This window comes from Vicia villosa, linkage group LG2, assembly GCF_029867415.1.
Source record: "Vicia villosa cultivar HV-30 ecotype Madison, WI linkage group LG2, Vvil1.0, whole genome shotgun sequence".
Lineage (NCBI taxonomy): Eukaryota > Viridiplantae > Streptophyta > Magnoliopsida > Fabales > Fabaceae > Vicia > Vicia villosa.
The window spans coordinates 179093165-179165253 of NC_081181.1; the positions used below are offsets into that span (position 1 = coordinate 179093165).

Here is a 72089-nt window from a genome sequence, read left to right on the forward strand (position 1 = left end):
TGGAGTGATCAGTGTGTGATCAGAAGACTCTGGAAGACTTAGTTGCTGACTAAGTGGAAAACCATTGTAATCCGTGCGATTAGTGGATTAAATCCTCAGTTGAGGTAAATCATCTCTGCGGGGGTGGACTGGAGTAGTTTAGTTAACAACGAACCAGGATAAAAATAACTGTGCAATTTATTTTTATCTGTCAAGTTTTTAAAGCTACACTTATTCAAACCCCCCCTTTCTAAGTGTTTTTCTATCCTTCATACTATTCGTACCCCTTTTCAACCACCCAATCGGAATTTTTCCTACCAATCTTACTTAGAACCCCCTTACTTTGTTCCACCACTTATATTTACCACAACCCCACCTTTTCCCACCTCCCAAATTTCCCAAATCCCTTATTCTCTTAGTCCTCAAACTGCCCTGTTACCACCGTTTCGCACACCTAAACTCGAACTTGCAATGTTTGATGGGTCTAATCCCTTAGAATGATTATTTCAAGCGGAACAATTCTTCACTTTTTATAATTTACCTCCGGAAAACCGTTTAGCCACGATGTCATTTTATATGAAAGGAGAGGCTTTAGGGTGGTTTAAATGGATTCATCAGAATCATGAGTTGGTTGATTGGTCATCTTTTACCAAGGCTTTAGAATTACGTTTTGGTCCTTCAACCTATGCAAATCACCAAGCTGAATTGTTCAAATTGAAACAAACTCATTCTGTTGTGGAATATCAAGCTTAGTTTGAGAAATTTGGCAACCAAGTTGTTGGGTTATCACGTGATGCCCTACTCATTTGTTTTATTTCTGGCCTAATACCGGAAATCCAAAATGAATTAGTGATTCACAAACCAGAATCCATATCTAAAGCAATTGGACTTGCTAAGTTGATTGAATCTAAATTGCGGGACACTAAGCCTAAATTCCAAAAATCTTTTTCACCCCAATCAGCCCGCCCAAACCCACAAATTCAAAACATAACGAACTCAGTTTCTGCTGCTAAATCTTTAGCCACACCCCCACTAGCCAAATTACCAATTCGACGCCTCTCAAATGCACAATTACAAGAACGTCGTGCCCAAGGATTATGTTTTAATTGTGATGAAAAATTTATACCGGGTCACAAATGTGCTACGGCTGGAAAATTTCTTATATTGATTGAGAATGATGACGTTATTACTTCAGAATTGGCTGAAATTCATGAGGAGCCTGTCGTCCAGCTTGAACAAGAGGATACCTATTTCCAACTTTCTCCTCAAGCAGCAAATGGACAATTCTGCCCAAAAACTTTAAAGTTTAAAGGCTCCATCAACGGCCAGTCCGTAACAGTACTCATTGACACTGGCAGTACCCACAACATCCTTCAACCACGTATTGCCCAACACCTCAAGCTTCCTACTCAGCCAATCCCTAATTTTTCTGTCATGGTAGGTAATGGTTCTAAACTCTCATGTTCGGGAATTTGTCAAAACGTACCTATCAAGTTACAAAACAATTCATTTGCAATTCCATTTCACTTATTGCCTATTGAGGGATCAGACGTAGTTCTTGGCATGGGGTGGTTAAGAACTCTTGGCCCACTTATGGCAGATTTTTCTATTCCTAAGATTTCTTTCACTCACAAAAATACCAACATTACTATCACCGGCGAATCCAAACCACACATTACACCATCTTCTTACAACCAATTTTGCCACCTTATCCACACAGATTCAATTGCATCCATCCACCTTCTTTTATATCAGCCTGCCCCAACCCCACCAGAAACACTACAGCAAGTATCTTCAGACCCCCTCCACTCTTTACCATCTACTTTATCCAAGGAAATTTCAACAATTATTTGTTCTTTCACCAAAGTCTTCGACCAACCCCACGACCTACCCCCTACAAGACCTCATGACCACAAAATACCCATTGCCCCAAACACACCACCCATCAACGTTAAACCATACAGATACCCTCATTCCCAAAAAGATGCTATGACCTCAATCATACAAGATATGCTGCAAGAGGGTACCATTAAACCTAGTAACAACACTTATTCATCCCCAGTCCTATTGGTGCGAAAAAAAGATGGGACTTGGCGTTTCTGTGTTGACTATAGAGCCCTAAATGCTGTGACAGTTCGTGATCGTTTTCCCATCCCCACAATTGATGAACTTTTTGATGAATTGGGTTCTGCAACTATCTTTTCTAAAATCGATTTACGATCTGGCTATCACCAAATCTGGGTTTCACCAGAGGACACTCACAAAACTGCTTTTAGGACATTTGATGGACACTATGAATTCTTAGTGATGCCTTTCGGCCTAACTAACGCCCCTAGTTCCTTTCAATCAGCAATGAACGACTTACTTCGCCCTTATCTCCGACGGTTTGTCCTAGTTTTTTTGATGACATTCTAATTTATAGCTCTAACATTTCAGATCATTGCAAGCATTTAAAATTGATTTTAGAGTTACTTGTTGCTAATCAGTTTTATGCCAAATTGTCAAAATGTGTTTTTGCTACTCCTAGCGTTGCTTATTTAGGTCATATTATCTCTACTGATGGTTTAACCCCAGATCCAGAAAAGATTAAAGCTATACTAGAGTGGCCAAGGCCTCGTTCCTTCTCGACACTCGGGGTTTTTTTTAGGACTCACCGGCTTTTATCGACATTTTGTACGTCATTACGCCTCACTCGCCGCTCCTCTCACCGATTTACTTCATTCCACTAAGTTACATTGGAGTACATCAGCTGAGCAAGCTTTTACAACATTACAACATAAAATGATTGAAACACCAGTTTTACGTCTTCCTGATTTCATCCATACCTTTGTGTTGGAAACTGACGCGTCGGCAGTGGCAGTTAGAGCTGTTCTATCTCAACAGGGACATCCAATAGCATTTTTCAGTAAGAAGATGTGCAACCGTCTTCAAGCTTCTTCAGTGTATGTCAGAGAGATGTATGCTATAACCGAAGCTGTAAAAAGTGGCGTTAGTACTTAATAGGTAGACATTTTCTAATCTATACTGATCAAAAAAGCTTAAAGAACCTCCTAGTTCAAACCATACAAACTCCTGAGCAACAGAAGTGGGCAGCTAAGTTACAAGGATTTACTTTTGAAATTCATTACAAACTTGGTAAAGCTAATCAGGTTGCGGATGCTCTTAGTTGTTGTCATACGGAAGAAGAAGCCATACTCCTTTCGATCTCCTCACCAGTCCCCAAGCTTCTCACACAACTGAAGGAGTACTACAAAACAGAAACAGAAGGACAGAACCTCATGACTAAAGTGCAAACAAACATTTCAATGCAAACTGTTTTTCAAGTCAAGGACGGTATTTTATACTTCAAGGACAGAATCTACATACCTCCAAACCCAGATCTCAGATCGGCCATCCTCAAAGAGTACCACTCCACACCAGTAGCAGGTCACTCTAGCCTTTAGCCTACCTTAGCCCGAATTTCATCTTCTTTCCTTTGGTTTGGCATATACAAAGACACAAAAGCTTTTGTCAAATCTTGTATAGTTTGTCAGAAAAGTAAATATATGCCACAAAAGAAACAGGGACACCTGCAGCCTCTACAAGTACCAACTTTAGTTTGGGACGAATTAAGTATGGATTTCATAACTCACCTACCCATGTCTTATGGTCATACGGCCATTTGGGTCATCTGCGACAGGCTCACCAAGTATTCCCATTTCCTTGCTCTACCTACCAAATACTCAGCGAAAGATCTGGCTCAACGCTTCTCAGTTGAGGTATGTCGTTTACACGGCGTCCCAAAGTCAATTGTTTCAGACCGAGATCCCATATTTCTGAGTACCTTTTGGAAAGAACTCTTTAAAGCCCAGGAAACTACACTGAAATACAGCTCTGCGTACCACCCTGAAACTGATGGACAAACAGAGGTTACAAATCGTTGTTTGGAAGCTTATCTCAGATGTTTTACAAGTGATAATCCAACAAAATGGTTAAAGTACTTATACCTCGCGGAGTATTGGCACAACACGTCGTACCATTCGTCCATCAAGATGTCTCCGTTTGAAGCACTTTACGGAAGACCACCCCCTTCATTTCCCAACTATCAACAGAGCACCACAGTTGTTCCCGATCTGGACATAACACTGAAACAACAACAAGAAATACTTAGCACCTTAAAACAGAATTTGGAACAGAATAGACAAAAGATGAGAGAACAAACAAACAAGAAACGGACAGATCGTACCTTTAACGTTGGAGATTTGGTCCTCCTCCGCCTTCAACCCTACCGACAAGTCTCTGTTCACCATCGTGTCTCACATAAGCTATCTCCTCGCTACTTCGGTCCTTTTAAAGTCCTTTGCCGTATTGGAACGGTAGCCTATGATCTCGACCTCCCACCTTCCTCACGCATCCACTCCGTCATCCATGTATCACAACTTAAGGCTTATCATGGCAGTGGCCCTCAGAGTCACTTTCGCCCCATTCCCTCAGATCTGGAGGTTACAAGACACACGGAGAATCAAGATGGATTGGATGAGAACGCAAAGTTATCAGTGACAAGGGAAGCGGCGCAACAGGAAGATATCTCAAGGAAGGGGAGTATTTTGAGTTCAACAAGAGAAGGTGACGGTTTCCATCAACAAGACTCAAAAAAAGAGGAGAGTATTCTAAAGGTTTCTGTGGAAGGAGGAGAGAAAGAAATGAAGGATAAAGTACACAGAGAGAGGTTTCAAGAGCCATCTAAGTCACATGACTTACTTATCAAACAAGGGCCAGCTAAGATCTCTGTTCACGATGGGTTCCCCAAGTCTTTTGCAGAAAGAGACGTTAACATCTCCTCTACCGTTGGATAAGAATCTCATCTCTGTGCCTTTTTCTTCACCGTCAGATAACCCCACACATCTCCCCAATTTTTGGTGCACACTGCCCAATGCCAGCTGGCCATCACATGCTAAGACAGCTTTTCCCACGCCTTCTTCTGTCTCTCCAACGGATCTCTCACACAAGGATTCCACCAAATGGGCCTCTTCATTTATTCAGCCCAATCATTCAGCAACCCATAACCTTGAGGACAAGGTTATTCTTGGGCCAGACAGTAGTGTTAGCAAGCCCAAAAGAAATATAAGACAGCCCATTTAGATGAAGGATTACATTCCTAAATAAATTAATTATTATTAGTAATTTTCCTTTCTTATTTTATATGTGGGCCGAGCCCAATTAAATGTAACCCAGCTATACCTTAAGTGGTATATAAGTCACTCTTATTTTATGAAAGAGGTAGAGAATTATCCAGAATTTTATTATGTCTTTCTTTTGTTCTTCTTAGTTTTGTGTTTGTCCTTTGAAAACCCTAGATCTATAGTTGCATAAACCTCCTTATAAGAGATGGTAGAAACAATAAGATTTTAGATAGAATATGGTGCACCATTTATTGTAGATGTTCAACAAAGTACATTTTCAGGTTGTTGGTACTGTTTGCCACTGAAAGTTGTGAAATTTGATGTGAAAATTTTTTAGAGAAAAAATTTAAAATGTAAAACTTCTTTTTGAACGTTGCATAATAAAACTTCATTACCATTTTTATTTAAACAAATTCTCGCTTAAGATTGATCAAATCACTAACTCATATTTCACAAATTTCGCTGGCAAATGCACTTTGTTGAACAGGTAGAATTCGCCCATCATATTTTGTATAGAACCTTATTCTTTTCTACATTCTTGTTAACTTTTGAATTGCTTCACAATTGTTTTTATAAAACCTAATTTGTTGAACAAATCATTACTGGTCCACTCTCAAGAATTTAATTGGATCATGTTTCTCTTCCTCTCTTATTAATTGTTTTTAATGTAATATATGAAATATTTTATGCCTATCTCTCTTTAAATGGTTTTTTTAGATATTAACTTTAAAGTTAAGTTTTTTTAGACAAAATTTATTATAATTTTTTATTTAAAAATTCATCTTTACTATGTTACTTGTATAAATTTTCCTAAAATACTGTTGAAAGTTATTTTAGTTTAGATGTCTTTATATTGATTTGGCTCAAAAAAATTCATTCCTTAATGAATTTTTTTTTGACACAAATCAAAATAAAGATTTTCAAAGTAAAATAACCTTCTACAATATTCTATGAAAAATGAGACTAACAACATAGCAGTGATTAATTTTTTAATTAAAAAATTGTAATAAAATTTGTCTAAAAAGACAAGTGTCAAATCAACAACAACTTTTTAAAAAAGATGTCATGATATTCTGTATTTGTGAGAGTTTTAAAAAAATTGTGTTTAAAAAATCCTTTATTCATTTGGTTAAAAGCTTATAATCTATGAATTTATTTATTTTTCCAACCCAAACAATAAGACTTAGCATCATAACTTAGGAATGATTTTAATTTAACATTTAAATTGATGATAACAAACTAAACAAAATTAAAAAAATATGTTTAATCAGAGGAAAGGTTGAATGAAATAAACCCAACTAACGACCACCAACAATCCATACGAATACAACATCTAAATAAAATAAAATAAAACAACAAAATGTTGGACTTGGATCATCTCTTTCAATATTCTCTTCTTCCCTCTCCTTCTTCTCTATCTCACTCTTAATTTTACTCTCACTCATCATTAAAAAACATAAAATAATCAAGAGAGAATAAGATTGAGTGTGTTTGGTTTAGAAGAGAAGTTGTGAAGAGAGAAATAGATAAGAGAGAGTGTGAGAAGAGAGAAAAAGATAAGAAATAAAAAAAAAATTATATATAGTAATTCGTATAAGAGAAAGAAAAAAGAAATAGAGAAAAGAGAAGTGTATTTTTTTTTAAAAGTACAATAATACTCATAAACTAAATAATATTTCTATCAAAAGTTAATTTAATTTTTCTATTAAAACTTAATTAATTAAATTATTAAATCATTTTTTAATTCAATTAAAAAAATAAATTGCTAATAATAATATTATTTTGATACAATTGATAAACATTTTAATAATAATACAACGTGAAGAATATTATTTTATTGGCAATATTGTATTAAATACTAGTTTAACTAATAATATAAGGGTAATTGAGGAAAGACACAAAAATCACCTGCTAAAAGTTGTTTTCTTCTAATCTTAGGAGAGAAATGAAAAAGTCTATAGGCCCATAAAAATTGATATCGCTTCTCTATTTCATCTCTCAACCAAGCAAGAGAAATATACCATTTCTCTTCTACTTCTCTCTCTCACTAAACTCTCTCTTCACAAAATTATCTAAAACAAACCCACACTAAAAGGAGATAGAGAGGAAGGAGAGGAAATAATTGCGAAAATCAAAATTGTAAAAGAAAAGTCAAAATTGAAAGAGAGAGAAAAAGAGGTACACGATAGAGATTGTGGAGGTGTAAGCGGTTGTGGCACGATGATGCTTGCTACGGCGAGTTTTTTTATTATTGATCAGAGTAACAACCTCAACGAAATGGTGGTTGTTGAGATATGGTGGTTGTCGGCCAGAAATGGTTGCATGATGAATTGGTTTTTATAGAGTTGTTAGAGGGTTGTTTAGTCTCTTTATCAATTTGTCCTTCTCCAATATTTTCCTCATTTGTGCTTTAATTTCTTTCTCTCTCTTTTCTGAATATCTGTTGCAATCTTCATTTTAACTCCATCAATGACTTTTCTAATTTGTGTTTGATAAACAGAGCAGATCCTAATGTAAGAAAATGAATCTTTCTATTATAAGCTTTGATAGCTTCTGCACCTATTCTGCTAGGAGTACTTTGGTTCAGTCTTGTTTGTCTTCTTCTTCTTTCATCTGCAGCAGCATCAATGTGCAGCAGCAGCATTACAGGAATATTTACTTTTAAAAAAATCAGTATTGCTTTAACTTTTGCTTAGTTTTTTGTAACAATGCGAATGAATATTGTAACATGCTTAGGTTTGGGCGCCGTCTAAGGTGGGCAATGCCCATAGGTCTCTCACCGTGAGAGACCATTTTTTTTTTTTTTTCAAATCAATCTCAGCCATTGAATAGTCATTGAATATCAAGTCTATAATTATCATCATAGATATCAACCACACACTAAAATACACCCAATATTACATATTAATTATCATATTGAAGATTCCAATGCTGCAAGTACTTACTAATTGTAACACTAAATTAAAAGAACAGTTTTTATCTAATTAAATTTTAAACATTAATAAAAATATTAAAAGAAAATATTAAATAAAAATTAATTAAGATAGTTTTTAATACAATGTTTTTTTTTAATATTAAAATTTAAATTGTTACTTAATCAAAATAAGTATAACTATTTTTAATATTAATTTTTTTATAATATATTTTAAAATAATTATGTGATAACTATGAACTAATTTATAAATAATAAGTACTATTTATTTACTTAATTGCTTTAATTACGCCATTTGAAATAGTCTAAAAAGCAATGAATATTCAATAATTCAATTTAAAATTGTCTTACAAAAGATTTATTTATTTATTTATTATATTATTGAATCTTTATATCATCTCAATAAATATTCATTACTAGCCAATCAAAATATTTTAAATATAATAAATATTTTTTAATAAATACTACATATTCAATATTTTGTAATATTAATTAAAAGATAACAGAACCCAATAAAATATATAAAGGTTTTGTTCATATTAAGTATTCCATATCAAAGAACTTGTACATTTGTTAAAATATAAATTCACATTCAAGAATGAAGGATGATTCTTACAAATTACAAACTTGTCATAAAAAAAATAAAATTAATTTCAATGAGTTACATATTATAATGACCATCTAAACAAAAATGTGTTGATACTAATTCTTCTATTCTTCAATTCCATCAAAAAGATGCACTCCTCAAGTTGATCTTGATATGATTCCCAACATTCTCAATTTAACTGACAAACACATAGCTAACACTTTAAAAAGAAATTTCTCTGCAATACAGATAAATGTTAATACAAATTAATAGAATTAAAATATTATAAATTTACAACAAAACCTTAACCATGCCGAGAAAGTAAGAAAATTTTACCAGATCAAAACATCAATAGTTATAAAAAATATTAGCAAACTTCAGATCTAAAAGAAATTAGGGTAAAAAAGGGTTTTTTTTTCAAATGGAATTATGAACTGAACAAAAGAAAAAAAGAATTGACTACTCGTCTGTGAAGAGAAGAAGAAAATCAACAGAAGTTTATTTCCGGCGCCGGTAACAATGTTGAAATTGTGAAGATCCAGATGAAACTTCAATCATTAAGATCACAAATTCAAAGTGGAGCTTTCACCCATGAATGTCTGGCGCAAATTTAATCCGTAGAAAAACTATGTATGTTGAGAGGAAGAGATTAGTGGTGATGGTGTGGCCATAAAAAACTGAATCATGGCCAAAAAAATGGAAGGGGCGGCTAGGGTTAGTGTTTGGGGAAGATGGATTTAAGCGTTGTTGTAGAGAGAGAAATAAAGAAACTTCCTATTTAGTAGTGGAATCAGTTTAAGTGATATATGAAATAATGGTAATATAATAATAATAATAATAATAATAATAATAATAATAATAATAATGACAACAGAATAAATATATAAAAAAATATATAAAAGTAAATATAAATAAAAGATAAAAAGAAATATCTATGACATCAAATAAATTGTATAATAATATTTTATTACCATATAGAAGAGAGAATGTGAAAATATCAAATTAGAGAGAAAGTGAATGTTAGTGGTACAAAATATTCTGAAATTATCTTTTTTTATATAATTTAAAAAAAATTGGTTTAAGCTGAAAATAAAGGAGGGAAAGTTTCAAAAAATGAGAGGGAGTGGAAAATAAGTGTGGGAAACCTTCATCATATAAGAGGGAAAGGAAAATAATTTCTAAAATTTTAATTTTTTCAAAATTTATTAATAAATGTATACAAAATATATTTTCATTTTCATATGTTATATATATATATATATATATATATATATATATATATATAGGGGACGACTCAAGTGAGAACACTTGGTTATTATGAGAAATGAGAACAATGAATCACGACCATTAAATTTTGATTTTGTTGATTTTAATGGACTGGATTGATTTCTCTTTCTATGATCCTTAGTATTTATTTTAAATCAACATAGAAAGAGAAACTAATCCTGTCCATTAAAATCAACAAAATCAAAATTTAATGGTCGTGATTCATTGTTCTCATTTCTCATAATAACCAAGTGTTCTCACTTGAGTCGTCCCCTATATATATATATATATATATATATATATATATATATATATATATATATATATATATATATATATATATATATATATATATATATATATAATATAATATAAAAATGGTTAGAATAATGATAAATAATATTGGTTTTTAATTAAGATAAATGATAATAATAAATTAAATGGTTAGAATAAATATGTATTAAAAATCAATCATTAAAGTTAGTAATTGAAATATATATATATATATATATATATATATATATATATATATATATATATATATATATATATATATATATATATATATATATATATATATATATATATACGAGGAGGGATATATTTACTCCAAGAGTAAGTGTTGAACACTTACTACAAATCTTAACCATTGATTTTCATTAATCTAACTGTTTTAATTGATCATTTAATCTAATTAATTTTAGAAATATTTTTCTATATAAAACTTTAATTAAAGCCGTTGGATTATAATCAATGGTTATGATTTGGAATAAGTGTTGAACACTTACTCTTGGAGTAAATATAACCCTCCTCTCTCTTTCTTTCTTTCTCTTTCTCTTTCTCTCTCTCTCTCTCTCTCTCTCTCTCTCTCTCTCTCTCTCTCTCTCTCTCTCTCTCTCTCTCTCTCTTTTTATATATATATATATATATATATATATATATATATATATATATACATACACGAAAAATGATCAAATTTTACTCATAGTTTACCATCATCAGTTCATCTGTAACATGCTTCACACATAGTTGACCATCATCAGTTGACTCTCTGACATGGTTAACACGTAGTCGAACATCATCAGTTCATCTGTAACATGCTTCATACATATTTGCCATCATCAGTTGAATCTCTGACATGGTTCACACATAGTTGACCATCATCAGTTGACTCTCTGACATGGTTCACACATAGTTTACCATCTTCAGTTCATCTGTAACATGCTTCATACATAGTTGACCATCACCAGTTGAATCCCTGACATGGTTCACACATAGTTTACCATCATCAGTTGAATCCCTGACATGGTTAACACATAGTTTACCATCATCAGTTGAATCCCTAACATGGTTAACACATAGTTGACCATCATCAGTTGAATCCCTGACAAGGTTCACACATAGTTCGATATCATCAGTTGAATCCCTGACATGGTTCCCACAAAGTTGGACATCATCAGTTGAATCCCTGACATGGTTCACACATAGTTGGACATCATCGGTTGAATCCCTGACATGGTAGACACATAGTTGGACATCATCGGTTGAATCTCTGACATGGTTGAAACATAGTTCGACATCATCAGTAGAATTCCTGACATGGTAGACACATAGTTGGGCATCATCAGTTGAATCCCTGACATGGTTGACACATAGTTCGACATCATGAGTTGAATCCCTGACTTGGTAGACACATAGTTGGACATCATCAGTTGAATCCCTGACATGTTTCACACATAGTTCGACATCATCAATTGAATACCTGACATGGTTCACAGATAGTTTACATCATCAGTTGAATCCCGCACGTGGTTCACACATGGTTCATCATCATCAGTTGAATCCCAGACATGGTTCACATATAGTTGAACATCATCAGTTGAATCCCTTACATGGTTCACACATAGTTCGACATCATCAGTTGAATCTCTGACATGGTTCACACAAAGTTGGACGTCATCAGTTGAATCCCTGACATGGTTCATACATAGTTCGACATCATCCGTTGAATCCCTGACATGGTAGACACATAGTTAGACATCATCAGTTGAATCCCTGACATGGTTCACACATATTTCGACATCATCAGTTGAATCTCTGACATGTTTCACACATAGTTCGACATAATCAGCTGAATCCCTGACATGTTTCACACATAGTTTACCATCGTCAGTTGAATCCCTAACATGGTTTACAGATAGTTTACCATCATAAGTTGAATCACTGACATGGTTGACACATGGTTTACCATCATCAGTTGAATCCCTGACATGGTTCACACATAGTTTACCATCGTCAGTTGAATCCCTTACATGATTCACACATAGTTCGACATTATTAGTTGAATCCCTGACATGGTTCACACATAGTTCGACATCATCAGTTGAATCCCTGACATGGTTCACACATAGATTACCATCATCAGTTGAATCCCTGACATGGTTCACACATAGTTCGACATTATCAGTTGAATCCCTGAAATGGTTCACACATAGTTTACCATCGTCAGTTGAATCCCTGACATGGTTCACACATAGGTTGACATCATCAGTTGAATCCCTGACATGTTTCACACATAGTTTACCATCGTCATTTGAATCTTTGACATGGTTCACACATAGTTCGACATCATCATTTGAATCCCTGACATGTTTCACACACAGTTTACCATCATCGGTTGAATCCCTGGCATGTTTCACACATAGTTCGACATCATCAGTTGAATCCCTGACATGTTTCACATATAGTTTAACATCGTCAGTTGAATCCCTAACATGGTTAACACATAGTTTACCATCATCAGTTGAATCCGTGACATGGTTCACACATAGTTCGACATCATCAGTTGAATCCCTGACATGGTTGACACATGGTTTACCATCATCAGTTGAATCCCTGACATGGTAGACACATAGTTGGACATCATCGGTTGAATCCCAGACATGTTTCACATATAGTTCGACATCATCAGTTGAATCCCTGACATGGTTCACACATAGTTCGACATCATCAGTTGAATCCCTGACATGGTTCACACATAGTTTACCATCGTCAGTTGAATCCTTGACATGGTTCACACATAGTTTACCACCGTCTGTTGAATCCCTGACATGGTAGACACATAGTTGGACATCATCAGTTGAATCCCAGACATGTTTCACATATAGTTCGACATCATCAGTTGAATCCCTGACATGGTTCACACATAGTTCGACATCATCAGTTGAATCCCTGACATGGTTCACACATAGTTTACCATCGTCAGTTGAATCCTTGACATGGTTCACACATAGTTTACCATCATCAGTTGAATCCCTGACATGGTTAACACATAATTTACAATCATTAGTTGACTCCCTAACATGATTAACACATAATTAACCATCATCAGTTCATTTGTAACACGCTTCACACATATTTGACCATCATCAATTTAATCCCTGACATGGTTAACACATAGTTTACCGTCATCAGTTCATTTGAAACACGCTTCACACATAGTTTACCATCATCAGTTAACTCCCTGACATTGTTAACACATAGTTGACCATCATTAGTTGACTCCCTGACATGGTTAACACATAGTCGGACATCATCAGTTGACTCCCTGAAATGGTTAACACATAGTCGAACGTCATCAGTTGACTCCCTGACATGGTTAACAATTAGTTGACCATCATCGGTTTATATGTAACACACTTCACACATATTTAACCATCATCAGTTGAATCCCTGACATGGTTAACACATAGCTTACCATCATCAGTTGAATCCCTGACATGGTTAACACAAAGTTTACCATCATCAGCTGAATCCCTGACATGGTTAACACATAGTTTACCATCATCAGTTGACTCCCTAACATGGTTAACACATAGTTTACCATCTTCATTTGAATCTCTGACATGGTTAACACATAATATACCATCATCAGTTGAATCCCTGACATGATTAACACATAGTTGACCATCATCAGTTGAATCCGTGACATGAGTAACACATATTTGACCATTATCAATTGAATCCCTAGCATGCTTCACACATCGTTTACCGTCATCACTTCATTTGTAACACGCTTCACACATAGTTTACCATCATCAGTTGATTCCCTAACATGGTTAACACATAGTTGACCATCATCAGTTGACTCCCTGACATGGTTAACACATAGTCTGACGTCATCAGTTGACTCCCTCACATGTTAACACATAGTCGGATGTCATCAGTTGACTCTCTAACATGGTTAACAAATTATTGACCATCATCAGTTCATATGTAACACGCTTCACACATATTTGACCATCATCAGTTGACTCCCTAACATGGTTCACACATAATCGGACATCATCAGTTCATCTATAACATGGTACACACATAGTCGACATTATCAATTGACTCCCTGACATGGTTCACACATAGTTGGACATCGTCAGTTCATCTGTAACATGGTACACACATAGTTGACCATTATCTATTGACTCTCTGACATGGTTCACACATAGTCATATATCATCAGTTCATCTGTAACATGGTTCACACATAGTTGACCATCATTAGTTGACTCCCTGACATAGTTCACACATAGTCGGACATCATCAGTTCATATGTAACATGGTTCAAACATAGTTGACCATCATTAGTTGACTCCCTCACATAGTTCCAACATAGTCGGACATCATCAGTTCATCTGTAACATGGTTCACCCATAGTTGACCATCATCAGTTGACTCTTTGACATGGTTCAGGCATAGTCAGACATCATTAGTTCATCTGTAACATGGTTCAGGCATTGTTGACCATCATTAGTTGACTCTTTGACATGGTTCCCACATAGTCGAACATCATCAGTTCATATGTAACATGGTTCACCCATAGTTGACCATCATTTGTTGACTCCCTAACATGGTTCAAGCATAGTCGGACATCATTAGTTCATCTGTAACATGGTTCAAGCATAGTTGACCATCATCAGTTTACTCCCTGACATGGTTCAGACATAGTCGGACATCATCAGTCCATCTGTAACATGGTTCAGGCATAATTGACCATCATCAGTTGACTCCCTGACATGGTTCACACATAGTCGGACATCATTAGTTCATCTGTAATATGGTTACTATTATTATTACTATTATTATTATTTTGGTTGCAATTATTATTATTTTGGTTATTATTTTAATATTATTATTATTATTATTATGGTTATTATAAATATGTGTTGTTATTATTATTATTATTATTATAGTTTATTATTATAGGTTAAAATAATTTATTTAAACGTCAAAATAATTTTTTTAATTAAAAAAAGTTAAAATTTAAATTAAAGTGAAATTTTAAAATTTATACATAATTTATTTTTTAAATTAAAAAAAAAAACAAATTTAAAGTTAACGTGAGATTTTATAACTTAAACAAAGTTTATTTTTAAAAAAAATCAAATTTTAAATTTTACAAAATAAATTTAACGTTAGATTTATTTATTTAAACTTTATTTATTTTTTAAAATTTAAAAAAACATCAAAATTTTAAATAAAAAACAATATTAATTTTAATTTTAATTATATAATTTTTCTTTAATTAATTTTAATTTTAATTATATAATTTTTCTTTAATTAATTTTAATTTAGTAACGTTTTATATATGTTAATGAGGAATACATGTGAAAAAATATATATTTTTCTTTGGTATCCATATATGGTATCCATATATGTTGAAATAATGTACTAAGAATCAATTTGCTCCAACGTCCATTTTTTCATTCTTTTTATTTCTTCAGCCATTAATTGATGCTATAATTATTTGCTGCAGAATTTTGTACTTTTACTGTTTGAGTCAGACATTGGAAATAGCAAATAACACATGCATCAATATTATGGGGTATTATTGTGTGTATTGGGTACACCATATTATCATACAATCAAATCTAATCTAATGGCAATATAATGATTTAAAACAAAAAAAAAAAAATGAAGTCTCTCACGGTGAGAGACCTAAACAGGCCTCTCACCCTAGCGTGAGCCTTAGGTTTGTACCAATTCTAATGAAGATGACACATGATGGATGCGTCTTACTTTGCTCTAATTTTTGCTTAATCATCTTTTTTTTTCAAACATAAATAAAAACGCGTATTCCTAATAATTTCTTGTATTGCCTGTTTGAATTTTTGAAATAATATCAAGGATATTAGCAATTTTTTAAGAGTTAAAAGGTAGTGCATTGACAGTGTAAAATAATTTTACACTTTCATCCAATAAAAAATCATAAATGTGTCATGTTATTAAGTTTTTTTTAAATAAAAAAATGGTTTAATTGAATACATGGGTGGTAATTAGTTGACAGTGTAATATTTTACACTGTCAGTGTATCAACCATTTTTTCTTTTTTTAATAATATATTTTTAATTTTATTAAAGATTTATGATTGAAATGAAATGCAAGTTTTGTTCTTTTGATTTTTGATTAAGTTAAAATGATTGGAGATATAGGGATGAATCAAATTAAAATATTAAACTAATTATTTTTAAATTTTTTTATTAATGTAAAATACAATAAACTTAAACACAATATTTCTATGACTTTAATGGTGATGCACTGACAGTGTAAAAAAGTTTTACACTGTCATCCAATGAGAATATATCATTCTGCCATGTCATCTCAGTAATTTAAAAATAACAGTATGACTTGGTAGGATACATGGTCGTGATTGGTTGACAGTGTAAAAGATTTTTACACTGTCAGTGCATCACCCATTTTCTCTATTTCTATTTTTAAATTTTTTTGTTAGGTGATTGGACCAAATTAGATACTATATTAAAAGAAACAGTTCGTTGAATTAATGAATAATTATAAAATAATATCAACAAATATATTTCTAAAAAAATAAATAAAAATAATTGATCAAGTCATAAATAATAATGTATTATGAGTTGATCTTATGATAAGATAGTACATATTTAATTATGATATAAAAAAATTGCATAATTATTGCAAAAATATTAAACATGATTTGATTTTATTACTAAATAAATAATCTGTGTAAAAGAATTAAACAAAATAATGTACCCTTGTTTAGTTTGATTACACGTATGAATCCCTAATTTAATTATGGGTCTTAGATTCATTACATCAAATACATACAATATTTAAAAAATAATAATTAATTATTTATGTTTTTAATGTATTAAATACATATATTTTAGGTAAAAAAATTATCTTTTTAATCTCTAAACCAATATCTCCGAAACACTCGTTATTTCTGAGCCTCTACTTGTTGACAAATTTCCTCACTTTTGAAACACAAATTTCAGTAGGAGTTTGCAAGCACTTCAAAAGTAAGCCCGTCATTGTCAGATTCTTCATCATAGACTCCAGTTAAGGCAATATCCCCTTTAGCCATTTCAGTATCACTTTTAGAATCATCCTCTGACCATGCAACAACAAGATTTTTCCCTTGCTTCCATAGATACGTAGGACACTCAGTTTTGATGTGTCCATATCCTTCATACTCATGGCACTGAGCACTTCTTCCTTGATGAGACAGATCTCCAGTCTTAGACCTTTTATCAGCACCTTGATTTTTGCTGATGTCGAGAGACTTGTTCTTGACATCTGATCTAAATTTCTAGTCCATCCTATTAAACAATTTGTTAAATTGTCTACCCAATAAGACTAGATCTTCTGAAAGATCTTCATCTTTGTTAGTATTGGACATAAGTGCCAAGTTTCTCTTCTTCTCAGAATTCTCATGAAGTCTCATTTCAAAGGTTTGAAGCGATTCCATAAGATCATCAACCTTCACGGTGTTTATATCTTGGACTTCCTCAATTGCAGTGACCTTCATATCAAACCTCTTAGGTACAGACCTGAGAATTTTTCTGACCAACTTGGCATCAAATATCTTTTCTCCAAGAGCACTAGAGGCATTTGCAATGTCCACAATATTCATATGAAAGTCATGAATACTCCTATCTTTTTTTCATTCTCAAGTTTTCAAACTTAGTAGAAAGAAGTTAAAGTCTTGATATCTTCACCTTGGACGTTCCTTCATGTGAAGTCTTCAGGATTTCCCAAGCTTCTTTGGCAATTGTACAACCACAAATCAGTCCGAAGATGTTCTTGTCCACACCATTGAATAGGGCATTCAATGCTTTGGAGTTTCCCAGGACGTCTGCATCATCTTTTTCATCCAAGTCCGCCTCTTCCTTGACAATCATGTTGTCGTCTTTGTCCTTAACCTCAGGAGGACTCCAACCCTTGACAATAGCTCTCCATGCCTTGTCGTCGATAGACTTAATGAAAGCCGCCATGCGAGCTTTTCAATAGTCATAGTTGGTTCCATCTAGAATAGGTGGTCTATTCAAGAACCACCCTCCTTCCTTATCCATTGTACTAGAAAGTAACTTTCCTGAATCTTACCCAAAGTCAGAGCATGATGCCTGCTCTGATACCCATTGAAATTCTGCGGTCCATATTAAGAATTTCCTAAAGGATGTCGATACACCATTTTCCAAACATACACAATGACAAGATATAAAAGTGCATAAACTTTAAAAAACACAAGTAATTATTCACCCATTTTGGTATCAACAATACCTACTCTAGGGGCTACCAAGCCAGGGATAAGTCCACTATGATAGTATCAATTCAAAGTAGTATGTAAACATCCTCCGGCTCACACGTAAACAACCTTCAATTTACTGACTTCTCACTTAATCACTATAAATGTTAACTTCTACCTAAGACTCACCTAGGTATGATGCCCACCTTAAATCCCCCTCAAAACAATTAGAAATATTAGAAGACACACTTCTAAAACACAGTCACCCTATTCTTAAAAGCTTATGAATGAACACATAACTTACAACTCAATGGAAACACCAAACTCTTCTATCAATGTGATATTAGAGAGGCTCACAAAAGACAAGACTGCACAAACCCTAACACAAACTACAATGTAAGTTCACACCAAATAATAGGTTTGATGCTTGCTATTTATAATGATCTTGTGGTATGAATTTCGGCTTCAAATCGTTGCATGGCACTCCAGAAAATCTTCCACAATCTTCTCCGTGAAGATAAGGCTTCAAATATTAGTTTCCTAAATCTTCTCCAAATTTAGAAACCAATAAAATATGTTGAAAACATATAAAATATTTTATCCTCAAATTAAGCGCCACATAGGATTGCATAATATTCTTTGAATCTTCTGGAACTATAACGAACATATCCAAAAAGCCCAACCCAGCTGTCCTAGACACGATTTTGAATGAACCTGAATAGGACATCTTTTTCGATATGTCTTCTTAGTTGAAGATAGAACATCTTCTTCAACATATTCACATAAGTTAGTTTTACCAAACATAATGTCAACCAAAAACTAGAGAATTGACAGTGTGGTTGCAAGGACATTGGTATCATGTCGAGTATGAAGGTTTCCAAAAAATTAATACCATGCATGAGTGTTATGTCTGAAGGTCAGAAAAACAGAAGAAGGGGGTTGGATTAAGTTAAATTTTTCTTCTTTTACTCATAAAAATCTCTTATCAGATTCTGAACACAAGGTTAGAATATGAGTCAAAGTCTAAAATATGCAGCAAAATAAAGGTTCAGAGGTAAAGAAGAGAGAAAGAAAGACACAAACAATTATCCTGGTTCCTCCCACAAAATAGGAGTAGTTCAATCCCATTGCACTTCCAAGAGATTTCTACTATAATCACTTCTGATTACAAATACTCAAGCATACAAGCAAGAGACTTTCAAATGCTGAAACACATAAGTAAGAGACTTCAATGCTCAAGCACACAAGGAAGAAATTTTAGATGCTCAAGCAACAAGCAAGAGACTTCTAACAACTTATCTTACATATTAAGGATTGTTTAAGATGTACACTTAATATACAATCATAGGTGTAAATAAAATACAACAAATAAATACTCAAAGACTTAAGAACTTCTAAGAATATACAATTGATAAGAAGTTTTAAGTTTAAGCTTGTGCAATATTTTTGATAGAATAACGACTCTTTGTTTGTTAAGGCGCAGTATTGTGTAGTTTCTCCAAGTTTTCAGCTCCTTTTGTAGAGGAACACAAAAGAGTCGTTAGAGAAGACTTTATGCACAAGCGAGTCTTTGATAAAAGCATCATCAGAGTAGTTGGAAAGCTTCCTGATATTGTTAATGTCGTCGAGAGGCCATTTGAAACTCCTTTGCTACAAGAGGAATTATCAGTTGCATTCCTTTTATATTCTGCAGATTTCTGCTAAGTCTTCACGTGATTAGAAGGGGACAATTAGAAGAAGACATTATGTCTTTAGAGCCTGATAATGACTTGTCAGAAACTCCTTGGTCCTTGAGCATTACTGGCTTCAGAATTTGAATCTTTAGAATTTGATTCTCAGCTTCCGACCCTTTAGACTCTGAGTCTTCAGAGGTTGACTTAATCTTCAGAAGATGACTTCTTCAGAGTCTGGAATCTTCAAGTTCTAATTCTTGACCAGGTTCAAAGTTTGAGTCTTTAGGTTATGATCCTTCAGAGGTTGACTTTAATATATATATATATATTAAAATCTGAACCCCCTGCTGGGTCTACTTGCACCAATATTTTAAAAACTAGACTGAACCGGTCGGTTAAATTGGGGACCTGAGTTGAATTCGGTTCGCTCAACCTTTCAAAATTGTTAATGGGTCAAAACCAGAGTAAAACAAAAAAAGCTAGATTAAACCCTTAAAAATCATTCAAACCAAAGAACCGGAGCCAGATTTGTAAAACCGCCATGTTCAAAAAATGCATTAAATCGGTCTTTTTTTTTAATTTTTTTGAAAAAGTTCAGTATGTCAATATCAAAACTTAAATCATTCATCAATCACAACAAAGTTAGGCATTTTCACTTTTCGCGCCTCTAAAAAGTTTCGTTCAAGAATCGTCCCTCTAAAGTTATGAATTTTAACTTTTGGCCTGTCTTACAACTTAGCGACGGTTTTTACGACTTAATAACTTTAGCGATGGTTTTAGCATGATGGACAAAAAGTTAAAATTAATAACTTTAGATAGACGATTCTTTAACGAAATTAAAACAAAAAAAAGCCTAAATTTATAGAGACTTTAAACATATTTAACCCTTCATTTAATTTAATTTTGTTGAATTCATATAATTCATTTTGGAAACAAAGTTTTAGGGTGTGTTTGGTTGAGAAGTGAAAATGAAAAGAGAGAAATAGATGCGAAAGAGTATGAGAAGAGAGAAGTAGTTAAGAAATATAGTGGATTTAAGATTTTGTTTGTTATAAGAGAAAAATGAGAGAAATAGAAGAGAAAGAAGTGTAGTTATTTTTTGAAAAGTCAAAAATACCCATAAGTTAAAAAATATAAATAATAAGTTTGCTAGTTAAATAAGGACTGAAATGGAAATGTAAAAATAATAGTTCTAGTCAGTCTATTTCTTCGCTCTTTCTCTTCAAATGTGAAGAGAACCAAAAATATATGGACCGCACATGATTGAAGCCTCTCTCCCCTATTTCTTGGATGCTCCAAACAGAAGAGATAACACATTTCTTTTCAACTTCTCACTCTTCTTAATCTCTCTTATTAAAATGATTTTAATAAGAGAGATTAATAAGAGAGAGAAGTTAGGCATTTTCACTTTTCGCGCCTCTAAAAAGTTTCATTCAAGAATCGTCCCTCTAAAGTTATGAATTTTAACTTTTGGTCTGTCTTACAACTTAGCGACGGTTTTTACGACTTAACAACTTTAGCGATGGTTTTAGCATGATGGACAAAAAGTTAAAACTAATAACTTTAGATAGACGATTCTTTAACGAAATTTAAAAAAAAAAAACGCCTAAATTTATAGAGACTTTAAACATATTTAACCCTTCATTTAATTTAGAAACAAAGTTTTAGGGTGTGTTTGGTTGAGAAGTGAAAATGAAAAGAGAGAAATAGATGAGAAAGAGTATGAGAAGAGAGAAGTAGTTAAGAAATATAGTGGATTTAAGATTTTGTTTGTTATAAGAGAAAAATGAGAGAAATAGAAGAGAAAGAAGTGTAGTTATTTTTTGAAAAGTCAAAAATACCCATAAGTTAAAAAATATAAATAATAAGTTTGCTAGTTAAATAAGGACTGAAATGGAAATGTAAAAATAATAGTTCTAGTCAGTCTATTTCTTTGCTCTTTCTCTTCAAATGTGGAGAGAACCAAAAATAAGAGAACCAAAAATATATGGACCGCACATGATTTAAGCCTCACTCCCCTATTTCTTGGATGCTCCAAAGAGAAGAGATAACACATTTCTCTTCAACTTCTCTCTCTTCTTGATCTCTCTTATTAAAATGATTTAAATGAAATGGGTGTGTTTGGTATAGTAGATTTTAATAAAATCTACTATATTAAGCACACCCATTTCATTTAGTAGATGGAGGGTATTTTTTCGGTTAATAATCTTCAACTAAAAAACTAGTTAAATTTGATAATAAACATGTTAAAAAAATATCGTTATTTTATTTTTATTTTGTTTATAGTATTAATTAGTTTTAGTTACAACTTACAAGACATCTTTTGCTAGGCCGTTGCGTATTTTAATATAATTAGTACATCTTCAATATATATATATATATATATATATATATATATATATATATATATATATATATATATATATATATATATATATATATATATATATATATAATAAAATTTACTATAAGTTTTATAGAATTTGTTGTAGGATCTTAATTAAGTTATGGTAGAAAAACATTCTTTTCTTTATAAAATGCGTAATGCTAACATGTATTTTAAGGGCATGTTAAAAGCTATACGTGAAAAAAATCTCAGAAATTGTGCATTATTTTAATTAAAAGTTGATAATTAATGTGTTTATTATATTTTCCAATACAAATTTTTTATTTTTAAGTTTTTTAACATGTAACTTTGGAGCACATGTTACATTTATCCTAAAACATGTCAAACTTTGATAGGAGGTGCTCTCATGGATGATTATTTCTATGAATTACTCTATATAGATTAGTTTATGATCAAATTATTTTTATTTTTTACTGTAAAAAGAAAATTGAGATTAAATAATTATCAGGTGTTTGAAAGACTCGCTTATATATCTACCAATCAAGGGATGACAATTTGGCCCATCTCTAGTGGGTGCCCACAAAAATACCCATACCGGTAGAGTAAAAACTTGCAAAAATGGGTACGGACACGGGTACAGGTAATTACCATTTAAATATGCGGGTATGGGTGTGTGCACGGGTACCGTACTACCCACCCCGCCCCATATCCGCACTACATATTTCTATAATGTCATTTATATTATTATATAAAAAATGCATGTTTCTACATTTTTTTTAAATATATCGCTATTAAATCATTACACATTTTAATAAAAGTGTTTATTTGTTTCTCAACTCAACAATAACATAATTTTGTAATAAGACTTAAATTATATGATATTTTGTTAAAAAGACTTATGATAATTTTGTAATATTGTTAAAAAGACTTAAATTATATGATATTTTGTAATTAAATGGTTTAATTTTATTATAATTGCGGGTATGATATGGGCATTGAGGTACCCATAGGGTACGTGTACAGGTATCAATATTGATACCCACTCGGGTTTTGGCTCGGGTACGAGAATTTTTTTAAACTGCGCGTATGGGGACAGGTACTATAATACCCTGCCCAAACCCTACCCATTGCCATCCCTAACCAATCATATTCTAACACTATATAAAGTTGAAATACAATAAAATTAAATACCAAATATAAATATAAATAATTAGTTAAATTTGAATTCTCCAACTCATAGCGAAAAACTTAGAGACGTCCCTTTCATTTTCAAATCGTACAGTAGTTTATTCGAAATTAATTTTTCTATGAAATCAATCAACGTTACCTTACAAAGTCAACTAGAGTCCATTACCGTTACTGCCATCGATGGAAGTCATTTTCGGTCATCTTTAAACGACTTTATGATTTAGTCATATTTAAATACTCCCAAGTCCCAACAACCTCTAAATTAAATAATTCAATATAAAAAGATAAACACATAAATAAAAAAAACAAAATAAATATGAATGATAAGTTTTATTAATTAAATCGATAATTATAAATATAATTATGTTCGATATAACTATCATAACAAATAACTACTTTAACACAAAAGTCATATATATATATATATATATATATATATATATATATATATATATATATATATATATATATATATATATATATATATATATATATAAAAGAATTATTCTCAATTTAATGGTTAAAATTAATTAATATTATTTTCTTTCTCAATAATTAACTGCTTATTATTTTTAGCCATTAAATTGAGCATAATTAATGGTCAAGATTTAAAGTAAGTCTTAATAACTTATTCTTGGAGTAAATATATCCCTCCTCATATATATATATATATATATATATATATATATATATATATATATATATATATATATATATATATATATATATATATATATATATATATATATATATATAGAGGTTATATTTACTCCAAGAGTAAGTGAAGAAGACTTACTCCAAATCTTAACCATTAATTATCATTAATCTAACGGTGATCATTTAATCTAATTATTTTTGGAAATATTTTTTATATAAACAAATTAATTAAAGTTGTTATATTAATGATAATCAATGGTTAAGATTTGAAGTAAGTCCTCCACACTTACTCATGGAGTGAATATATCCTTCATATATATATATATATGTATATATATATATATATATATATATATATATATATATATATATATATATATATATATATATATATATATATATATATATATATATATAAAAGATGGATCAAATTACATCTGAAGAGTTACACCACGAGTTACACTCGCTCGTAACTTCATTTTAAATAAATATTTTTTAAAATCAACCGTTAAATTGAAACATAATATCATATAGATCATACCTATAAAATTTGAGATTAATTTATAATGATTTACTATGTCATTCAATTACATCAAAATTAATTTATATGAAAGTTCATTTTAGTGTTAATATTAGGGTATCTTGATGGTATAGTAAATCATTATAGATTAATCTCAAACTTTATAAGTATGATCTATATTATATAATGTTTCAATCCAACGGTTGATTTTAAAAAATATTTATTCGAAATAAAGTTATGAGCGAGTGTAACTCTTCGAGTTTAATTTGATCCAATGGTATAGAAAGTGAGTTATACTTAATAGATACTACAAATTTCACGAAAAACCTACAAAATTATGACCTAGAACAGATAATTAAAAAATTAGAAAAAATTGAAATAATAAGAGAAAATCCTACAAAATTTTAGGAAAGAATGTAAGTTAAAAATTATCAACCCAGATATTACTATTAAATCACCTAATTTCAAGTATGGCAATTGGGAACAAGAAGAATTTAAAATGCACATTAACCAATTGTTGAAATTAGGAATTATTCAAAAATCAAATTCTAGACATAGAACACCTGCTTTTATTGTTCAAAAGGAAGCGGAAAAGAAAAGAGGACAATCCAGAATGGTTTTTGATTATAGAAGATTAAATGACAATACATTTGAAGATGTTTCTTCGAATAAATTTTTTAGACTTTGCACGTCTTCCAAATATTTTTCCATAAGGAATTTTTTGTTAGTATTCATATTTGCTAATTCAATTTCAGTATTGTATTTATCCATTAAAACTTCGTCATTCTTAATTTTTTGAAATTCTTCTAGTGTTAAAACTTTTTCAGTCATCTTCACTAGTTTGCTTATGGGTTTCCTCATAATTTTTAAATCTTAAGGCTAAACAATCTTTGGTAGTATAAGTCACAACGTATACTACAAGAATGTGTAAGTTATATGAGAATATGAGAATGAATCTGAACCATTAGATTTTAAAATAGATGGTAGAGATTATAAGTCAATCTTTTTTCTCTTTCCTCTATTATTAAAATAAATGATGGAGGATAGAAAAAAATATTGACATATAATCTCCAACATTTATTTTAAAATGTAATGGTTCAGATTCATTCTCACTTTTTCATAGATAATGAATATTTGAATCCATAATAAAAAACCTTTAGTTGTAATCCTTAAACAGATTGAAAAATAAAGACGAGTAACGAATATAATATTTTAGTACTCTTTAGACGGAGAAAAAGTAACAAATGGAATAGGTAACGACGAAACGCCAAAGCTCATGCTGGTTCCCTACACTGAGGAAGTGCAAAGCAAATTCAACCCAAAAGGTGTCAAATTCGAAGGTGGAAAGATTAGTGAAAAAAATAAAATAACTCCAAAACATCAAACCGACAAAATATGTAGAGAGAAAGTTTAATTAATATGCTAATAATGGCATTCAAATCCCAAAAGAGCGTCAAAGACACACAGGCCGGATCAAGACATAATAAAAGTATTCATCATGACCTCCTCCAAGAGCCTCGTCATCTTCTACTATGGCGTAGTCACATACCACTTTCTCTGGGTCTAGCTCAGATTGGGAACTTGAGTGTTTGGACGCATAAACTCCACACACACGCGCGTGCGCGCGCGCGCACACACACACACACACACATATATATATATATATGGGATAATATCAATTCACATAAAGGTGTCAGGACACAAATCCTATTGTTGACGCAGTAAAGCGACAAGCAAAAGATTGAAAGTATTCTGGGTTTTATCGTATCTACGAAGAACGATGCGAGGGAAAGAATGACATTCAACAATTTTCTCATTTTTGAGCTTGGGTTAAAATGGTTTAAAGTAAAAGTGTGGAAAGTAAAATATAAACAGAAAATAAATACATTCTTCAGAGAGAATAACTTATCAAGCATGAATATACACTACTTGTCACAAACTTAAACCAATCGATCAGTTGTACTCAACCTACAATACTCGTCAAAATCATCATGTATCTCTCACCTCAGTGTCCATTTCTGCAACACCTCTGAGACGTATCACAACCAAGGTTATGTCTAACACAAAGTTGCGAGAACAACTGTATTCTCGCGTCGGCAATGTCTCGCGTGAAACTTACACATGAAGGCATTAAGTTTCGATACACAAGTGATTTGAAGTACTTATTTTCTTCCAAAGTCGCGTATTTGAAGTCGTGTCTTCGGAACTTTATTGCTTGAGGCTTCACTATGCACCAATACCTATAAAATGAATGAAAAAAGATCAAATGGTACATAAATGAATCAAAACTCAAATAATACACAATATGTATAAATATAACAAAAACATACGCATTCACCCACAAGTTGTGGAAAAAGAATCGATAAGTGTCGTAAGACTATATACAAAAATAACTACAATTTGACACTTATCTAACTTTCCCCAAATTAAACTTGTTTGTCCTCAAACAAAAATCAATTAACTGAAAGAATAAAAAATAATAGGACAAAGAGTCGTGGATCAATAAGTTTTGAAAACCAAAAACAAATGTATGGTTCAACACAAAAACACACAAATAGAGTAATACTTATCACAATTCTACAACAACAACATGTAAGCAAAACGGATCCTAAATACAAAAATCATACCAAAACATTCAACAACAAAACAAGCTCAATCATGAATCACACTTATAAAAAATTCATCGAGGGATTAAAACACACAAGAATGAGGGACTTTGACACGCATCTAATAATCTTGCAAACAATAGACTAAATTATGCATTCGTCCAAAAATTTATATTGAAAATACAAAAGCGAGAACCAAAAGAGCTTTATAAGATTGTAATGTGGTCAGGCTAACAATCAAGGGAAATTTCTAATGGTAATTGAAACAAAAACTTGTCTAAACCTAAAGGAGTAATCAATCCATAAAGTTTCAAATAATTAAATCTCAATCAAACTTCTTCTACATTTCCAAATTGTCAAACCAATCACAATACTTATTTAGCACAATCATTTGATACTATTTTCTTTTTCTTTTTCAAAACTTTTCTCTTTTTTTTTTCTTTCTTTTTCTTTTTCAAAACTTTTCTCTTTTTTTCTTTCTTTTTCTTTCCTTTTTTTTAAACCTCATAACAATCAACCAATAAGTAAACAACATTTTTCTCCCCAACTTGAATTCAACCAACATCAAAGTGTGAATACTCCCTACTTTCTAAGGCAAGATAAAAATTCAAACCAAAAATCATGGTTGAGGGGTCAAGAAAATAAAGATCAAGTTCAAGTTCAAATGCTCATAGACAAGCATCAAGTTCAAATAAAAAATGAATATTCACAAAATCTCAAAGGGGTTGAAAAATGATTGCAGACTCACAGGATGAATTGAATATTTGGTTCAGGTGGTTGTGCTCAAATGAAACAAATGGCTTGATCCTTTTCATACAATCAACACAAATAAAAGATTAACCATAATAAAATCCATTTAAAAACAATTTTTTTGGTCTCCTGCATATATAAATAATGGAAAGCTTCCTCACATTTGAGGTTTGAGAACTAAAATTATTCAATCAACAAACAAGTAATGCAAAAGAATGAATGACATGGTAATTATACAAATGATAAGTTTCCTAAACATTTTATGCTATAGAAAGTGATAAACGAGTACCTTGAATGATACAACTTCAAAAAAAAAAATATCAGTGCCATACACCCGCAAGTTGAAACACTCAAACTTGGAAAATCACCTAAAAAATTCTTAAGCTAACATACCAAAATTTGAACGACAACCAACCAACAAAAGAATTAGAAAATAAATATTATTATTTACTACTAAATAACCTTGGTAAAAATGGGAAAACGGAGGGCCAAGTGAAACAAGAATTCCACTGGCACAAAACAAAGAGGCAAAAAATTCCTTAGCACGCTAAGCGGGAACGGACTGCGCTTAGCGGCATCAGGAAAACACAGAAAAATCATACATGAGTCTGATGATTCAACCTAATCTTCACTAACACCTACACGTCTCAGCTACAGAAAAATACAAAACTTACAACCGTTGGAGTGCCTCCCAACAAGCGCTTATTTTACGTCGTTAGCTCGACGCCTTTATTGTTTTGGTGTTTGACAAGTAACCTCATCTCGACACGCCAATGCTTTCGCCTCAAACACAAACCTAAATAAAGTGTCCTAACCAAACACTTAACAAACATTGCAAAAAAACATAAACAAAACAAGAATAAACAAATATAGAACAAAAATATAAACATAATAAGAGAAAAAAATAGGTGAGTTATGCATCTACAGGTTGAGAAGTGAAGATTTGAATTCCAGCATCGGTCCAATTTTAACTTGTTTATCTAACATTAACCAAACAACGTATAATCATATGTAAGCATATACAAGTAAACATATACAAGTGACCATATACAATATATACGATATATACAAAGCTCAAAATCATAGAAACTATTGCGATGCAATTCAATATCAAAACACCATTCCCCGGCTATGACACCGTTTTGTTGACGCAATAAAGCGGGAAGCAAAAGATTAGAAGTATTTCGAGTTTTATCGTATCCACAGAGAACAGTGCGAAGGAAAGAATGTCATTCAACAGTTTCCTCATTTTTGAGCTTCGCTTAAAATGGATTAAAGTAAAAGTGGTGAAAGTAAAATGTAAACAGAAAATAAATACATTCTTCAGAGAGAATAACTTATCAGACATGAATATACACTACTCGTCATAAACTTAAACCTATCAATCAGTTGTACTCAACCTACAATACTCGTCAAAATCATCACGTATCTCTCACATCAGTGTCCATTTCTACAACACCTACGAGACGTATTACAACCAAGGTTTTATCTAACACAAAGTTGTAAGAACAACCGTACTCTTGCGCCGGGGATGTTTCGTGCGAAATTTGGTTTTAATTAATTAAAAAACAAGTTATATTAGTAAATAAATAATTTGGAAAAACCTGGGCGTTGGGGATCCGGTGCTGCTGCGCATGGAGGGGTCTACGGTGGAATTGCAGATTCTGGAATGTTTGATTTGTCCATGCATACATAAGCTATGAGTGTCTGCAAAACAGTTCAATGCTCACGATGGTAGTACCTCGCAAAAATAAGAAAATGTTAGTAACGACACAAAGAATGATATATGAAAAATGGAGAAAATATAAATAATTATGGATCAAGAATACTAACAAAAGTGATCTAAAAATTATTATTAAAATTCTAGAAAGAAAAGGTCTAATAATATATTTTTTGGATAAAATAAATACATTCTTCAGAGAGAATAACTTATCAGACATGAATATACACTACTCGTCATAAACTTAAACCTATCAATCAGTTGTACTCAACCTACAATACTCGTCAAAATCATCACGTATCTCTCACATCAGTGTCCATTTCTACAACACCTACGAGACGTATTACAACCAAGGTTTTATCTAACACAAAGTTGTAAGAACAACCGTACTCTTGCGCCGGGGATGTTTCGTGCGAAACTCAAACACGGAAGCATTTACTTATATCTAACCCTATCTTTAGAATATAGAAACTAACAGATTTCCTTCCCTAATCAAGAGTTATGATGTCTATTTCTACAACAATACAAATCCAAACATAAATGCAAAAAGGTTAAGGATAACATCAAGATTGATTTGTAAAATAAGTTTTATACAACGCCATGAACGATTAATATACATATATTCAGAGAAAATATACAAACAAGCTCAACACAAGAGAAATACACAAAGAGGAAGAGAGATAAACCAGACATCTTGTGAGTTTTCGACTCTGATTGATGAAGAATTCACTTTCGATCATCCAATCTAACGTGTGCTCCAAAGGCACAAATTAATAAACTATTTATAGAAATATTTTCTTGAAATACGTGCATTCAATCTTTTTAAATTTTAAATATGGTATTATTACACTTTTTCCTTCTAATAATGACACATGTTAGCATAACATGTGTGTGTGGGCGGGTGTGTGTAAGGGTGGGCGGGCGAGCGTGTGTGTGTGGGCGAGCGGGTGTGCAGGGCCGTCTCAAATAATTTGGAGGCCCCGTTCTAATAAAATACACATGTATTAAAAAATATAAAAATTATTTTAGAAATTATTTTTATATAAATTGTAAATAATACAAAAATAACTATCATTCTCTATTCATTTTTTTGAATAGAGTATAATTTTATAATTTCTTTTCAATATAGAATTAATTATATTTTAAACTTATATCATATAGTAAAAATATGGTATAATATAAAATTAAGAAATATTTCATAACTCTTATTAGAATATTTTCAAGTAATATTACAACATTTATTAATTTATATAATTGAATTTATTTATTTATGCATATTTAATTTATAGTACTTTTTGGTGTCAAAGACAAACTTAATGTTATTTAAAGTCAACATTAAAATTCAACATATTAAAAAAAAATAGTAAAATAATATATAAAAGTAACTTTCGTTTAAGATGTAACTAGTAGGAAACTCGTGCTGTCGCACGAGTCTGGTCGGGATTTCACATTACATGTATCGAGTTTTGACTTGTAAAATTCCTTAATATATATAAAAAATTTATGCAATAGCTGGTATCTCATAGATACGTTCACTTCTACCCGTTAATCCAGATGAGTTAATTCTAAAAATTTATTAAAACTATTTTAGATATTATTCCATTTTTCCAAGTTTATATATATATATATATATATATATATATATATATATATATATATATATATATCTGAATTAACGCGTATATATATTAGGTTTGGAAAAATAACTGATTTTTAACCTATCTCATATATACGTTCACATCTACGCGTTAATTCAGATATATATATATATATATATATATATATATATATATGACAGCTCTTGTCGAACTTAGAATTTTACAAATCTAAAATGTATGACAGGAATTAAGAAATAAGTAATAATTATGAGGAATTATTTAGTTTTCAATTCAATAATAATTATTTCATTCAATAATAAAATTTCGTAAAGTCTATATTAAATGATAATTTGACCATTATTATTGTAATTATCATTTAATTGTCTTTAATATCTACGATAATAAAAAAATTGAATTGAAAGCTCAAAAAATTGGGTTCCCCGTATATGCATTAGAAGACTTGAATTGAACAGAGAAGAATTGAATTTGCATTTAAAAGTTAAAAATATGAGTTTTAAGAGATATGTTTAATTGCTTTTTTATAACAGCTTCCCGTCAAATATCAGTTTTAAATCTTTCTTATTATATCATATTTACAATTTTTTATAAACCTACAATATATGAACGATCCCCGTCAAATTTTAGTTCTAAATGAATATCTAGACTACAATTGATATCTCATAGATACATTTACATCTACCCGTGAATTCAGATTAGTTCACAAAACTCAATTTAATCCAGATGAGTTAATTTTAAAACTACGTATTTGAATAAATTCATTTTTCCAATTCAAAGAACATTACTTTTTAGTCAATTTTTCCAAACATAAAATTAAATTTTAAAAATATTTTGAGTTTCTAAGAAATTAGTGTAAAAATATTTATCAATTTTTATTTTAATAAAAAAATTAAAACCATTAAGCTAATATATTAACCCTATGTTTAAATTTTTTTATGTATAATGAAACAAACGAAATTATATAAAACATATAAATTTATTACGTATAATACATAATGCATTTATAAATATAGAAATAAATGGTGAATAAAAGTGACAAATATTGATTAAAAAGGTATGTATAGGTTAAAAAAATTAAAATAAAAAATTATTTATTTGTTTCATATTTTTAATGGATATCAAAATTAATTTTGATTTATTTATTACTTATACTATATCAATAAATTCTTTTTAAACCCTCTCTTTATTAGATATGATTTGATAAAAATCAAATAAATAAAAAATATATTTTTTAGTTAAAGTTAAATTATGTTGGAATCAAAGTGGAGCTATAAAAATCTCGTCATTCAAAAATTTAATTATTGCAGCCATCAATATTAATGTTCAAAAGTCATACTCCCTCCATTTTTTATTATAAGTCGTTTTAGACTTTTCACACAGATTAAGAAAAATAATAATTGTTGTATGAAAATGAGAAATTACGAAGGTTTTTACAAAATTATCCTTCATTAATGACATGTGAAAGATAAATTTATATAATTGAAAGGAGAGAGAATAATAAATATTTAAGGATATAATAGGAAAAATAGCATTAATTATTCATTGGAATTGTAAAGCGACTTATATTTAAATACACATTTTTTTCCAAAACGACTTATAATAAAAAACGGAGGAGGGAGTAGTAGATTTTTGCAAAGTGTCCATGAAGTCTAACATATACGTAACATTTAAATTAAAATTAAAATTAGAATAAAAAAAGAGGAGTTTGTTCAAGAATCATAGTAAATTTGAATAAAATTATTTTTCCAATTCAAATAGCATTACTTTTTAGTCAATTTTTCCAAACATAAAATTTATAACCGCTTTTCGTCAAATATCAGTTTTAAGTTTATGATTATTAACTTGTTAAGATTCCATTATGTTTTGTTTTAGTAATTTTATAAGTTTAAAAAAATTAATTTTAATTAAGAAATTAAACATATATAGTATAAAAAAATTGTTTGCTCACTTTTATATAAGTATAAATTTATTAATATATATATATATATATAAAAATAGTCTTTACAGTAAAAAAGTTTAAAAATATTTTGAGTTTTTAAAATATTAATGTAAAATTTATTTTTTTTGGAGTAAAATATAAAATTTTATTACCAAAACAGTTGATACATGCCGATCATACACAGATCCAGGCTGCTAACAAACACAAATACAAGATGGACAAGATACACTACTCAACTAACAGTATTAACCATGCTCATATGGTTCTTCAAAGCTCTTTTGGCACAATCTCTAATACCAATAGTATGTTTGATCTTCATAACAATGTCTCCAGTAGCATGACTTTGGCCAAAGATCATATCATTCCGCAGCTGCCATAGCTGGTAAATGACTTCAGCAATAACTAACTTAAGAAGGCAGCGTCTCCACCCCTTCTTCGCAGTTTCCATAGAGAGCCATTGCTTCTCCTCCTCCCAATTTTTACATCTTCGATGATAGCCAATCCATTCCATGATATTCACCCAAACATGACTAGTAAACCTACAAAGAAAGAACAGATGCTCGAGATTTTCAGTTTGTTCACAAAACTATAAATTCCATCTGTTTGAATGTTGATCTTCCTCAATCTATATTTTGTTGGAAGTCGGTTCAGAATAGCTAGCCAAAGAGTGAAACATGCCCTTGGTCTTGCATAGTTTTGAAACAGAATCTTCCTCCAAGGCTGACTTGGATAGTCACCCCTCAGTTCCTTATACATAGCATTGGTGTTAAACTGGTTCTTCTGAATACTATCTTTCCAATACTCACTCTGCATAGTAAGCCCTCTGACCTTAACTATACTTTTGAGCATCCACGAGCTGGTAGTCTTAGGCTCCCACTGCATTATGCTATCACCTTTAAGATAGTAAGCTCCAATCCACCTAATCCACAGCTTATCAGATTTCATGTAGAGATTCCACAACAACTTCAGAATTGTAGCTTTGTTCCATGCTCTAAGGTATGTCAAATTTAATCCACCTGCATTAGTAGGAAGACAAATTTTATCCCAGGCCACAAGGGCTTTCCTTCCCACAGCTCTGCCAGACCAGAGAAAGTTTTTGCATATCACTTCTATTCTCTGAATAATTGTCTTGGGGAGGGGGAAAGCTTGCATCCAGTATCCAGCTATGGACATCAAAGTACTTTTAACAAGTTGCTTCCTACCTACATAACTAAGCATACTAGCTGACCAGTGTTGAATTTTCTCGAGCATTTTGTCAATAATTGGTTGACATTGATTGATTGTGAGCTTTCTTGTGGATAAAGGAACCCCCAAATATTTGAAAGGTAGTTTACCCATACCAAACTTGATGGCAGTAGCAAGATCATGCTGCATCTGATCAGTCAGGCCACGAAAATATATCTTGCATTTTGTTGGATTTACCCTCAAGCCAGTAGCCTCAGAGAATTGGTGGATGTTCTCCATCATATGCCTAATAGAATTTCCATCACCTCTTGCAAACAATAATAAGTCATCTGCAAAGCAGATGTTGGTAATTCCAAGCTTAGCACATCTGAGATGGAATTTAAAGCCAGCTTCCTATTTGAGAGAGGCAAGGTGCCTATGTAAATATTCCATGACAAGAGTAAAAAGAAGAGGTGAGATTGGGTCACCCTGTCTCAGCCCTCTTTTTGCTTGGAGAATGTTGCTCACTTGCCCATTTACCAAATATCTGTAGGAGACTCCTCTAACCATGATCATGATCCATCTAACAAACTGATTGGGGAAATTCATCTCCTGCATTATTTGTTCCAGAGAATCCCATTCCACAGTATCATAGGCTTTCTGCAAATCAATTTGAATTGTGCACCTAGGTGATAAATGTTTCCTATTGTAACCTCTCAATAATTCAAATGCCAGGATGATATTATCATGAATAGTTTTCCCAGGAAGGAAGGCAGTTTGGCTATCATCAACAACTGAATTTATCACTGTGTTTAACCTTGTTGTGAGGACTTTGGAAATGATTTTGTACAAGGTGGTACAACATGCTATAGGCCTCATATCTTTCATGGATTTGGCTTCTTTGGTTTTGGGGATCAGAGTTACAAGAGCACAGTTGACAGCCCTATACATCCTGTTAGTCACAAAAAAATCATGTACAACCTTCATAATATCATTTTTTATAACACTCCAACTAGCTTTATAGAACTTAGCATTGTATCCATCCACACCTGGTGCTTTAGATTCTCCCATACTATTGATGGCCTTCCAAACTTCAGCTTCAGTCACAGGGCCAATAAGACTATCCTGTTGATCTCTACTAAGTTGAGCACCACCTCTCAAACTGCAAATATCCACATGGCTTCTTTGTGTAGCAGTTTGGCCAATAAGCTTTTAGTAGAAAGATATTACCTCCCTCTCAATATCTTTCTGGTCAGTTAGCCCATTTCCATGTGAGTCTTCTAATTCCTGGATCTGGACTTGTTTGTTCTTGGATTTAAGATTTGCATAGAAATAAGCATTATTTCCATCTCCTAGATTAATCCAATCACATTTGAGCTTCTGATGCAGAATCCTTTCTTCCAGTTCAGAACTTTACATCACTTCATCAGTCCAGTACTTAACAGTTTGACACAGGGCTTGATTCATCTGATCAGAGGCTAGCAGAGTTTGGGCTTGATCCAGCTTCTCTCTACTCATTTTCAGATTCCTGATCCCCTCAGTCATTTGCCAAGCCAAACCTTTCGTGCTATATTGTAACTTATATAGGTTCTTCCACAACTGTTCCATTGGGTTACCTCTATCAAGATGCATCCAGTTTGCCCTTAAAACTTGAATAAAATCAGCATGGCCAGCTATACAGTTTAGGAATTTAAATCTATGTTTGATTTTCTTCACAGTCTGACTGCTATCCAACTTAATTCTCATAGGGGTATGGTCAGATATATTGGGATTGAGCACCTCAACACTACTATTAGGGAAACTTCTATGCCATTCAGCATTAACAAGAGCCCTATCAATTCTGGAACTAATCGGATTAGCAACCTGTTTATTTGACCAAGTGAACCAAGCTCCTATAGTTTCATGTTCTGAGAGATTGCTAGTAGCCATCATATCCTCCATATCAATATACTCAGCCAAGTGTATCTCATTGCCACCAATTCTATCACCTACTTTCAGAATGTTGTTAAAATCTCCTACAACCATCCAAGGGCCCTGCAGGTGAGCACTTATTCTATTGAGGTCCTGCCATAAAATCCTTCTATTATTTAATTAATTGTGTGCATACACAGTGGTGAGGTGATGAGATAGAACACCATCCTTGGTATACACAACACTATGTATTAACTGATCAGTTTTCTCACTAGGGATAATGCTCCAAATATGAGGATCCCATGCTAACCAGATCCTCCCATTCACATGATGAGCATAGTTATCACTGAAATCCCAGTGCAGCCCCAGTCTCTTCCTAATAGATTCACTATTACTAGCCTTGACCCTAGTTTCAAGTAAAGCTAGACAACTAATCTGCATTTTCTTGAGGTGGACTCCAACCTCCAGGCATCTAGCAGTTTTATTGAGTCCTCTCACGTTCCAGCAGATCATGTAACACCCTCAATCTGAGAGCTCTCTCCTACCAGAAGTCCTTCAAATCCATTTCTGGTTTCAACACTTACTTCTGCAGGTTCCTTGCCTTTCCTACCTTTGCTCTGGATAGTTGTCCATGGTACTTCTACAGCCTTCACTTGATCGACAGCTTTGCTCACTTCATTTGAGCTTTTAGGTTCCTCAGGTGATTTCTTCTGCTCCCATACACGTTGTGGTTCTTTCTTTTGCTTAATTCCATCCATATTTTGTTTACATTCATGCCCAACCTTGTTACAACTTTTGCAAAAAGGCGGTCTCCCCAACATTAATGTAAATATATTTATCAATTTTTATTTTAACAAAAAAATTTAAATCATTAAGCTAATATCTGAATATTAATTCTATGTTTAAAAATATTTATCTAAAGGCATTTTCAGAGAAAAAAAACAATCAATTATTGCCCACAAAAGGCCATCCAAACATTCATGAGTAAGTTACAACAAATCATCCCAAAAGAGAATCAATCAAATCTCCATAATATTCCAAGCCAAATCTTCAAAAAATCATCAAATCAGGATTTTCATTCAAGATATAAACAAGTAAAATCGGATTAAAATTCCCAATGGACATAGATGGAGAAGCTAGTAATTAGCTTTGTGTTTTTCTCAAAAGACCATATCTAAGTGTCTTCTGTTTCAATATCTTGTACTCTTCTTGATCATTAGAAGCACATTTTATTCCAGGACCATTCTTAGCCTCTGTGCCATCCATGTCCTTGTTTGTTGTCGTATAAATATTTAAATTCCAACCTTACATCAGATAAAAATTTATCCATATTAATAACAACATATGACACGCCTATGGAAATTGAGAGCTTGTGAAGAACAATAACACAACAGAATAATAAAACAACATAATAAGAACTTGTGAAGAAACCTGTGACATGTTTATAAATTGTATTCACTTCTCAGCTCGCCAAGATAACTTATTAAAGCTGCTTATCTATAAGCCCTTATATATAAGTTGCTTATTCAAACATAGCCTCAATATAACTGATTATATCCTACTGAATAGAGATAGGATCACACCGCTTTTCTTTTCCCTCTCTAAATTATAATTCAACTACCTTCTATAAAATCAATTTCATCAATTTATAAACCAAAACAAAACCAATGTCGCTGCCATCGTGGCACCAGTATGTCAAGCATTGTCTATTGTACAATTGCATTTTTCTTGTTGTTACATTTGTAACATCCCAAAATTTCTTATTTAATTAGTTTAATTAAATTTTTAAATTAATTAATTTGAATTAGCATTTTATTGGGATTATGTGGAAAGAAATATAAAATGTTGAGTTGTTGGGCCTCATGGTGGAATTAGTAATGTGGGGGTGTAAGTGTGAAGGAGCCCATTTCTAATTTTATGTTTTTCATAAAATAAGGAAAACAAGAGGAGAAAGAATTAGAACGTGAAAACAAGAAGTTGTGAGAAGAGGAGCTGAAGAACGTGAAAGAGAATCAAAGAGGAAGAAGACCCATTCAAGAATTTGGCTAAGGTAAGGGGGGACTTGTCTGATTATCAACTATTATCGGGTTAGGGGTTGATAGCATAGAATAGAGGTATAATTCGTATCAATTGAGTCATATGATAGAGTTAGGGATTTGAGTCGATTTGGATGATGTTGTGTTTCAAATTGATAAAGTATGTGTAAATGCTTGTTTGTGATGTTTGATTGTGTTTGAATGTGTTGTTGAGGCATGAAATGACATGGAATAATTGTGAATTGATTCTGTTTTTCGTGCATGGTCGAAATGATTCGATTTGGGTCGTGTTGGATGGAAATAAGCTGCTGTCAAAAGTGCTTTTTTTGCTGTTACACGTGATGTAACCGGTTACGGTCGGGCTTGTAACCGGTTACGGTCGTGAAAATGGGGTTTTTGGGCTGGTTACGGCTGAAACTGTGTTTTGGAAAATTGTTCTTCGTAACCCGTTACGCCTTTTCGTAACCCGTTACGGCTGAAACTGTGTTTTGGAAAATTGTTCTTCGTAACCCGTTACGGCTGAAGCTTTTTTTGAAAAATTATTTTCGTAACCCGTTACGGCTGAAGGTTTTGAAAAATGAATCATTTTGGAAAACTCATAACTTTTGAACCGTTGGTATGTTTTGTATGCCGTTTCGAGCTAAACGAACCTTGTGAAATAATCTATGTGATGATTAATAGTGTGATGGTGATTGAATGATGCATATATATATAAACATACTGTGATGATGATGATGATTATGATGAAATGAGTATTTTGATGATGTTACTCATAGACTTGACAATGGTATAAGTATGTTCATGTATGTTTGCATTCATTCATATTCATTGATGATGCTGTATCCATGATGATGTGTTGGATCAGTAAAGGGCATGATTCCCATTGTGTGGAATCTGTGCTGGCAGGGCCGTATCTTGATGATGTTGGATCAGTCATGGGTTATTCCCATTTGATGACGTTGGTACCACATGCATAGTGTCAGTTCATACATATGCATACTTTATAACATGATTGGATGTATTCCAGTGTTATAATTATTAATGGCATGTTGGTTGATTGTTGTGATGATGAAACTTGTCTGAATGTTTGTTTATGAAACAATTGGGTGAACGATGCAGCTAGGATGTGTTATTGCCTTATAACCTTATAACATTTGTTAATTATGATGAAGACTCACCCTTACATGTTGTCATTTTCAGATTGAGCATAGCGGCTGTTCGACTCGGTGAGGATTAGCTCATGAGTCAGTTGTTTGGTTAGCGTCAGGTGTCATGCTCTGATAGTTGTAACACTGGGGACGCGATGTTTAGAGTTTATGTTTTATAACTCTAGTTATGTTTTGATGTTTGAAGGATTAGTTTGAAAGATGTTAAACTTAATCTGTTTGATTTAATTCCGCTGTGTTTACATGAATTGTTTTAATTAATGAGAATTGCCTCAGTGAATGCATGACATGACTGAACGATGTTTTTAATTTATTTTGAATTGTGGCACCCTTATTTCATGTACTCTGAATAAACTTATTTAATTTGCCGCGGGGTTTAGAAGGGTGTTACAACATTCGCTTCAAGTTTTCTGTGGAGCTTGAGCTTTCAATCGAGACCTTCAACTCTTCGATCGCTACTGCAGTTGAGCCGCATCCAATTAATTCCTGCCATGACAAAATTACTAACATTAATGCTCATAGAAATTACAGTATCTGGTCCATCAGTTCACAACAGCAAATGCAAGTTTAAACATTCATTGATCATGGAATTCAAATGAAGGGCCAAACAGGGCATCACACAACCAGTTTCAAAATCCAAACATTCAAGAGCCAAGGGCCATGCACATTCAAGCTTTTACACATTGCATACATTTAACATACACACAATCTGAGTCATTTTTCTAACCTACATGACTTAACAAAACCATTCAGAACAATAAACTATCACCATTCATCATTCATGTCAATTCACCATGCAACATCAAAGGAAATTCAATTTCGATACAAAACAGTCCCAAAGCTAACATACTAACAGTTGATTGCAGATTCTCTAATGTTTTTCAAACTACTTCAATTAGTATAACATTTCTAACTAACAGGAAACAACATCCAAAATACACATCTAAACCCAAGCATTAATTAAACATCCTCTTATTTGAAGTCAATATGCAGAGGCAACGCAATCTGGTGTTATATCCAGAGTACCTCAATGGCTCACATAAAACCAAAGGGGCATACGGTTCAGAGATCTATGCATATTAAACATGTACCAAACTTGCTGCAACGTACCTATCGTGCCAATGAACCTACTCCAGTTTTGAGCCATGCTCTAGTCCAAAAACCGACTTGTCGTGACTCTGCAAAACAAAAATAACCAAATAACATGACAAAACAATAAGCACTCAACCTCATCAATTTACTTCATCATATACTTTCCCAAACAAATCAAAACCATATTGAAAAAACAACATCAACAATAATTGAAGGTTAAACAGTGTTAAACAAGAAAAAACCATAAAGTATTAAGAGTAAAACAGAAAATAATATAGGAATCACTTAATCGATGAGCTGAGTAATTACAGAAATGTAGCAGTATTTTCATGGTGGAAGAAATGGCATATTTGTTATGGTTGTATTTGATGAGTTGTGACGATGGAGGTTTGTGTGATGGTGGAAACACAATCGACAGCGGCAGTGGCCGAATCTAGACGGGTTATTTCAAATAATCAATTTTCTCAGTAACAGCTCCATAAACCTTTATATCAGCCTTTGTTAATTGATCCCTGAATCATGGAAAAACAAACAAAACATAAAAATTTCAATGATCAAATTCTCATAAAAATTTGAAACAATAAATAAATTGGGATTGAATTTGAAAGGGTTTAAGTTTACCCAGAGATAAAGGTTTTTCCGGAGAGGAAATTGTTGAGGAATTTGAGACCATATTCTGTGTGTAGATCTGAGAAAGTAACAGAGAAAATAACCCATATTAAAACCTAAGTTCCTCTTCAGTGAAATCAACAATATTACCTTCAGATCCATCAGCAAAACAACCACCACCTCTGTTGCCTACTTCTTTGACTACCGTAGATCGAGTTCATCTGCAATATTCCGCCCTTAACCACCTGCAAAAATAAACCCAAACTAATCCCAAAATGTTTTTAACTAATCCAAAATCTATTGACTAATCAAAATTAACCGGTTTCAGTTTCAAAGAAGGACTATTAGTGATAGAACCTGAATTATCAGTGATAGAACCTACTCTATGCAAGAAGAAGAAAAAGAAGGGTGGAAGTGGAAAAAAAAAAGCAGAAGATGAAACGTGAGAGATGGAAGAGAGTGGAGGAATGAGGAACTTGAGAGAGAGGATTATGGTTTAGCATAAAAAAAATCGTTACTTATTGGGAAGAGATTTTTTAGGGTTGATAACAGTGAAATTATCATACCAATAGACTATAGAGTGGCTATCCGTTCAGTTCCAAATGCAAATATTAAATGCTATTTGATAATCAATCGTGGAAAGCAAAACAAATTTAATGAGTGGAATAAAAACTAATTTAAATAAAAACATCAACAACATTAAATACGAAATCAACGAAATTTAAGTATTGTTTAATTAGACTAAATTACCCTTAATTGTTAGACTAATTATGTTTGGAATCAGTTAGGTTAATCTGGAATTTCTAGGTACTTTAATTTTTATATATTATAATAGATGTTACTTGTTAGTACTTCATTTCATAATTTTCATTTTTTGAAAATAATAAACGGTAGTAAAATAGTTAACTATGGGCCCTATTAATTAGGAGGGCCTGTGCAATAGCACTGTCTGCACAGCCTCTTCACCGGCCCTGCGGGTGTGTGGGCAGGTATATGAATGTGTGTTTGAGTGTGTACGCGTAAGTGTGAGAGATAAAATTTGATTTGATTGATGTAATTTTTAATAAAATAAGTATGTTTGAGTGATTTTGATAAAATTTGATTAGATCGGTGTAATTTTTTATAAAATAACTTTTAAACACATAATAATATTTAGTTTTGTGTAGTTTTTAATTTTTGTAAAACAAATTTTATTTTTAATCTGAATTGATTCAAATTCAAACACATCATCAAAAAAATTTGATGTGGCAACTTTTTTTAAATTTATTATTATTATTATTTTAATTGCGTGGCTGGCTTATGTGGCATTATTTATTTTTTATTTAATTTAATTCCATGTTGTCGCACGCTCGCGAAAAATGAACAGAGTCGCCACCAATATATTTATCCCATAAGGGAAAGGAATACCAGGAAACCTAACAAAGGAAGGAACAGGGTCTTGCGACCAGAGAATCTAGGTGCGGGAGTCGGTTACGCGAGGGGAAGGTACTAGCACCCCTCGCGCCCATCGTACTCGATGGTATCCACCTATGTCTGTTTCTATCTAATGGGTGTATAACTATGTCTATGTCTAAATGCGAAATGAATGCAAAATGTAGGGAAAATAAAGAATTGTACTCGCACGGGCCCTACCCCGCTGCCTACGTATCCTTTTCAGGAATCAGAGTTACCGTAGCTCGGCTCACGATTTTCTGTTTGTTTTTGTGTTTTTTAGGTGGGCGGCGTTAACGCTCGCGCTCTTGCATAAGGGGACAGCCTAGGATGCAATGGAGCGGAGATAACGGTGCCCTTAAGAGAAGAAAGAGAGATTGGTTTGTGTTTTTTAGGGTAATTCCATGATGACGAGAACCCACTACAAGGTCTCGCATCACTTCCTTACTTTGTTTTAAATCTGACCATTTATTAGTGTTTTGAAGTGTTTTTTATTGGTGTTTTTTAAGGGGATTTAATTTGTGACTTAGATCATACCAAAAAGAGTTTTGTTTGCATATTTAGAGAAAGCACATCGAGGCCTACGCCACAATCGTTTCTCTAAATAGCGGTTAAGAAATACACCGAGGCCTCACACCTCAATCATTTCTTCTCCGCTAAGTAAAGGAAATACAAAAAGGAGTTCTTTTGTGAATATTTAGAGAATGCACATCGAGGCCTACGCCACAATCGTTTCTCTAAATAACGGTTAAGAAATACATCGAGGCTTCACGCCTCAATCATTTCTTCTCCGCTAAGTAGGAAAGAACATACATCGAGGCCTACGCCTCAATCATTTCTTTCCTACCATGAAATAAAGCAACGGTATGATCTTCATCGATTTTTTATTAAGTATTTTAAAAGTTTGAAAAGGGAAAAGAAATGAAATGGGGAACTAAGTCTACCATCCTATTCTATGTTATTCTAATTCCTAATTATGTACTAAAGAAATCTAGAATAGGCCAAAAATAAGGCCGAAAAAAACAAGCAATAAAATCGCATAAGCGTCATACCAAAATAACATGGAACAAGTACAAAAACAATGCAAGCATCAATGCAAAATTAAACTAGAAAACTACTATTTTTATGAGCTTTTTATGAAGGAAATTAAATGTCAAAATTATAGTAGGAAAATTAGTTCAATCACTAAAGGAAAATAGTAAAAAACTAGTTTAAAATCTAAATTCTAAAATGATAGAAAATGTGAATTAAAGGGGGTGCATGCTGATTTTGGTGGTGTAGAGAATAAAATGGACGCAGGCCCAGTCAATAGTCCAAGCAAGATTTTTGTTACAACATTTTTTTGTGGCCAAAAACGTAGCGTCGGGCTCAGAAAAGAGGGGATGTGAATTGCAGTTCAGGCCCACAGATTTTTGCTTCAGAAAAGAGGGTGTACGGGCCAGCCAGGGGGTGTGCAAGAAATTCGTGGCCCAGGCTTGATTGATCCATACCATTATTGATTCAGATTTCTTATTATTATTATTGAAGAAACAGAATTCACTATAAAAAAATAAAATAAAAAAAGGCAAAATTGAATTGGGAATAGGGTTTTACTCTTGCGGCGTTTCAGCTCACTCTCCTTCCTCCTTCTCACGAGATTGCAAACGGCGGCGACGGTGCTCGACTTCTCCGATGGAACTCAACGGCGCGCCTCCTTGAATCTGAACAACACTTTATCTCAGCTTCAGTCTCCCTGCTTCTCACATCTCTCCGTCTCAGATTCATTCAATTTCGTTTCTCATCTCCGATCTCGTATGCTCTTGAATTGGTGTTGTTGCCCTTGTATGATGACTCGTTGAAGGAGAAGTTGCGAGGATGATGACGCAAAGGTGTTGGTGAGGTTGAATCGATGAAGTTCGAAGGAGAAGATTGAAGCGGTGATGTGATGATTTTCTTTTTCTGATGCTCTTTCGCTCTTCTTTGATTTTGTTCTCAGACTCTCCGATTACGAACTCCGATCGGTCCTCCGATCTTGTCGCCTCGAAAATCAATGGAATAATGATCTTGCGATAACGATGATATAGGTTGAGCGGCGCTCGAAGGTCGTGAAGTTGCGATTGGCGAAGTTGTGCGGATGAATCGTTGGATCGAGCGGCGGAGAACTTCAACCTCAGATAACTTCTTATACTTCCATTCTTCTTTTGCTCTTCGATCTTCTTCGCCAACCACTCCTTCTTCTTCTATAATCTTCGAACGATGTTGTTAGGCTTTCTGTGGATTTTTCTATATTTGAAAGATTGAATGATTCTTCTTTTTGCTAATTTGATGAAGGTTGCGGAAAGTTGAGGTGAAGAAGATAATGATGATTGAAGGTGAATGGTGGAGTGAGAGGTTCTGTTATGGTGAGTGGAAGGTGATGAAGATGATGGGTTCAGAGAAGAGGGAAGAAGATGGGAACAGAGTGGAGACGTGAAGAAGAGAAGGAGTGAAGGAAACCGAAGAAATGAAGCCAAGTTCTGATTTATAGAAATGGAGGAGCTTGAATCTGAGGTAGAATGAGGTTAGTTATCTCTGATTTTCTTCTGTTTTGATTCAGTTAGAATTCTGTTAGGTTTGATTCTGTTAGTAACTGGATAGATAGTTAGTTAGGTTAGTTGGACTGTTATAAAAAGTGGTTAGGAGCTGTTTGGTAGTTCTGTTAGTAGGTGGTAGGTTCGTGTAACTGTTTTGCTTATGGCTAACTTAGTTTGGAAAGGCTGCAAGTAACTGTTTTTCTTTCTTTTGCGAATTGTTTCTGAACTGGTTTAGTTATGCAGGTTTTGGATTATGATGTTAGTTGATAGGTGGTTTGAATGGGTGTGAATTGGCGATGAGATCCGGATAATTTCGAACTTGCTTCATTGTTTGTTTTTTCCTTGTTTGCCGTATGCAGCGCTAAACTGACTCTGACTGGCTGGACTTGTTTGTTGCAGGGATGCTGTGTTTAGGGAGATAGTACAATGAGGGATGAACTATATGAATCTTGGAATCGTGGCGGAATTTCAGATTAGGAAGATGAAGATTGGATCCTAGTTTTAGTGTAGATTTTATGTAGATTGGTATGGATGTAATGGATATATTTTTGAGCTGGATGTTGTGATGAAATGAGATGCGAGGATGCTTTTGTAATGAAGTTTGGAAATGTAAAGTGTAGTGTGACGAACTCTTGTATTTTTGTAACTTTCAGTAGAATATGCAATGTAGCTTTTGGTTCTTGTCATGTAGGTGGATCTTGAATGGTAATATGATTTTGTAGTTTTGAATGGAATTTGGATGATGTAATTTTCTTTGGACATGAATACTTCCTTTAGACACACGTGATGCAGGTTTGATTTTATAGGTTGACAACGTGGTGATGAGTTTGGCAAGCTTGAAGATGAGGCAAGAATAGAAACAAGGCTCGGCTGCAAGAACAAGTTTAGGATAGCCTTTTGTGTTTACATGGTGTAATAGTTCAATCATTTTGTGTAAAGAATGCCACTGACTCATGACTTCCCTTAAAGATGTAGTGACTTTGTATTGCAACAGATCCTGTATTGATTTTTTTGAAACAATCATATGACATGCTTTGACTTGTCTTCAAAAATGTGTTCTCCTCTCCTTTTTTAGTCTTCTTTTCTTTTCCTTTTGAATGGGAACCGTACCATAAGTCAATCACAGGAAAATGTGCAAAACAAAAATAGTTGGTCAACCAAAGGTCAGCCCTCTAAGGTTGACTTGTTGACTAAAAGTCAACTCATGTGAACACATCTTCAAACTCACTCATTTCCTTCAAAGTCCAATCAATTGTATTCATTTTTTAATAGTCAATCTTCCACGCTTTGCACCTGAATATCTCGAATGACATCAAACCCATAATTTGCAACAGAGGTAGGATTCTTGGTCAATGACTTGTAATACAATCCCCCTAGATGAATCAACTGGTGAAGAAAGAAACCTCAATTGGATCCATACTCCAAATCATAGCATATTGAATGTCATCTGATGGTGAAGATCAACTAAGCCAATAACCTTGATGTATAAAAAGGCATGGAATTGATTAGCCACAAAATCTCAAGGCACAAACCCTAATATAAAGAATCCTGATCCAAGAAAAATAGGGAAATAAACCCTAGGGGGAAATCCATGTGCATAGAAACCATTTGAGTAAATGTCTTTCAAAAGACCTGAACCAATCACAGTCTTTGTCGAGTGCAAAACACCATCTTTGAGGAAATAAGCTCTAGCCAAGGCCTATGTGACACTTCAGCTTGCTTCAAGACCCTTGATCTCTTGCCAGATTATTAATTAATGAATGCATGGTCTATGTTAATGCCCTGATGGAGGTATGCAGATGAATGCGATGCTTAAGCCAGTTAGAAGTTAGGGGTAGGACAAATTTGGGGTATGACAGCTGCCCCTATTTAATCGTCTTAAACCTGAAGGTGAGATTGGCGTTAGCCTTTCGAACATTCGAGGTAGAAGAAGATTAAATATCAGAGTACCAGAAATTTGTCCCGAGGAGATGGAGCGGCTGTTATCCTTATTTTTGTTTGATATCTGCTGGGGAAAGAGAATTTTGTTTTTCCTGGTGGAAGAATTTACAATGAATAATAGATTTGAATGGGGAAAGAGAATAATGACTTGTTGGGGATTGGGAATTAGTTTTACAGTAAGAAATTATGGATGAATGGTGGTTGTCAGGCGAGAACTGACTTCACCTAGGATCAAAAAAATGAAAGAAATGATTTGCCAGGGCGAGGATTGGACTTTGAAAAAGGTTTGCCAGGGCGGGAATTGGTCTTTGAAAAAGTTTGCCAAGGCGGGAATTGGTCTTTGAAAAAGTTTGCCAGGGCGAGAACTGGACTTTGAAAAAGTTTGCCAGGGCGAGAACTGGACTTTGAAAAAGTTTGCCAGGGCGAGAACTGGGCTTTGAAAAAGTTTGCCAAGGCGGGAATTGGGCTTTGAAAAAGTTTGCCAGGGCGAGAACTGGACTTTGAAAAAGTTTGCCAGGGCGAGAACTGGACTTTGAAAAAGTTTGCCAGGGCGAGAACTGGGCTTTGAAAAAGTTTGCCAAGGCGGGAATTGGGCTTTGAAGAAGTTTGCCAAGGCGGGAATTGGGCTTTGAAGAATGATTATCAGGACAGGAACTGGGTTTTGAAAGGTGATTACCAGGTATTGGCACCATGGTTTGAGGAGATTTGTGATGTAGTAGCAGATATCAATTGGAGTTTGTAAGGACAACACTTTATGTGGGGAAGTACCATCGTCTTGATTGAGTGCGGATTTGTATTATCTGGCTTATGCTTTGCATGTTTGAATTTTTCTATGGCGTAATGATCCGCTTTGACGGATATGTTATGCTTTTGAGGATGCAATGTTATATGCAATGAAAACTATATGCAGAGTGCCAAATAAAGGCCTTGGTGAGATAGAGAAGCAGGATCATTGGGGTCCGTTGCTTGTTGTCTTGAGATGCCAATATGAATCGGTGTTGGAAATCTTGCAGTACCAAAGATCATTGGAAACTGCACTGAGGGTTGAAATGTAGCTTTGTCGGGGAGGAAGTGACTTCATCTGACTTTCCCTACATCTTGAACTGCTTGGGGATGGTGAGTTTGAGGAGATTCCCTCGATTCACCATGTTGGGATGAGAAATCCAGATAAGGAGACTAGGTTTGGGAAGTGGAACAACTCTCATGAGAAATAAACTCATGTGCTTGGGGAGAGGCCAAAGTTCCAGGAGAAATAAACTCCTATGATCGGGGAGATACAATAAAACTCAGAAGATTGTGCCCCAAGCTTCGTGAACTTCGAAGGAATTTGCCCCAAGGGATCCTTGGAGAGATTTGTCGAATCTCGACGTAACTGCCCCAGATTGGATGAACTCAAGAGAGATTCCTCGACTTGATTGCCCCAGATTGATGGAAGCTTGAATGGATGCCTCAGTTGACAGAGTTTTCACACACAACTTGCCCCTTGGACTAGTCAGCCTTTAAAGTGAATGGCTCATGGAATCGATCAACTTTTTCTGCAGTTATTCATTGTTTGGTCTTCCTTGATGTCAAGTCTTTATTCACAAGTAAAAGATATTTGTTTTGAAGATGATAATCCTAATGCAATGCTTATGCTGGCTTCAAAATCAAAGTTATTAAAACAAAGTTGTGACATTCAGTGTTTGAATTATTTGTCATATCGATATCAACATAAATGGTAAGCAAACATCTAGGAGTCAGTTTTACACAACTTGCTTTTGAAATAAACCCTGCTTCAATTAGGTCTTTTAAGGGTTGTAACGTGGTCTGGTTCACGGTTTTAGAAAGAAAGGATTTAAGGCTCAAAGTCTAACCTAACCCACCCATTCTTCGTGATCTTCTCCAGTCCTAAGTTCAACTTAACCTAATACGAGCGTTCATCCTTCAAGAGGAGTTTGAGATGATTGAGGAACCAATGAAGTCTTCTTGGACATGGCAGTCACTCACTTTCTTTTTTGGTGTCTGATCACACAACTTTGTTCCTTTGATTCTCGTTTTTCGCTTCTGCTTTGCCTTTCTTTTTTGTTTCCCTAACTTTTGCCCGGACAAATTCTTTTGAATTTTATTTTGGAGTCCAGCGGGATGCCCTAATTTTCGCCTAAGTCCCTTGTTTTCAAGTTGTCGACTTAGCGGGCTCCTTTTTTTTTTATTCAATCTTTTCCTTCTTTTGAACAAGTCGTGTGATCCTGAATCTCTGATTTGTTGGAGGTAACTGTGACTGCCTCATTCTTTGATTGATGAGGGATTATCATTGTGGCGTTCACTTTCCTCAACCTTTCTAAAGACAACCATTTTTGTGTCCTTGGATGTATACTCCTGATGAATTTTGAATGCTCGATCAGATTAATTGAACGCTACCCTGCCCCTGGGTTAAATGTGAGGGTTTTTTCTTTGGTATAGAAAAGAAACTCCTACTTCAAGGCTCAAAGAGGTTAACGAGGGTCTATCTCCCTTATATCTCTAGTGTTTGGGGATTAGAAACAATGCCTGTACATCCTCAGCGGGGTTTTATTCAAAAGCGCACAATTAAAGATTTTTGCATTTATTATATTTTTCATCATTCTCCTTTTGATATTTTTTTGCTTAAACTAGAGTTTGATATCGATAGACAGAAATATGTGAGTGAACACGAATGGATTGATTTGAAACTAGCATATGCAGTGCATTTTTTTATTATGGTTAAAAACAAACAAGTTTTACATGGAAGAAACAATTAACAAAACAAGGAAAATTACAAATGAAAATGCAGAAATGAATTGATGATTGCCATAGTTGAGGAGGCTTGACTCCGTCTGGACTTGTTGATCTTGAATACTTTTTGTAGTTCCTTCCAAACACTTCAGATTACTTCAAAAGAAGAGCTCCAAGAGTTGTAAATTTTTGCCTCTCTTTAGGGATTCGAGCAATGCGAGTGATGCAATGCTCAAGATAAGAGTACGTCTTGCTTATCCCTCATGCGGGAGCCCCAAGCATAGTTGCTAGAGTGGTAATCACCATCAAACATGGAGGAACCTTGCATGTTCATCAAACTTAGAAAAGTTATCTTTGTAAGGAAAGCTCGAAAAACACCAACTGAAACAACAACTCTCAGGGATATAACTGAGCACAAGAACCTTGAGAAGGAGAGGTGCTTTTATTATTATCCTACCAACGAGTTTAAACAGGGAATTTGTTGATTTTTGAGACTTTCTAAAATCCAGGCTCTTACTCGGGCAAGGGAATTCCATTCACACACATGTTTCCTCCTTGAAGGGTTATGTACCTCTCATCAATCAATTGTTGTACTTTGGCTTTGAAAGCGTTGCAGTCCTCAATTGAGTGCCCTGCTGATCCAGCGTGATATCCACATTGCACATTAGGGTCATACCCAGGTGGAAACGGCTGTGGTGGAGGCTTCAGAGATTTGGGAGTCACCAACAAGCTTTGAACTAGATATGGCAGAAGTTTACTGTATGTCATAGGAATCTGGTCCAACGGAGCATTTCTTCGTTCCAAATTATTTCGAGGTTGGCGTTGATTCAGATGAACTCGTTGATGTGGAGCACATTGCTTTTGTGGCAGATACTGAACCGGTTGTTGTTGGACCATCTGAGGTTGTTGATTGATAGTGGTGGCAAAGGCTTGTGGAATATATTGGCCAGGAGAAACTAGTACCATCTGATAGTTAGGAACCTGAACCTGAGGATAAGCAAGGACTTCCTCTTCTTCAATCTCAGAGATTGCGTTTGTTTCACTTTTCTCTTCTTCTATGAATTCGGGAACGTTGGCCATATCCTGAATTTTACCCATCTTTAAGGCGTTTTCAATTCGTTCCCCTACGACCACCAAACTTGAGAATTCGGAGGAAGCACATCCAACCATCATGTTCAGATAAGGATCTTTCAAAGTATTCATGAACATGTCTACAAGCTCTCGTTCCAAAAGAGGAGGTTGGACTCTGGAAGCTAATTCTCTCCATCTTTGTGCATACTCTTTGAAAGACTCATCAACCTTCTGAGTTAAACTTTGGAGTTGTAGTCTAGTAGGAGCCATGTCACTGTTGTACTTGTAATGCTTGAGAAAAGCCTCTGCTAGTTCATCCCAAGTGCGGACATGAGCTCGTTCAAGACGCGTATACCATTCAAGGGATGCCCCACTGAGGCTATCCTGAAAGAAGTGCATTAGAAGCTTATCATTTTCTGCATACGGAGCCATCTTGTTGCAGAATGCCTTGATGTGACTCATCGGACAAGTGGTACCCTTGTATTTCTCAAAACTGGGGACTTTGAACTTAACAGGAATCTTGATATCAGGCACTAGGCACAAATCAATAGCATTTAAACCGGAGGAGCTTCGACCTTCTAGAGCTTTCAATCTTTCTTCCAGGAGATGGAATTTTCTCTCATTTTCCTCGATTGGGAACTTGAAAGCTTCAAATTCAGAATCGTTCTCATGATGTGTATCCTCCTTATTAGGAATTTCCACGAGCACAGGTTTTGACCCCCCATTAGCAACAGTGGTCGGAGTACCATTAGCCAACTTAGCAACACTTTGTCTGAGCTCTTCTTGCCCATGAACAACAACATTGAGAGTCTCCAAGAGTTGGGTCATCCTCTCCCCCATAACATCCATGTCCTTACGAAGTTCAGCCTGATTTTGTTCAAGACGGTCCATGATTCTCCTCTGATTAATTCTCGTATGATACAGATGTAGGGAAGTCAGTTTCGTTGACGAAGCAGAAATCTGGATTGAAAGAGGACCCCAATAAGCTTCTGATAGAACTATGAGATGCATGATAATATGAATGCAATGTTTCATTTATGGGAGATCCTAAAGTCTTTTCACAATCTTTCATTTTTCTTTTTTTTGGAATCAAAGCTTCTCTTTTTTTGTATAGAATATCTTTTCTTTTCTTTTTATTTCTTTTCTTCTCTTTTTTTTTTGAAATAGACTTTAGGATCCCACATAAATGAAGTGGATAAAACAATGATGTTATGCAATGGAACATCATGGGATCAAGGTCCATATAATCTTAGTAACCACTGTACGATCTTCTGAATAATTGATGTAGGTCAGATGTCATGAGATCAAAGGTCCGACACCTTTTTGAATACCAGGAGAACCAATAGTCACCAACAGAACAGAATAGTCACCAACGGTACCTGTCATGTATATCCCTCCCCACTCACAGGTGAATCTAGGTCAGGGTAAGGTCATGAAACGCAGTATACGGTCCGCCCGAAGGTAAGCATCATCACAGCGCGGATGCGGGTGACGATAATACCTCCGTTTGAAACCACTACTCTGCTCGTAGTCACATGATCCATCCCGAGACGTACACCTCGAGACAAACCATGCTCCCACTCTATCCTAGGGTACCTAAAGTGCACTCATAGCCTGTGTATTGGGCCTTTTACCTCATAGAACATCCCTCCCAACCTGCAAAACAGAACAGAAGACCCCAAGGAACACAGAATATAATCCATATGCATGATGTGCAGACAGAAATAAACATGATATGCAAGCAGAAAAATAAACATGCAAGCATATATACAAGGTATAGACATAAAAACAAATAAACACCCAGTAAATAAACAAACAAACGCAGGCTAGGATCGACTCGCTATGGATGGACCAGCAACAGGTCTAGCAACATCCCCAGCAGAGTCGCCAGCTGTCGCACGCTCGCGAAAAATGAACAGAGTCGCCACCAATATATTTATCCCATAAGGGAAAGGAATACCAGGAAACCTAACAAAGGAAGGAACAGGGTCTTGCGACCAGAGAATCTAGGTGCGGGAGTCGGTTACGCGAGGGGAAGGTACTAGCACCCCTCGCGCCCATCGTACTCGATGGTATCCACCTATGTCTGTTTCTATCTAATGGGTGTATAACTATGTCTATGTCTAAATGCAAAATGAATGCAAAATGTAGGGAAAATAAAGAATTGTACTCGCACGGGCCCTACCCCGCTGCCTACGTATCCTTTTCAGGAATCAGAGTTACCGTAGCTCGGCTCACGATTTTCTGTTTGTTTTTGTGTTTTTTAGGTGGGCGGCGTTAACGCTCGCGCTCTTGCATAAGGGGACAGCCTAGGATGCAATGGAGCGGAGATAACGGTGCCCTTAAGAGAAGAAAGAGAGATTGGTTTGTGTTTTTTAGGGTAATTCCATGATGACGAGAACCCACTACAAGGTCTCGCATCACTTCCTTACTTTGTTTTAAATCTGACCATTTATTAGTGTTTTGAAGTGTTTTTGATTGGTGTTTTTTAAGGGGATTTAATTTGTGACTTAGATCATACCAAAAAGAGTTTTGTTTGCATATTTAGAGAAAGCACATCGAGGCCTACGCCACAATCGTTTCTCTAAATAGCGGTTAAGAAATACACCGAGGCCTCACACCTCAATCATTTCTTCTCCGCTAAGTAAAGGAAATACAAAAAGGAGTTCTTTTGTGAATATTTAGAGAATGCACATCGAGGCCTACGCCACAATCGTTTCTCTAAATAACGGTTAAGAAATACATCGAGGCTTCACGCCTCAATCATTTCTTCTCCGCTAAGTAGGAAAGAACATACATCGAGGCCTACGCCTCAATCATTTCTTTCCTACCATGAAATAAAGCAACGGTATGATCTTCATCGATTTTTTATTAAGTATTTTAAAAGTTTGAAAAGGGAAAAGAAATGAAATGGGGAACTAAGTCTACCATCCTATTCTATGTTATTCTAATTCCTAATTATGTACTAAAGAAATCTAGAATAGGCCAAAAATAAGGCCGAAAAAAACAAGCAATAAAATCGCATAAGCGTCATACCAAAATAACATGGAACAAGTACAAAAACAATGCAAGCATCAATGCAAAATTAAACTAGAAAACTACTATTTTTATGAGCTTTTTATGAAGGAAATTAAATGTCAAAATTATAGTAGGAAAATTAGTTCAATCACTAAAGGAAAATAGTAAAAAACTAGTTTAAAATCTAAATTCTAAAATGATAGAAAATGTGAATTAAAGGGGGTGCATGCTGATTTTGGTGGTGTAGAGAATAAAATGGACGCAGGCCCAGTCAATAGTCCAAGCAAGATTTTTGTTACAACATTTTTTTGTGGCCAAAAACGTAGCGTCGGGCTCAGAAAAGAGGGGATGTGAATTGCAGTTCAGGCCCACAGATTTTTGCTTCAGAAAAGAGGGTGTACGGGCCAGCCAGGGGGTGTGCAAGAAATTCGTGGCCCAGGCTTGATTGATCCATACCATTATTGATTCAGATTTCTTATTATTATTATTGAAGAAACAGAATTCACTATAAAAAAATAAAATAAAAAAAGGCAAAATTGAATTGGGAATAGGGTTTTACTCTTGCGGCGTTTCAGCTCACTCTCCTTCCTCCTTCTCACGAGATTGCAAACGGCGGCGACGGTGCTCGACTTCTCCGATGGAACTCAACGGCGCGCCTCCTTGAATCTGAACAACACTTTATCTCAGCTTCAGTCTCCCTGCTTCTCACATCTCTCCGTCTCAGATTCATTCAATTTCGTTTCTCATCTCCGATCTCGTATGCTCTTGAATTGGTGTTGTTGCCCTTGTATGATGACTCGTTGAAGGAGAAGTTGCGAGGATGATGACGCAAAGGTGTTGGTGAGGTTGAATCGATGAAGTTCGAAGGAGAAGATTGAAGCGGTGATGTGATGATTTTCTTTTTCTGATGCTCTTTCGCTCTTCTTTGATTTTGTTCTCAGACTCTCCGATTACGAACTCCGATCGGTCCTCCGATCTTGTCGCCTCGAAAATCAATGGAATAATGATCTTGCGATAACGATGATATAGGTTGAGCGGCGCTCGAAGGTCGTGAAGTTGCGATTGGCGAAGTTGTGCGGATGAATCGTTGGATCGAGCGGCGGAGAACTTCAACCTCAGATAACTTCTTATACTTCCATTCTTCTTTTGCTCTTCGATCTTCTTCGCCAACCACTCCTTCTTCTTCTATAATCTTCGAACGATGTTGTTAGGCTTTCTGTGGATTTTTCTATATTTGAAAGATTGAATGATTCTTCTTTTTGCTAATTTGATGAAGGTTGCGGAAAGTTGAGGTGAAGAAGATAATGATGATTGAAGGTGAATGGTGGAGTGAGAGGTTCTGTTATGGTGAGTGGAAGGTGATGAAGATGATGGGTTCAGAGAAGAGGGAAGAAGATGGGAACAGAGTGGAGACGTGAAGAAGAGAAGGAGTGAAGGAAACCGAAGAAATGAAGCCAAGTTCTGATTTATAGAAATGGAGGAGCTTGAATCTGAGGTAGAATGAGGTTAGTTATCTCTGATTTTCTTCTGTTTTGATTCAGTTAGAATTCTGTTAGGTTTGATTCTGTTAGTAACTGGATAGATAGTTAGTTAGGTTAGTTGGACTGTTATAAAAAGTGGTTAGGAGCTGTTTGGTAGTTCTGTTAGTAGGTGGTAGGTTCGTGTAACTGTTTTGCTTATGGCTAACTTAGTTTGGAAAGGCTGCAAGTAACTGTTTTTCTTTCTTTTGCGAATTGTTTCTGAACTGGTTTAGTTATGCAGGTTTTGGATTATGATGTTAGTTGATAGGTGGTTTGAATGGGTGTGAATTGGCGATGAGATCCGGATAATTTCGAACTTGCTTCATTGTTTGTTTTTTCCTTGTTTGCCGTATGCAGCGCTAAACTGACTCTGACTGGCTGGACTTGTTTGTTGCAGGGATGCTGTGTTTAGGGAGATAGTACAATGAGGGATGAACTATATGAATCTTGGAATCGTGGCGGAATTTCAGATTAGGAAGATGAAGATTGGATCCTAGTTTTAGTGTAGATTTTATGTAGATTGGTATGGATGTAATGGATATATTTTTGAGCTGGATGTTGTGATGAAATGAGATGCGAGGATGCTTTTGTAATGAAGTTTGGAAATGTAAAGTGTAGTGTGACGAACTCTTGTATTTTTGTAACTTTCAGTAGAATATGCAATGTAGCTTTTGGTTCTTGTCATGTAGGTGGATCTTGAATGGTAATATGATTTTGTAGTTTTGAATGGAATTTGGATGATGTAATTTTCTTTGGACATGAATACTTCCTTTAGACACACGTGATGCAGGTTTGATTTTATAGGTTGACAACGTGGTGATGAGTTTGGCAAGCTTGAAGATGAGGCAAGAATAGAAACAAGGCTCGGCTGCAAGAACAAGTTTAGGATAGCCTTTTGTGTTTACATGGTGTAATAGTTCAATCATTTTGTGTAAAGAATGCCACTGACTCATGACTTCCCTTAAAGATGTAGTGACTTTGTATTGCAACAGATCCTGTATTGATTTTTTTGAAACAATCATATGACATGCTTTGACTTGTCTTCAAAAATGTGTTCTCCTCTCCTTTTTTAGTCTTCTTTTCTTTTCCTTTTGAATGGGAACCGTACCATAAGTCAATCACAGGAAAATGTGCAAAACAAAAATAGTTGGTCAACCAAAGGTCAGCCCTCTAAGGTTGACTTGTTGACTAAAAGTCAACTCATGTGAACACATCTTCAAACTCACTCATTTCCTTCAAAGTCCAATCAATTGTATTCATTTTTTAATAGTCAATCTTCCACGCTTTGCACCTGAATATCTCGAATGACATCAAACCCATAATTTGCAACAGAGGTAGGATTCTTGGTCAATGACTTGTAATACAATCCCCCTAGATGAATCAACTGGTGAAGAAAGAAACCTCAATTGGATCCATACTCCAAATCATAGCATATTGAATGTCATCTGATGGTGAAGATCAACTAAGCCAATAACCTTGATGTATAAAAAGGCATGGAATTGATTAGCCACAAAATCTCAAGGCACAAACCCTAATATAAAGAATCCTGATCCAAGAAAAATAGGGAAATAAACCCTAGGGGGAAATCCATGTGCATAGAAACCATTTGAGTAAATGTCTTTCAAAAGACCTGAACCAATCACAGTCTTTGTCGAGTGCAAAACACCATCTTTGAGGAAATAAGCTCTAGCCAAGGCCTATGTGACACTTCAGCTTGCTTCAAGACCCTTGATCTCTTGCCAGATTATTAATTAATGAATGCATGGTCTATGTTAATGCCCTGATGGAGGTATGCAGATGAATGCGATGCTTAAGCCAGTTAGAAGTTAGGGGTAGGACAAATTTGGGGTATGACACATGTGGCGTGGTTGGCTTATGTGGCATTATTTATTTTTTATTTAATTTAATTCCATGTGGCATTTTTATTATTATTATATTGTTTAGTTCTTAAAATGTTAAATATCAAAGTTTAAAAAACTAGTACCACCATTGGGTGTTGAACCCAAGAACCATAGAATGCATGTCAAACACCATACCACTGCGCCATGGTTTGTTTTATGATTTATAATTCCCTTAGCAAATATATAATAACTACTGTTTACGTTATTAAGATGAATTGTTAATGTTTACATTATTAATTAATATTAATATTATTAGTTGATAATTTTTAGTTATTAGTTAATATTTATTAGTTAATGTTAACGTTATTAAATAATATTATTTAAATTATAAAATAATAATTAATATTTATTTTACTGTTTAACTTAATTAAATTATAAAATATAAACCAAATTAATTAATTTTAACTAATATTAGTTTATATTAATTTAATTTAGTTTAATTTAATTTATATTTTATAATTAATACTATTTTAGTTTATATTTTACTATTAACATTATTAATTAATATTTGTTTATATTAATTTAATTTAGTTTATATTTTCTAATTAATATTAGTTTAATTAAATTTAATGTTTATATTAATGTTTATATGTAATTTAATTTAATTAATGTTATTTTACTTTTAACGTTATATTTAACTTAATAAATTTAATTTAAAGATTTTATATAAATGTTTATATCTAATTTAATTTAATTTATTTTACTGTTAACGTTATTAATTAATATTTGTTTATATTAATTTAATTTAGTTTATATTTTCTAATTAATTTTAGTTTAATTTAATTTATCGTTTATGTTTAATTTAATTTAATTTATTTTTATTTAATTTATTTAATATTATTTTACTATTAACGTTATATTTATGTTAATTAATTTAATTTAAACAATTTATATTAATATTTATATTTAATATAATTTACTATTATTGTTATTAATTAATATTATTTTATATTAATTTAATTTAGTTTATAATTTAATTAACTTTAATAGTAAAATAAATATTAATTATTATTTTATAATTTAGTAATATTAATTAATAACATTAACTATTAACTATTAATTATTAATTAATAATATTAATATTAAATAATAAAAATAGGCTATTATAATATAGCTAAATATAGTATATAAAACATAGTATTAAAAAATCTATAGTAAATAATATATAAAATATATATTAAAAAAGTTACAGTAAATAGTCTATAATTAGTTGTATAATTATCAATTAAATGCAAATAATTAGTTGGATAATATAAGAATAATTAAAGGCAAACATATAACAACATTGAACTTTTAATCCAGTGGTTTGACGCTGCACCTTGAATTGGCAAAGGAGTGGGTTCAAGGCAAAGGAGTGGGTTCAAGTCCCACCTCTAAAATTTTTTTAACATGTTTTCTTATATAAAATACATGTGGCATTAAAATTAACAATAAAATAATAATAAAAAATAAAAATAATGCCACCTAAGCCAACCACGTCATTAAAAATAATAAAAAAAATTAAAACAAATTGCCACATCAGACTTTTTAATGAGGTGGCGTGAAAAAGGTTCAAAATCAAACTTCTGAAATTTTACAAGGCACTTCTTGAAAAAAAATTTTTGGCAGGGGGTTTTTCAACTACACCCTATATGGTAGGGGGCAAAATGGGTATTAACCCAAAAGAAATCTAACTAACTCAGCTAGGGGTGTTCAAAACCAAACCAACCCAATAGAAAAATGCAAACCAAACCAAACCAGATCTAAACAGCAAAAAACCGCATTTGGTTCAGATTAGTTTAGGTCATCTTTTAAAAAAACCGCACGGTTCGGTTCGGTTTGTGGTTTGTATTTTATAAACCGAACCAAACCAAATCAAACTGCATTATGTTACAACCTAACTTTTACTTAACTCACATCCAAATCAAACTTATACCTATTATACCTTAACCTTATGATTACGAACAATTTTCTCATCCTTACATATATAATTTAAGTCCCGATCTTCTCAAATCACTAATAACATTATCGCACCTTCTTTGCCACATACATCTTCTCTCTTCTTCTATAATCTCCACTCTCTTATATTCTTTCTTTTTTCACCTTTTCATTTTTATGTAAATGTTCCTTATTTCATTTTCGTTTTTATCGCACATCTTCTTCTCTAATCTCTCAACTCTTTTTTCTTTTTTCTTTTTCACCTTCACTAATCTCTTGTCTCTTCTATTTTTTTGTTTCATTATAATAATTTTTATATTATTTTATGCTATTATTTTATGTTTAATATTCCACTTTTGTCTAATTTAATTTTTACATATTAAATGAAAAATTGTTGTCAAAATATGATGAGTTTTGTTGTTATTTGATAATGTATGAATGTCTAAATACAAAATTATGTTGTCATCTATATGTGTATATGTGGCTTAATAAAATATTTGTAAAAAACCGAACCAAACTAAACCGCATTAGTTTGGTTTGGTTCGGATTTTTCTTATAAGCCAACCGAATCAAACTAAACCGCATTAGTTTGGTTTGGTTCGGATTTTTTTTAAAAGCCAACCGAAACAAACCAAACCGCACAATTTTTTCTCTTGCGGTTCAGATGATTTTTCTTGTCAAAACCGTTCAAGATAAATAATAAAATGAATAAGATATAAAAATTCAAGCAATAAAAGAAGTACATAACTTACTCACTCAACAATTTCATCATATACACACAAAAAACTAATCATCTGTGTTTAGTCCATGGGTTATGGGTTGACCATAGTGCATAATTGTTGTAATTTGTTCCGCATGTGAAGGAGGAAAATAACATAAAATTACAATTCCAACAAAAAATGGTTAAAATTTTCTTTTGTCTTCGCCAAACTTCCATGAGAGTAGCACACCTAAATTACATGTGTCAAATTACATTCTTTTGACCAAAACATAATAAATGAAAAAACAGTTTTAGGTTAAGCATGGCACGTGCAAATATCGCACTATTATTAAATTACGTACACTTCTTTGTATCTAATTTATATATAGTTTAAATACATAAATTATTGAATGAATGTAAAAAGTCAAATTTGTTTATAAAAAAGAATGGAGGATATATATATATATATATATATATATATATATATATATATATATATATATATATATATATATATATATATATATATATATATATATTAACAACAAAATAATATAGATCTAATGACCTTTCTACCATTTTGATTAACGAAATTTCAGAAAACCTTGTCAGTTACCCTGTTTAAATTCTCTCATAAAAACGAACATTCTCTTGTCGTTGGTATTGTTAACCAATTAAAAAAAATCAACTCCTCTACCTTCGTGAATAGAATGATTGAGATAATGTTGAAGAAAAAAAATTGAAATTAGTGAGAAAATTATCTTTTCACTTTTATGTTAATGAAAGTTCTTAATGATATTTATGTCATTGGTTAGAACATAAGGAGGGCCAACAACAACACTACCAAAAAATATGTTAAAGAAGTGGTTCGTAAATATCACACTATCATCTTTGATAGTATCGTGATAATCATGGGTATAGAATTCTCTCCAAAAAAGTAATAACATGGACTAGATAATATTCCTTGTCTCTTGGATTTCCTAGAGCCATTTAATGAAGTTCTTTGTAGACTTCACTCTAACCTCAACCTCATCCTTCTTTGCTTAAGTGGCCGTCCTTTAGCGAGGGTATCAAGGCCCTTCCGTTTTGAGGTAACATGGATTAATTGTGAATATTATCATAATGTTATTGTCTAGCCTTGATCTTCGCCAACATTAGTCTAACGAATTCCTTGAAGAAAGTGCAAGAAGATTCCACCCACCTTTAATCAGAATGTCTTCGACAACAGTTTTTATTAAAAAACACAACAAAACCATACTTAAGAAGAGGACCTATAACTATCTAGATAGATTTAATTCTCTTTATCATGTCTAGCTCGACAAACAACTTCCAAGAGTTTACAATCACATCCTCTCCAGTTTTAGATCGTGTTGTGTGAGCATATTATAGGGTAGTGTATTTCAACTTTATCTCTTAAACCAATGAATGCATCTTTCCAGCCAATAGGTGAGGGTACCGAAAAATGGTATCTCATTCCCAATCTTCGTCAACATACCACTTGTCTTTGTGAGCTCCTCCAAAAACCACTTTCGCCTGATAGTGAAAGAATTAACGCACTCCACATACGCCTCTTTCTATTTTCAAAGATGGTTTGAAAGGAAGACTTTTCCCCTTCTGGTGGAACCAAATTCTAGGCCAACTAATGGCCAATGCATATAATATGACATTCCTTCTAACTCTTCTTGATGAACACCTTCAACCTTGATTGAAAAATTAGCATAATCTTCTTCAGAGATAAAAGATTGAAGTTCTTGGCCATTCGACGACCAGGGTGAGCCATTAGTATTGGCGACAAAACACCCGGGATCAAGGTTCAGTTTTTCTCTAGACCAGTTCCTTTCAAATCTTGCATAATTATTTGGGGTCTTTTATCATTTTTCCCTCTCAAAGAAGGCACATCAAGAGAATATACCCTAGAGAACTAAATGACGATAGCACATGATGGAGTTTGTGAGGCACCTCCCACTACAGGTCGATTAGGAGAACCTAATACCCTTGTATTGGCTGGGATAGGAAGGTTAAAAAAGGCCAGATTAGCAACGTGCCCCACATTTGGAATTCTTCCAGTAGTTAACACATGTACGACTTCCGCAGGTAAAAAAGTGATCCTAAGCGTCCTTTTTATTTGAAGCGCCGTTATGTTACACATATCCTATATACAAGCCAAAAGCAAGGGGATTCAGGGAAACTATCACAAGGAAATTATTAAAGAAAGTCATAAAATTCATATGCTACTCATTGAAGATGACATGTCTCTCCTTTCTAGTGTTAGCCTCTATCAACAAGCGCGTCTCTATGTACCGCTTCTTTTGTTTCGCCAGACTTGTCCCAAAAGGGGAGATGCCATCAACAAAGCCTAAATTGTCCCTAAAGACCACTAACTCACCTTCAGTTAGATCTCCTCTTGAGATTAATCGTCCTAAAAGTAGACGTAAGACCTAAACTTAGCCAAGAAGTGACAATGGCACTAGAACTTTGGGAACCTACCCTTATATTTGTAGGGTGCCATAAGTTGAATGTTGAACATACTTGCATGGGCCATCTTAGTAAGGGGAATAACCAAGTAATATCGGTCTTTGAAAATTTTCATATTATCGAGTAGACTTCAAACATCTTCTGACCCTGCCTAAGGGAGAGCAAGCCTGAAGCTCGTGTTCAGTTATTCGAATGACATTGGAAGCATGATTTAGACCACCCTTATCACCAAAGGAAGACACAAAATCTAATTTTTCTTGATCCACCGACATAGCTAAATTGTCTTCTATCGCATTCCGAGTTCCTAGGCATAAATTGTGCAACTTAGAAATGATTATCTATGTGTCTGCATGTACTACTATCTACAACTGCTAAATTTTCATGATGGTTTTGATGATGAAAATAATATATGTCAAACGACATGATGTGAAGTATTCATCTATTAATAATGAGTAATGATCAAGATATTCTATCAAGATCTACATGTTCTTTGTGAGATCAAGATGTCAAGTAATCTTCAATAATGATAACACCTTAGGTCAAACGAAGTTTGGCGAGGTCTTTTGATAATCTCCCGTACAGTAATCTCTAATGATGGAATTTATCAAAGAATCTATATCAAGCCTTATTAGTTAGAAGAATCAAGTCCTAATGAAGGTTTAATCAATGATGAATCAAGCAAGGGATTTTGAAACTTTAAAGTCATGAAAGAGAGGAAGTATGAATGTGTGGTGTCGTTTTCTTTTACCTCCCCGTTTCACTTGGGAGGACGGCACGCTAAACCCTTCACGCGAAATTTGGAAGGAGAATGCGCCCGTGGTGGGATGAATTTTATTTCAGTTCTTCCTACGATATCACACAAACTTTCTTATTTGTCCTACGAGTAGGAAAGGGAAAAAAAAGATCTCAACTAAACCCTAGGAGTTTGCTAAGTGTGGGGATTTACACCTAGACTAGAAATTCTGGAGTCCGGGAGGTCGGTTATACATAGGGAAGTGTTTAAACACCCTACATATCTGTAGTACTCTACAGGAACCTTCTCTGTGTCATTTGTGTTTGTGTTTATTGCTAATGATTGGGAAAGTTTCTCCTTTGTATTAGGAGAGGGAATTGAATTGATTAAAGAAAGACAGACAGATAGACAGACTGACTATTTTTGGTATTTTATTAGCTCGCTGAGATTCCTTGTGAACCTCATGCCTACATATCCCTAGTGGAAGTCAGAGCTTAATGTAGTTCGGGGAACTAACTAGGGAAATTAATTATTTTTGGTGCCTTGCTTGAAGCTCAAGGTTGAAGCTTGGAATTAAATCTCTGTTTACAGTAAAGAGACATGAAATTATCTCTACAGAGAGGTATTTGTACTATTCTACCACAAACATTTAAAGGAGTGACAGAATAACTGAATTCATTTCATTCAAGAGGGGGACCTTACTTGTGTATGTGCAAGTATACCAGTCAAATGCCTCTTAAATGAAAGAAAGATGCTCATCCAAATTAGGGAAAGTTATCACATGTCTGGGTTTTACTGCCAGCTCGTGCCTTTCAAAATCCTAAATGGGAGACTTGATTAAAATTGAAATGAAATGTTTGTTTGTTTGAATGTGGTAGAGTAGTAAAAATATCTCTCTATGGAGATAAGCTATGTCTATCTACTGTATAAAAGATTTGACTTTTAGCTGGCTTGTATGAGGCCCAAGCTTGAGGCTTTTTGATTGATTAATTAATTATTATTGACTCTGGGAGATGACTCCACTGGGAATTAATTACAGGGTATTTTTGTGTTCTGTACAAAGCCCAGAATTGAGGCTGACTCTACTTAGGGAGACTCTATTTGTGTGCCTTGTACAAAGCCCAAGGTTGTGGCTAACTGTTGAGGATAATTGAATGACTCTATTTTATGTGCCTTGTACAAAGCCCAAGGTTGTGGCTAACTCTAGCTAGGGGAAAACATTATTTTCTGCCTTGTACAAAGCCCAAGGTTGTGGCGGACTCTTAAATGAATTAAGTATGGATGACTATATGGGGAAAGATCCTAAGTGTTAGGAATCTTTGACACATGAAAGATATGGTTTATCTGCCTTGTACAAAGCCCAAGGTTGTGGCTACTGAGTGATGAAGGACTCACTGGGGAGACTCTATTATCTGCCTTGTACAATGCCCAAGGTTGAGGCTGACTCTTGACAGGGGAGTTTTATTGTTTGGGTGCCTTGTATGAAGCCCAAGGTTGAGGCTAACTGTTTTTGTTGGTTTTGACTCTACTGAGGAGGTTTTATTTATTAAAAGACTGTTTTTCTTTGGAAGCTAACCCTTTCCAGGGATTTGACTCAGCTGGTGAATTTGTCTGTTAAAAGACTGACTTTATCATGTTTTTTTTTGGAGGCTGACCCTTTCCAGGGGTTTTGACTCTTTTGGGGAAATTATCTCCTAAGAGAATGAAATTATTTATTAATTAATTTTGGAGGCTAACCCTTTCCAGGGGTTTTGACTTTTTAGACAGATGTTGGAGGCTAACCCTTTCCAGGGGTTTTGACATTTTAGACAGATGTTGGAGGCTAACCCTTTCCAGGGGTTTTGACATTTTAGACAGATGTTGGAGGCTAACCCTTTCCAGGGGTTTTTATTAAAATGAATGGCAGAAAGATTATCTAATGGAGACTTCTTGTTTAAAGCCCAAGATGAAGGCTGACTCAATGCTGAGGATGACCAAACATGGATCCTAGACTCTGCTAAGGAAGATTGATGAAGATGAGGGTGACAGAGACTGTCCATGTCTCTCATTCCAAAAATGTACTCAATGTGAATTTGAGACAAACTTAGCTTGTTTAAAGTCTGGTTTTAAATTGGAAGAAACTCACCAGGGTAGGCTAAGAGGTGACTAAAGACCTGTTCCTATGTTTATAAGAAACCTGATGGGTCCTTGTATACAAGCTCAAGAGGAAGCTGGAAATGCTTTTAAGAAGCCTGTGGGTCCTTGTACAAAGCCCAAGAGGAGGCTAATCGAGGGTCCTTGTTATAGCACAAGAGAAAGCTTATGTGGTTTTGAACTTATTTTGGCTCTAAGCAAATGGGTAAGAGGTTTCATCGGGAATAATTCCTCTTTGGGTGGATGTGCCCTATTATTTGGATTCTAAGGTTTTTGCCAAGATGTTTCACCGGGAATAATTCAACTTGGGGGTTTGAACTACAGATCTCTAATTAGGAAAGAGCCTTCACCGGGAAGACATTCTCAATCCTAGGTCATATTCCTATAATATATATATATATATATAGTTTAACTGTCCTAGGGTTTATACTCAAACGTAGTTCTAAACTAATATATGCACAGTTTATATTTGACAGTAATTTAAATAAAGACTGTAAATTGAAAGCTTGTAAAGCCTAACCTGGATGGAGTGGAGGCCATTGAAGAAGTATGTACAGAGCCTCAACAGTATTTTTGTTGTTTTGTTGATAACAGTTGAATATATATATGATAAACAGTTAATGGTTTTTTAAAACAGAAGAAGTGAAGATGGACAAAGGTCACATAGGTATCTGAAGAGTTTCACCGGGAATAATGCCCTTCAAATACCAGAGGAATGTTTTGAAAACAGAAAGAAGATTTTGAAAATACAGTTTTTAAAAACAAGCTAAGAAGAGAAGGTTTTTTGGGACTTACACTCTATTAGAGGCCCAGTACTTTGCAGTACTGGTGATAAAAGCAGTTGAAAATAATTTGAAATGATATAAGGTTTTGTTGTTTGAAAACCTTAATCATCCGTTTAATCGGAGATTGATAACAGCTTTGAAAATTGACAAAAGTCAACTTAATTAAAGTAAAAATAAAGATTTTTACTTAATTAAGACCTAAATAATTAGGGTTTTATCATAAACTTATTTACAAAGTGATTAGGTTAAAATAAAGTGATAATATATATTTAAAGTATTTAAGAAAACACTTAAAACATACTATTTTAAACCTAATTAAAAACTCAAGAAATAAATAATATTTTTATGATTTTTTTGACTATTCACAAAATAGATATATTAAATAATAGGTGTATGAAAAATGAAGTGAAAATGATTTATTTTGATAGGTTAAATAAATATGTGAAGTTGTGAAGAGAAATGAAAGAAATTAGTGTTAAAAAAAATAAGTTTTGGCCCTTGGAGGGTTTGAACCCACGCCCTTGAGGTTACCAGCCTAAAACAACACCACTGAGCCAACGCGCGCTCAGTGTTAGTGACTTGCCTTCATTTGGTTATGTTTCAAAACAAGTTGTAAATCTTTGAAAAATAAAAGAACCAAAAAGTCTGGGGCGAGGGGGATTCGAACCCCAGACCTTTGGCATGAGGAGACTAAGAGCGCATGTGTGGCCACTAGGGCAAGTTATTCAGTCGTTAATAAAACGCACACCATTCAAAATAAAATAAACTCTCCCCTGAGAATTCAAATTTGCGCGCCACCACCATCTTCATCTTCAACCTCAAGCTCTCCATTTTTGAAATTCTGAACTTACTCGTTTCTCAACCATTTGCAACGATGTAAACATGAAACTTGCTCTAAATTCACTCACGATTCTAAATATGTAACTAACATGAACTATCATTAACTACATCTAATTAATTTACCAGAAATCGTGAAGAACCCTAAAATTTCAAAATTAAATTAAATGACTATACTGAAAGATAAATGGATGATGATAGAGGGTTTTCAATCCTCTGATGATGCTGAACAAGATAGAATCGAGCTATTTCACAAAGAGTACTTAAATTAAAGAGAGAGAGTTCAGAAACTTACCTCTGAAAATGGAGATCGTGAGGACGATAGAGAGCAACTGGGCTTGTATGAACGATCCCAAAAGCTTCCTTGTGGCTCAGTGATGCTAACTGAATGCTTGTAATGACCTCAAACCTCCTGAATTGTTCTATGGACCTCCCTCGATTTCAGCTTCAAGTGAACATGGAGGGTGTTGATTCTTGAGTTACAGATGAGCTGCAGCCATCTGGTTAGCTTCACTATGACCTGAGGAGTGTGTCTGGATGATTGGCTTGCCTTGAAACCTTCTGAATCACTCCATGGACCTCCAACTGCAGATGCTCCAAAGTGAGAGCAACAATGGTGTTCCTCCACCTACAGAAGTGATCCAGGTGCTTGGATCACCTCAAATGACCTCCCTTGAGATGTTAGAATGCTCACTTCCCAAAGATAAGCTCTGGTTTGAAGAAATCGATTCTTCTTGCCAAAGAACTTTGAAAAACAATGAACAAGAGAAGAGAAAGAGAAAGCAAGTAATATGGTTGCTTTGGTGTGTTTTTCTACTGAATTGTGCTCTCCTATTTATAGGCAAATGTCTCAGTACTGAGTGAGAGAGTGAGCTTGCTTAGTGAAGCAAGTTTGGTTTCTTAGCCATGAAGAAATTTCAAAGAATATCCAAGTGTGATCATTGCATTTTCGAGCCACCTCCCCTATCCATTGATTCTATCTGATCTTAGGGGACAATTCAGATGCAAAGTGAGCTCTAATTGGTTGATGAGAAGATTCCTTGGGTGATTCATCAATTTGCCATAAATTCTCAAATGTAATCATTACATAATCACATGTTCTTGTTTTAGGAATCTTCTTCAATTATCATGGCATGGTGAAAATGAATGCATGGCATGTTTGCAGATGTATTATGGGTCATGTAGCATCTGAATTTGAGGTCATGTGCACAAAACTTCAAAGTTCCAAAATGATGCATGACCTATAATTTCACTTCATGAGGCCAACTTTGAACAAGCATAACTCTTAGCTCAAATTGAATTTTGAGAAGGTTGAACACAATTTGGAAAGCCCTAAACATCTACTTTAAATCATTAGTTTATGTCTTCTTCAGAATCCTTTGGGAAATTTGTGAAAAATGAGGCCAAAGTTGGAAGAAAACTAGGTTAAAACACTTAGAAAAATTTCTAAGTGTTTATGACCTAAACTTCAAAATTTCCAAAACTTCATAAATGGTTGATCTTTTGAAAAAAGTTCCCTTGTAAGATGTTGTTTTATTTGGCAAGATCTACAACTTTCATGTTGGAAGTTTTTTGAGTTGTGTAGGTGAAATTTTGAGATCTCACCATGCCCTCAAAAACCCTAATTCCCGACTTTTCGCTCCTTGATGAATTTCTTTGAATTTCTTTGGCCAAATGACTTTGACATCCATATAATGATGATATTGATCTTTGAAAGTCATTTTTTGACCAAAAACCTTAAAAGTCAATGATGATCCTTCACAGTTGACTTTTTCCTGACAAAGTGAATTTTTGGGCTTTTGTGTAGAAATAAGATCTTCTCCCCAAATGGATGATATAAATGGATTATATGGAGGTAGTAGAGATCCTTGAATCATGTCTTGAGTTTTGGATTCATGCCCTGATCAGAAGTCAACTATCTTGGTGAATTAGGTCAAAACCCTAATTTGTCGACCATGTGAAAATAATGACTGTAGACTTTGAATTGAGATGTAATGTCCAGTGGATCTTGTCATATGAGTTATTTGAAGATGATTGATGTCTTTGAATGGTTTCCTGGGGCTTTTTAGGGTTTCCCAAATGTGATCCCTGATTTCAGTCCTTGATAGGCTCAAAACCCTAGTCTGGTGACCTGAGTAAACCTGTACTCATATGACTGGATGTCTAATCAATCATAGATGAGAAAAGTGAAGTTTTTGAGCCCCATGATTGTATTAGAGACTAGTATTTGTATTGATTGATCCTTTTCCTGAGCTTTCTTGTCTTTGAGCATCCTCGATTAGGTACCAGATGGAGAAATGACTGCTCTGGGTACTTGTCTTGACCTGATGAAAAATCCTGAAGATATGTCATCTCAGGGGGGTCAAAAATTAGGGTATGACAGATGCCCCTATTTAAGTTTCTTTTATCTGGAGGGAGAGAGATTGAGATCTCGATCTCTCCTGCGTAAAAGAGACTTAAATATCAAAGAATGCCCGAATTTTGGGCGCTCCTGAGATGTTGTAATTGATAAAATCTTTGCATGATTTGATCCTGTTGTCGCACTTGGCGGGGGATGAGGAGACAAACTCCTGCAGAAATACTTGATGTGGATTCTGGTGAATGGATGGCAATATAGGATGCGCAATCCATCTTCTTTAACTAAGTGTTGATACTTAGAAAAAGGTAAACAACCTCCTCATGTTCCGGATGTCCAAATCTCGGAACTGGTCTTAGTTGCGTTTGGACAATATCTCAGATAAAGAGAAAATTTCCAAAGGTTTGTTTCCTCGTCAAACTTCTTACCAGCACTTGGAGGTAAGATACCATTTGACGGTAAATAAAGAAACTTTGAGGGTTTGTTTCCTCATCAAACTTCTCATCAGCACTTGGAGATGAGATACCATTTGATGGTAAATAAAGAAACTTCAAAGATTTGTTTCCTCATCAAACTTCTCATCAGCACTTGGAGATAAGATACCATTTGACGGTAATAAAGAAACTTTGAGGGTTTGTTTCCTCATCAAACTTCTCATCAGCACTTGGAGATGAGATACCATTTGATGGTAAATAAAGAAACTTCAAAGATTTGTTTCCTCATCAAACTTCTCATCAGCACTTGGAGATGAGATACCATTTGACGGTAAATAAAGAAACTTTGAGGGTTTGTTTCCTCATCAAACTTCTCATCAGCACTTGGAGATGAGATACCATTTGACGGTAAATAAAGAAACTTTGAGGGTTTGTTTCCTCATCAAACTTCTCATCAGCACTTGGAGATGAGATACCATTTGACGGTAAATAAAGAAACTTCGAGGGTTTGTTTCCTCATCAAACTTCTCATCAGCACTTGGAGATGAGATACCATTTGACGGTAAATAAAGAAACTTCAAAGATTTGTTTCCTCATCAAACTTCTCATCAGCACTTGGAGATAAGATACCATTTGACGGTAATAAAGAAACTTTGAGGGTTTGTTTCCTCATCAAACTTCTCATCAGCACTTGGAGATGAGATACCATTTGACGGTAAATAAAGAAACTTCGCCATCTTCCCTTTTGACCTGGCATCTTTGAAAGATTGTCATATGGGCCCATGCTTTTTGAGGGGCTAATGACTTTGTTTGAAGGCGGACGAACTGTTTTCGGGGTGAAAACTACCATTCGTCGATTGGTGCCTGGGGAATCAACAAACTGTTTTCTTAAGGGGAAAACTACCATTTATTGACTCTGTGGGGAACTAAACATCCCTGAAACAGACAAACTGTTTGAAGAAACTACCATTTGTCGATCTCTTGAGTATTTAACAGACAAACTGTCTTTCCTTGGGGAAAGACTACCATTTGTTGACTCCGCTGGGGATCATGAACTATCTTCTGGATGAAGACTACCATTCACTGATTCTGTTGGGGAATCATTTGTCGATCTGCTGGGAGATTCTGGATTATTCTTTGACAAGAAGTGGCACCTCTCGACCTTGTTGGGAAAATGCCAAACTTTTGGGGAAGTCCAAAATGCGAAGCAGACTATCTTATCTGATGAAGATTGTCGAGCGTTGCTCTGCAGGAGATTCTCAGTTGAGGGATTCCAAAAGTGAACAAACTATCTCTTTGAGGGAGACTACCATCTATTGACTTGCTTGGGGAAATCTCTCTACATGGATCGTTGTCTTGAAGGAAAAAGTTTCTCCAGGACTTGCAGGGGAAACTTGAGTTCATGCCCTCATGACTCGGGCATTCTCATGATTAAAAGCCTAATTTGACTATGCAGTTGTGATGTAATGTATGCATGAATATTATGACAATTATAAAATGTAAAGTGAATGTGAATAGAATTGTCGCGGATGTAAAATTCTAATGATACGACTTGAATTCTTGTTGATCAGAAGATGTCCTCTTCTTGTAGTTCGAACTCTGTTTGGAACATCTGGCTACCAGTTGTCCGCTGTCCGAAGTAAATGATATGAATTGAAGTGAAGATCCGTCATCGGGAGATGTTCGCAAAGCGACCTCATGGGGAAATATTGGTTCCCGGAGTCTCAACCGTTCTTGGAGCAACTGTTTGCATTCTTCCTACTGTTTGTAAACCTCAGAAAGAAATTTCACCTTTATTTTTGCAAGTAAATTCATTTTTATTTTATGAAAACATTTGTTTCAAGAAAGTGACTGTTTAAATTTAAAATGCATTTCAAGAAACTGAATAAGACTAGATTGCAAAGGAAAAGCACAAGGCTCAAATTATTATATATGGAATGGTAATCAGCCAAATGCTTGATTCCATGGAGTATTTACAAAGTTGGAAATTGGTAATTTTCGGGAAAAAGGGCTACGATGAAACGTGACGACCGTTATCTCTCCCTTCCACTCCGAGTTGCGCTGTATTCGTGCTTTGTAG

General features: G+C 34.1%; 1 protein-coding gene and 1 long non-coding RNA gene across 2 annotated transcripts; both read right to left on the reverse strand.

The window, feature by feature from the left end:
• Positions 1-33729: 33729 nt before the first annotated feature.
• On the reverse strand, positions 33730-37013 carry LOC131650760 (uncharacterized). The gene is made up of 5 exons (XM_058920466.1): positions 36797-37013; positions 36079-36676; positions 35150-35823; positions 34201-35011; positions 33730-34036 (listed from the first exon to the last, which is right to left on the reverse strand). Exons 1-5 carry the CDS (start codon positions 37011-37013, stop codon positions 33730-33732), a joined length of 2607 nt encoding a protein of 868 aa, XP_058776449.1.
• Positions 37014-40159: 3146 nt separating this feature from the next.
• On the reverse strand, positions 40160-42014 carry LOC131647552 (uncharacterized). The gene is made up of 5 exons (XR_009297858.1): positions 41626-42014; positions 41488-41554; positions 41176-41378; positions 40885-40952; positions 40160-40260 (listed from the first exon to the last, which is right to left on the reverse strand). It is a non-coding gene; the product is annotated as an uncharacterized LOC131647552 (long non-coding RNA).
• Positions 42015-72089: the final 30075 nt, after the last annotated feature.

Excerpts from the sequence above, each read along its gene's own strand:
- LOC131650760 (XM_058920466.1), bottom strand. The coding sequence starts at position 37,013 with ATGCAGATTAGTTGTCTAGCTTTACTTGAAACTAGGGTCAAGGCTAGT. Across the intron at positions 36,677-36,796 it reads TGTTGTGTATACCAAGGATG|GAGATTTTAACAACATTCTG; the intron begins GTGTTCTATCTC and ends GGATGGTTGTAG. Across the intron at positions 35,012-35,149 it reads AAAAAGAGGGCTGAGACAGG|ATGACTTATTATTGTTTGCA; the intron begins GTGACCCAATCT and ends TCTGCTTTGCAG.